Here is a 72,089-nt window from a genome sequence, read left to right on the forward strand (position 1 = left end):
AAGACAAGAAATCCTAAAAGGCAAATCGCTCTTAATAAAATGGTATTTTCACAGAACTTTAGTTGACATGTTGGAATGGAAATATTATGCCTGGGAAAGTATCTTGCAGAGAAGAGACGCTAAGTTACTTGGCTGGGACATGTGCTGTAGGGAAACAAGAGGGCCTTTCCAGAGGAGGGGCGCGTTTTCATGGAGGCTAGGCGGACTGCTGGGGAGGCAAATTAAGAGATATTTGACATCAGACATGAGGGAAACCCTGGCGGATTCCGGGGCCCCTCGGGTCAGTACCTCGACCCTCTCAGAGGCACTTGGAGCCCTAGGAACAAACAGGAGGACCTTTAGGAAATGCTGAATTCTAAAGAGAATGGGCTATAGGTTTTCTCTAAGTGGAAGAATAAAGGTGGAGAAAAGGAGATGAAAAAGAGCTTTTTTTTTTTTTTTTCTTTTTTTCAACGTTTTACTTTATTTTTTGGGACAGAGAGAGACAGAGCATGAACGGGGGAGGGGCAGAGAGAGAGGGAGACACAGAATCGGAAACAGGCTCCAGGCTCTGAGCCATCAGCCCAGAGCCTGATGCGGGGCTCGAACTCACGGACCGTGAGATCGTGACCTGGCTGAAGTCGGACGCTTAACCGACTGCACCACCCAGGCACCCCGAAAAAGAGCTTTTTATTATTTTGTGGTTATGACTATTTTTCCCCTGGAGACTTGGGGAAGAGCACAAGACCAGTACTTGTCTCAACAATATAGGAAGCACCAGGGGGGAAAGAAACGTTCCGGACCGATGAGGTCGTCCTTCCTGCTTCTCCCCCTTGCTGGCTATGATGGCTAATTTTATGTGCCAGCCCGACTGGAACATGGGGTGCCCAGTTTAAACATCACTTCTGGGCGTGCCTGTGATTGTGTTTCCAGAAGAGATTAGCATTTGAATCGGCGGGCTGAGTAAAGCAGATTATTCTCCCCAAGGAGGGTGGGCACCATCCAATACACTGAGGGCCTAGGAGAACAAAAGGCAGAGGAATGGGCATTTGCTCTCAGCCTGACAGCTTGAGCTGGGACATCAGTCTCCTGTCCTCAACTGGGACTTACGTCACTGGCCTGCTGGCTCTCAGCACAAAACCTTTGGCTTCCATCATCACATGTTAGCCAATTCATATCATATATATCATATGATATATATCATATATATATATGATACAATACCATATATATATGATACAATAAATCATATATATTATATTTTATATAATATATGTATTATATATGTGACATATATTCACATATATATAATATATATGTCACGTATATAATATATATTATATATATGATTTATTATATATATCATATATGTCACATATATAATATATGATTTATTATATGGAATTATTTATTTTTAAATAATATTTATTATTTATTTATTATAATTTATTATTTAAATAAATAATATGTATTATTATTATATGGATTTGTTATATGGAATTATATATTATTATATGAAATTATATATGTTATGTATAATATATATACATTATATAATATATATTATATACACACACATATATACATTATATATAATATATATAAGATATACATAATATATATATACACACACACATATATACATTATATATAATATATATAAGATATACATAATATATACACACACACACATATATATAATGTATATATATGTCATATTGGTTCTGTTTCTCTGGAGAACCCTCACTATGACAGGTCCCATGCCATTGACAAGCCACAGAGCCTCAGGACTTCTGTTTTCTCAACTCTAAGTGTATAGAACCAAGGAGACCCAGAAATGATTGTTTTAAGGAAAGGACAAATGGAAGGAAATCCTTTCGCAAGGTCTCTGATGTGCATCAGATGGCATTTGCTGCCCTTACTTTTTTGTTGCCACCTGGTATACCAGAAGAGGATCCAGCCTCTGTAAGTAAGGCTAACATAGTACATGACGTGGACATTTGAGCTGCTAGAACCTTTTATGTGCTCTGAAAACAAAAACTGAGCAAGTTAAGCTTTTTGCATAAAGCAGTCACGAATCTGCCCTAGTCAGCTTTCTTTAGTTATCTATTCACTTTTGAAATGGTTGCAATAAGACGTCATATGGCAAATACATATAAAATACACATACAACTAGAATGTAATGATTAGAGAGGAGAATGCAAAAAAGGATGTCTACCTAAATGGACGAGGTTGAATTTCCAGCTTGTTCCAGAGCCCTCCAGGGTCCCAGGTAAAGTGGAAGCCTGACCATTCATGCAGGGTTCACTGCTGGAAAGAGGGGCCACGCCTGTGTCTTGAGGCAAATTAATATACTTTGTAGCTGTGAATTCTAAAAGCAGTTTTCCGTGAAAATTATACAATTGTATATTTTTCAAACTGATACATACCATGGTGTAGTGTTAAGTGTGCAGAATAGTATACCAATTCCTTTCAACCCCAGGTCCACTACCTACTAGGGTTTTAATAAGTAAACACCATTCACATTTACTCTCCGGAACACGGGTTTTTTACCATGTTGAGAAGACGTTATTTATAAATGGTTAGCATGGTCTCTGGTGCCATGAAAATTTCCTAGTATACAGTTCTTGTTATTATAGCTATTTTTTTATTATCACTATTTGGAAGTCCAAAGATACCGAATGATCAATTAGACAATATCCCCCAAACATAATTCCAGAAATGAGTTTCTGGTTGTATGGCAGGCAAAGTCTTCAGAACAAAATCTTGGCTGAAATATGACCAGATCTTGGGTTGATCAGAAATTCACAACACAAATATAAATGAAAATAGTTTTAATTTTTTTATGGTTTGATAGAATATAAAGGAAATCTCTAAGAACTAAAAATAAGCAGACAAAAAAATGACCAAGCTGAAACCAGAACAGAAGGCATGAGCAATCAGCAGGTGTATGTTAAAGAGGTTGAGTTTAGGGGAGCCCAGGTGGCTCTGTTGGTTACGTGTCAGACTTGATTTGGGCTCTGGTCATTATCTGATGGTTTGTAAGATCGAGACCTGCATCAGGCTCATGTTGGCACTGCAGAGCTTGCTTGAGGTTTTCTCTCTCTCTCCCCCACCCACCCTGTCTCTCAAAATAATTATAAACAAACTTAAAAAAAAAAAAAGAAGCTAAGTTTAGACCCTGGAACAATAGAGGTCTTCACCCTGAGACCTGGACTTTAGACTCTGAAACGGGGATCCAAAAATAATGCCATATGTGTGGGTCATTTGGCCCTCAAAAAAAGGAAAAGAAAATCCTCCCAAAGATCATATGCAAAATGTAGGTCCTACACACACACACACACACACACACACACACACACACACAGTTATACATACAATGCAGAATACAAAATAAGTGTATTTGAAATATTTCAAGAAATAAAACAAAATTAGAAGAGAACAAAAATCAATCGTGTTCATGCAGATTTGAAATAAAAGAACTAGATAGTCCTTTTAGAAATAAAACTATTAAATTTCAAAATGCAATGAATGGGTTAAGTGTTAATTAAGATTAAAATGAACTAAAAATTGGGGATCATGAAGAAATACCTAATCAGAAGAAATACTCAGAGGGGCGCCTGGGTGGCTCAACCGGTGAAGCATCTGACTCTTGGTTTCAGCTCAGGTCATGATTGCACAGCTTTGTGGGTTCGAGCCCCATATCGGGCTCAGCGCTGGCAGCACAGAGCCTGCTTGGGATTCTCTCTCTCCCTCTCTAGCTGCCTTTCCCCCACTTGTGCTGTCTTTGTCTCTCTCAAAATAAGTAAATAAACTTAAAAGAAATTAGAAGAAATACTCAGAATGTTTGAAAGAGAAATAAGGAAGTAGAAAATCGTTACAGAACACTAAAATATAGAACATAGAAAATAGAGTACAGTGTATATGAAGCCAAATTAAACCAAACAAAACAAGGAATTTCACACTTAGACACATTGTTGTAAAACTGCAGAACTTCGAAGAAGATTCCAAAAGTAGCCAGAGAGAAAAAGATCAACAAGCTAACAGATTTTCAGCTGAAATAGCAGAACAAGAAGACAGAGTAACATCTTCCACATTTTGAGAGGCTGTAACTTTCAAGGAAGAAATATATAACCTGTAAAACTATCATTAAAAGTAAAAATAACTAAAGATCTTTTCTGATAGCTCAAAACTGAGAAAACTGTAATCAATAGACAACGCTAAAGGAAGTTTTGAAAAGGTATTCTTCAGATAGATACAAATTATTTTAGAAGGAGGAAAAATTCCAGGGCACCTGGCTGGTTCAGTTATAAGAGCACGGCATAGGGAGCCTGGGTGGCTCAGTCGGCTGAGCGTCCGACTTCGGCTCAGGTCATGATCTCGCGGTCTGTGAGTTCGAGCCCCGCGTCGGGCTCTGTGCTGACAGCTCGGAGCCTGGAGCCTGCTTCCGATTCTGTATCTCCCTCTCTCTCTGCCCCTCCCCTGCTCTCACTCTGTTCTTCTGTCTGTCTCTCAAAAGTGAATAAACTTAAAACAATTTTTTTTAAAAAGAGGAGCATGTGACTATTAATCTCAGGGCTGTGAGTTCGAGCCCCACATTGAGTGTAGAGATTACTTAAATAAATAAAAATTTTAGAAGGAAAAACATATCTGAGATTCTCCTATTTCTTTTATGGGGAGAAGTTTTAAAAAATTATTAGCCTTAAACTCTATTAAATATACAAGACAAAAATTTCAAGTGTGACCATTGAAAATAAAGAAGTGATATGTATACATATGAAAACAATAGAGAAGAAAAACCCATGGCATTAACACCAAAATTCCACAATCAACTCCCCTCCATGCTCCATTTCCCTCCAAAATTAAAATTCCAGACAAGTGAATAGTCATAGAAATAACATTGTTATTAAAGGCGTTAAGTAAGAGACACAGAGTAACGTGCTAGGAGGAAACTCAATGGTATGAATAGTAAATCATAATCACAATAAATATAAACGGACTAAGTATAGTTGTTAGTCAGAAGTCATTAAATGTAAGACTGAGTTCAAAAATGTCAGGTATATGGTGTTTACAAGGTTGTATTTAGCACATGACAAAATGCAAAGGTGGAAACAAGGGGTAGACAAAGATACAGCAAATTCTAACCATACTGAAATTAGACAAGTAGAATTTAAGACAAAAAAATATTATGTATAGAGACTGCCCATATAATGACGATAATTGCCAATTCATCTAGAAGATACATCTATTCTCAATGTGGTGTCAACATGGAGCATATTTTCAAAATACTACAGCAAAAATGGTAGAAATACAAGGAAGAACTGATAAGTTCATCTTTGCGGTGAGATATTTCAAAATTATTTTGGCAAAGTAAGAGACACACACAATGATTTGGCAAATATTTCTCAAACGCCCACGTCCTAAATGTGTATGATCATTTTTGTTAGCACTAAGACTAACGCCGATGGGTGGCGCCCGGGTGGCTTAGTTGGTTGAGAGTCTGACTCTTGATTTCAGCTCAGGTCGTGATCTCAGGGTTTGGGTTTGTGAGTTCGAGCTCTGCTCTGACAGAGTGCAGCCTGCTTGGGATTTTCTCTTTTCTTCTGTCTCTCTGCCCCTCCCCTGCGCTCTCACTCTCTCTCTCTCTGTCTCAAAATAAAATACACATTAAAAAAAAAGACTAAAGCTGATGACATGAAATTAAAACCATGTCAAATGTAGGCAGCACTGGGACATGTGGGTCACCTTGCAGGCTTTCAAGGCTACCTGGGCTTTAAGGAGTGTGTCAGAGATAGCAGAGTTAGGGACACAGTACACGTTCCTTCAAAGAGTTTTCATAAATCTTGGACAGGCTTTTGATGGGAACGGAGACGCAAGACAGTCTGATGGTGCTTTCACTGAATTCCCAGAGAGGGTCCTAGATTCTGAATTAGAGAAAAAACATTCAGGTTTGAAAATCCACTGAGCAGCGAGATGTGGCCTTTCGTTGAGGAGCTCGAGGGTCCGGAGTGGAGCTCTGCTGTGGACAGAAGGTCCTTACACCCTTCAGAGAGCAGGTGTGGTCCCAGCATTCCCAAGCCATCTTTAAAGGTACAGACCATGGCTGGTCAGCGATCAAGCCATGCTTTTCAGACGAGGAATAAAGTGTCCGTGCATGGCATGGCTTCTAAAAGAGAATTTGATTTTGAGACTGATGGCCTGAGTTCTAGTTCTGACTCCACGCTTCAGAAACTTTTGAGCGTGTCTTGCCTTAAACAAGGAGATACGTCATAAGTTATGATCCTTACCTATGTCCCCAGCTTGCTTACCTATGTCCCAAACATCAAATGGGATAATGAATGCACGATCACATGGTAAATTCCAAAAGCCGGATACACATGGAAAGAGTCGTCATCCTCCTAAGTAAGGAAGATATGCACTCAGATGATCCTGACTCATCTGTGAAATAAATCCTAAGGAAACAGTGAAAAGTAAGGTTGATAGATACAACTCTCAGCGGAGGAAGGACTTCTCTGAATGGCAACGGCATAGTTTAGTTTTGATTTGCAAGGAAGAAGGAAGCCTTTTGCTGGAGGGATTCGCCAACGAGCAGGATGCCAGAATCTCCTTGGCATCAGGAATGCACGGAACTGGGTTTTCAATAATTTGTCAACTCAGAATAGACTATCCTTCTGAGATAGGCTCTTTCAAACTGCGGTGTCCTGTTGAAGTTCCCCAAAGAGTGTATTGTAATGCCAAGTGTTCAGGTGATAGAAGCCAAGCCAGTCAGAATTCTTCCCTGGAATTTTATTCTAATCTGAAAGAACAACAAAATGGCAACGTGAGTCCCAAGGGCTCAAGGACCAGGACACCTGCTCTCTCTGGTCCCCTCATCGCCTTGCTGTGGTTTCTGTTATGCAAGCATGGGATTGACAGGACCTCTCCTCAGCGCTGTGTCTTTTATGAGACTCTGACCCCAAGTCCTGAACAGGAACCCTCTGCCCTGCATTGTGCCAGCTGTTTCTCGCACATCATCTGGTTCATTCTTCACAACAGACGTGTGAGGCAGAAACCATTGTTGAACTTAAAGGTGAGAGTTGACGAATAGACCAAGGCAATCCAGCTATGTCACAGCACCTTAAACACCATGAATGGGGGGAACACACACGCACACACACACACACACACACACACACACACACAGTTTGGGGGTCCTGAAGCCATTCTCTCATTCTTACAATTACAGGTGCTTTGCAATCCTCGGTTTTTCTTTGGCACTTAGGTATTGAGGGAAAAGGCTTTCCAGATTCCATGGAATGTGTGCTGACCAAGAAACGGACTTCATCTGCAAGGCAAGGCACTGGACAGCAGACAGACAGAAAACAAAGGACTAAATAATGAACCAGAATACAGGAAGTGCCTTTTAAAGCCTGTTTCTCAATGCGGCTTTCGGGCCAACCTTGTTCCTCCAGCCGCTGCTATAAAATACACTTCTGCCCCTGATCTGTCACTCTCGCAGTTGAAGATCCAAATGTGATCGGATGCGGACATTTCTCTATAGCAGCCTTTTTAAGGCCCTCAGAATTTTCAGTTTGATTAACACATTGATAAGACATACGTTTTACTTAAAACGAGGATGCCTGTGGGATTTGGGGGGAAAAATTCCAAAAATGAGGCCACACTGGAAATATTAAATACAGATACAGTAGTAAAACATTCAGCTAAAATAGCAATAAAATGGACCTTCGATGGGCCTCTTGAGGAATTAAAACAGCAGCTTCATTCCGTGGGTGTGTTCAGACAGAAATAAATCAACGCCTCACCGCCAGGAAGAAATAGGACCCCGGCATATCTTTATTTAAGATATGTAGGATGCCAAGTCAGAGAGTGTGGAGGAGAAATACATATTGTTTTTGAAACTGAAACATGAATATGGTTGTAATTTTAACGCCTCTTGCTGGAAAAAGGTCATCTTCGGCGAGGTCGGGGTTTTCTTAAGGTCATTTCACATAGAGATATCTGCCTTCCTCTGACATTTCATCTGGCGGAGACCCAGCTCCTTTGACACACGAAATGGGTTCTTAGCACACCCCATGGCTATTTCTATCAACATCGGTGATTCTTACACGGAGTGGAATGTGTATAGATTGGAGACCAAGATCCACGGTGTCTCTGAGGCTGGAGGTTGAGTTGTGAGGACGGAGTGAAAGTTTTTATTATTATTTAAAGGGATCGTAATCTATTTCTAAAATAAAAGTACAGCTCCAAATACCTGTGCGGGGGGAACAGAATCAGATATGCCGGGGGGCGGGGGGAGTATTGTTTGCTGCTGTCCTTCTCCAAAGCAGCTCTCCTGGGAGAGAAGATACATTTAATTCATTTCAGAATACTCTCATGCCACCCTTTCTTTCAAGGCAGCCCAAGTTTGGAAGTACATAAAAATGTTTTTTTTTTTTTATTGTTTATTTATTGTGAGAGAGAAAGAGAGAGAGAGCATGAGCCAGGGAGAGACAGAGAGAAGGAGACAGAGGATCCGAAGCAGGGTCCACACTGTCAGCGAGGAGAGCCCAATGTGGGGCTCGAACTCACGAACCGTGAGATCATGACCACAGCTGAAGTCAGACGCCTAACCGACTGAGCCACCCAGGTGTCCCCAAATGTTAATTTTGGTTAAATCTACTGGGGTCATTTTCCAGTAAAATAGATGATGAGCATAGGACCACGGTGGCTTTTCTTCCCACGTTGGAGCTGGGATGGTCCCCTGCGGACACACAGCGGTGACATCTCATCCTGTACCGAGCCTGTGAAGGGTCAGTAAGATGGCCTGAAGCAGAAGGAATCATCGTTACCATTACCTTTCATAAAGACGATTATGATGTTGATTTTTAATAGCTGCGTATGACGATCTAGCTTTCCTGAATCAGTTGGCCCACGTGGAACTTCATCTAAAGAAAAAAAAGGCAAGGAAAGAAAGTTACCTTAAGAGGTGAATACAATCATCAGTTGATGGACATTTAGGCTCTTTCCATAATTTGGCTATTGTCGAAAGTGCTGCTGTAAACATTGGGGTCCAAGTGCCCCTCTGCATCAGCACTCCTGCCTGTATCCCTTGGGTAAATTCCTAGCAGTGCTATTGCTGGGTCATGAGGTAGATCTATTTTTAATTTTTTGAGGAACCTCCACACTGTTTTCCAGAGCAGCTGCCCCAGTTTGCATTCCCACCCAACAGTGGAAGAGGGTTCCCGTTTCTCCACATTCTCTCCACCATCTATCGTCTCCTGATTTGTTCATTTTAGGCACTCTGGCTGGCGTGAGGTGATATCTGTGTGGTTTTGATTTGTATTTCCCTGATGAGGAGCGACGTTGAGCATTTTTTCATGTGCCTGTTGGCCATCTGGATGTCTTCTTTGGAAAAGTGTCTATTCATGTCTTCTGCCCATTTCTTCACTGGATTATTTGTTTTTCCGGTGTGGGGTCTGGTGAGTTCTTTATAGATTTTAGATACTAGCCCTTTGTCCGATATGTCATTTGCAAATATCTTTTGCCATTCCATTGGATAAAGAAATTGTGGTTTGTATACACAATGGAATACTACGTAGCAATGAGAAAGAATGAAATCTGGCCTTTTGTAGCAACTGGAGAGTGTTATGCTAAGTGAATTAAGTCACACAGAGAAAGACAGATACCATACGTTTTCACTCTTATGTGGATCCTGAGAAACTAAACAGAAGACTATGGGGGAGGGGAAGGAAAAAAAAAGTTAGAGAGGGAGGGAGCCAAAACATAAGAGACTCTTAAAAACTGAGAACAAACTGAGGGTTGATGGGGGGTGGGAGGGAGGGGAGGGTGGGTGATGGGCATTGAGGGCGACACCTGTTGGGATGAGCACTGGGTGTTGTATGGAAACCAATTTGACAATAAATTTCATATTAAAAAAAAGGGGAATGCAAATCATGACTGGGTTGGTAGGGAGTCGGTTCACATATACACGCATTCGTATGTGGGAGCACACACACCATACTCACATGTATCTGTATGCCCGGGTGGACATGTAAATAAGTACCCAAAGTAAAGCCGAGTCCTTTTCCTACTATCTTTCAATGTGATGCTTTTGGACTTGGTAAGTGATCAACTCAAAGTAGAAAAAGGTCGCTGTTATTTTTTCGGTATTTGTTGTGTGAACATTTCACGACACAGACCATCCAGCCCCCTCCTGCTGGAACTTGGAAGCCTGGGTCACTCCCGTGTGATGAACAGCAGCCTCAGGAAGGAAAATCGTCTTCGCAAGCAGCAGGGGAGATTGTGATGCACGGGGTGGGGACGGTGGCCCACCTCACCGGAAGCCCACCCCCAACCGCCCTCACTGGCCCCCACCTCGGACGTGGGCTTCGTGTGCTCGCGGTGCTGGCCGCTCTGCCCAGGATTTCAGCAGGCAGCCAAGGTCCGTGGCAGCCATCCAGGCCGTGGGGCACCCAGGTGTCCCCCTTCTGGAAAGCATCCAGGTGCCCCCGGGGCTCAAAGGAGGTGAATAGCCAGGTGTAGCTGCAAGCTTCTGTTCCTTGTTGCTCCCGGCCTGTGCCCTCCTGCCTACACCCGAAAGGTCCCCAGCAAGCACTAAAAACATACATTCTTGTGCCGCCGTGTGCGGGGGCCAGAGGCTGCCAGCGGAGGCTGTAAAGTGTTTTGTTCCTTCATTTAGGACGATTAAGGAAACAGGGCAAGAGAGTTCTTCTCACACATCTCTCCTGGAGGACCTCCAGCACAGCTCTCCGAAGACAGGCCTTGCCTTATCTGCCAGAACGTTCTTCCTTTCACAGAGAGGGAGCAAACTGTGGTCAGAGAGCCCTGTGCATCTAGTGGGAGAGGCCATGCACCAGTTCTCTCTCCTTCCCGTGTCATTTCCTCACTCAGTCTAGGGTCTTTGTCTTTGGGGAGTTCATGATGTCATAGCAGGGAGCCAGTCATCAATCAGCAACCTGAGGGTAAAATGGCATCGGCATTGAGTGACACAAAGAAACAGATGAGGGAAGCAGGGATGGAGAGGGAGTGGGGTCAAGCTTGTAGTCTTAGGGAGAGCTCCCTGGGGAATCCCAGAAGGATCTGGCATCTGCAGGATAGGTGGGACTAACCAGGGGAAGTAAAGGGTGGAGGGTGGTCCAGGCCCAGGCTGGGGGGTCAGGGGCACTCTCAAGGGATGGCAGAAAAAGAGGACAGCACTTTTCAAACATGGTCCCCAAATTATTTGTCACTCCCTTCATCAAAGGGCCGGGTCTATGTCCTGTGGAATGGGGAGAAATTTGTGAGTGCCTGGGTGAACAGAGTGTGACAGAAAGGATGCTCTGTGACTTCAGAGGCTAGTGGGTGCAAGGCCATGGCTTCTGGCTGGTCGTCTGGGAATGCTAGCTCTGGAGGACTGTGCGTGCTCTCTTTCAGATACCAGCCACGGATCCCCAGCAGATGCCATGGGCTGGTGTTGGGGTAGACAATGCCAGCTGAGGCTGTACTCAACCATCCTGGCTCACCCCGAGACTGGGGAGGAAGGTGCCATCTTGGAATTGGAGCCTGCAGTCCCAGCTTATCTTGGCCCCAGTCCCTGGTCTCAGCATCTCTCACTGGACTCTTCCTGCTTTCCCCACCCTTAGGACTCCTTCTCCATAAAAATGGTGGCTCTTAGCTCTTCTAGCTGTGGAGTCATTTCTTTCACAGCAAAAGACAACAGGGACAGGTAGTGTGGGCAGAGGACAGTCGATGGGGCCAGGCATGCCATGAAAGGAGGTGTCTAGACCGTGTCTGGTCCTGGAAGCATATTAAAGACTATGATCACTATCCCTAGAGCAATGAGGACATACTGGGAAGTTTAATCTGGGAGAAACACAACCAGCTTTGTGCATTGAAAGAGCACCAGATCTTCAGGGCTGGTTTGAAAGGAGCCTGGCCTGGGTTTGGAATCAGAGGTCACTGCCATGTCCGGGTGAGAGATGATGGCCTCCTGGGCTAACACATTGGTGACAGGCATTGCTAGAAGCGAACAGAGCAGACAGATCTTGAGAGGGTAAACTTACCTTATGTTGGCCATGGCTTTGTTATGAGGATGAAACTATGATAGAACTCCCATTGGCCCCAAAGGGACCAGGTTGTACTAATAACATTAATGCTATCTATTAAGACAGGGGAGGGGTGAAGATCCAGAATCTGGTCCTGGACATTTTGCGTTCAATGCAATTTTCAGCATTCAAAGTAGACGTGATGAGGACATACGACTCAGAGCCGGAAGCTTTGTTCTATCCATCAGTTTGGGAGTCTTTAGCCTGCAAATGACTAGTGAAGCCACAAATTTTGTTGATCTGGTCTTGGGAAGAAGCTTGGAAGAAGAGTAAGGCATTGAGGATGAGTGACCTCCAATAATTAAAGGTAGTAGTGGTTAAGAAGAAGGAACCCAGAGATGGAGGAAGAAAACCCTGGAAATCCTTTACCCTGGGAGTGTAGGAACGACCATGTATAGCACTGAGTACCCCATGATCTAAGCAAGGAAGAACTCATCTAGAGATTATCAGAGGACAGAGAGAGGTAAGGGAAGAAGTGAGTGTCTGGCATCGTAGGAGGAAAGAGGCTCTTTTTATAAGGTGTCTGCAAAAAGGAGAAGTAAGATAAGGTGTTAATCAGAGGAACACTGAGAGCAACAAAGTGGTTTTTTTTTTTTTTCTCTAAAAATGGGAAGATCATGATTAAGCGAACAAGTATCGATGTGAAGGATCTAGAGAAATGTACTGGAGACAGACAAGGGATGATGAGATTTTAAGATTCTCAAGAACAGGGAAGGCTGTCTCAGAACAAAGGATGGAAAGGAGCTCAAATGGAAGGGGGTGTCTCCTCAAAGTTACCAGAATAGAAGGATAGGACACAGTAAGCGGAAGGTTCAGCATTCAGAGAAAGTTGAGGGAGTTCTTATCCCACTACTTCCATTGTATCTGAGAACTTGGAGGTTTTGTTCTCTTCTGTGGGTTGTGAGGGTAGTTACAACAGAGATTTGAGAGAGGTAGTAAGGGTTTGAAATACTTGCTGTGACAACAGGATCTTAATGGGCCAAGGAAATACAAAAGGACTTCCTGGTGGGGGTGATCCCACTTTTGAAGACGAACATCTATGCATTCTGCCTTCCTGGGCGATCTCCAGCAGCACATGCTTCTTGAGTGAAGACAAGTGAACCACTGAGTTCAGCTGGGGCTTGGGTTTTACTCAGATGGATGTGAAAAGCAGAGAGTAAGGGATTTGGGGGTGTTGACAAAAGTATTCCTAAAATAATTTAGGCGGAGCAAGGAGGAAGGTGAAGACATGAGAAGGTTGATGCATTGGGAGGAATCCTAGGTGATTATTTCACCAGAGATTTCCAACACTTACTTCCATGGAATCCTGGGAATGTTGCTCAAAGATACCAGCATTCACCAAGAATCTAGAATCTAGAACCTATGCAGCCTTGTATATGTTTCCAAAGAGTGAGGCAGTGCTGTGTAGGGACTATGGCTTCAAGCTCACGCATTGAGCTGCCTACCTGCCAGATGGAGCATATGGTCATCATTGAACCTTGGTGTATAAGCTTGGTATGTCACAAGCTTGCTGTATGTCAGTCAATATGCACAAAACCCTTTGGTAATTCAGGCGCAGGTGAACACTACGTATTAGATAGCATCGCCCCAGATGTTCAACAAATAGCTTGAAGCAACTATTGTCACCTCCAATTCGTATTTGAGGAAATGGATGCTCTGACAAGCTAAGTAGTTTGCCTAAGATATCAGATAATTAGGGGTAAGACCAGCGTAACCATAATAATTCTTAAGGCTTACATATCGTTAAGGCTGTTTAACATTCATTGCCTTAACTTGTGACTGAAACATTTGAAATATAAACAAAGACCTGGTTTGACTCCCAAGTCAGGGCACCTGTCGTTATTCCAAGAAGTCTTCTGGAAAGTTCCTCAGACTGTTTCTTCACCTGGACTAAGTTACTATACTTGCTATATCTACCTCATAGATGGATTATAAATATGAAATGGGATGTGAGAAAGGATGTCTCAACTGTTGAGCAGTTTCTCTTCTCTGACTTTCTCCTCACCCTGCTTTTTGACTCTCATCTCTCCCCATCTCCAAGGGTACACTTGACCGGAGAGTGTTTCATTAGCCCATGAGTTCATCTGTGAGATTCCAGCAAAAAGGATTCCATCTGTTGACAATATCCTGGGCCCCTTAAAACAAGTCCTCAAACACAGATAGTGGATCATCTACCTCACTGTCATCAAGCTAAAGCCAACTAAGGATACGGAAGCACAAAATAATAGGTGAATGTCTTCATCATGACCATCTGGATTGAATCCGGTCTTTGCCGCACAGCCATAGCAGCATCCTTTCTCTTATGGATTTAGAAGCCAGTGTCAATTGCTTTACAAAGAAGGTAGAGAAAAGAACAAATCAGGGTGGGCACAGAAAAGCTTAAGCTTCCTTCAAAGATGGATTTCCCATTTCTTCCTTCCTCAGGTCAGTGCCATACTTGCTGTCACATGGCAGAATTACTTATCCATCATGTCACATCTCCTCTCCATGGTGCCTTCCCTCCATCCATCAGCAGTTTTGAGGCCTCACCAGTTGGCGGGGGGGGGGGGTGCTTGCCCAGTGTCTTCTCATTCCTTGTGACCCCATGCCTGGCCCAGAGCTGACTTGTCTGGGGAATGCATCTTTCCCCAGGTTCGTGATTCAACCTGTTTCCAGAGATTCCCAGTTGCTTGCAGAAAGGTGTCCAACCCTTTAGCGTGACATTTTCCATGGAATTAAGGCAATAAATAACACCTGAAAAGAGAAAACAAGAAAGCACAGCAAGGAGGTATCTTTTAAAAATATAATAAAGAACTAAATATGTATATGAGATGTAAGTTGTGGGTCTGAAGAGGGCGATTTGGAGATGGATGTGACTGGGACCAGGGACTCTACACTATTCGATTCATTAAACTGTAGCCATAGATTGCTTCGATCAACATTAAAAATTTAAAAAAAAAAGTCACATTTATGACTCTTTCACTCTGTCTGTGGGGGTAGGAGGGAAGATAGCCATGACTTTTGATACTTATTATTCTTCAAGAAAAGCTGAAATGCAGTTTTTCATCAATGCTTCAGTGTAGTCTGTGTGAATCGGTTATTACTTATCTTTTTTTAAATTTCACCAGAAATATAATTGAAAAGATAATAAGTGGGAGAGAGATGACAATCTAACATATAGAGGAAAAAGTGATTTATAAAACCATTAGAGAGCTATGGTCCCAGATCAGCCTAACTATAACGGCCACTTAAAGTTTGCATGTTACTCAAAGTTGTCTAACATTTATTATTTTCAGTTTGCAGGGGATCGGAAGTGACTCCTCTTCATTTGAGCTATAAGGATGGTGAGGCTGCAGAAGCCGGCTTATCTCTATGAATCCGTAGTCACAAAGAGGTGGAGTCCGATTCAGAAAACGGTTCTTTCTCTTTTCTTCGCTCCTTTGGAGGTGCTCTGTCCAGGTACTAAAGCCAAGTTATGCTGCAATAACAAATAGCCCTTGCCACTCATTGAACTGAGGAGCAAAGAAGCCAGCCACCCTGTGTGCCTGGGACTCCTCCATGTTGGAATGGTTCTCCCTACCAGTCTAGAGGGACTCAGTGGCCACCATGGGGAGTGCTGCCAGGCCCCATCACAGAGAGAAAGGAGCACTTGGAAGACATCTCTCTGGATGATCACACCCACCCACCTGGAAATAGTGCCTGAAACCTCTGCCCAAACTCACTGGTGGAGAGAAATTATGGGACTGCGATTTATATTGTCTCTCCATCAGCGTATTTTTAGATTACAGTTATTTTTAGTGCCAAACAGGGAAGGAATGGAATATTTGGAGAAAAGTTCTGGTATCTATCTTGCTTCCATGCTCATGGGCGACCCAAAAGACTCCCCCTTAATAGCGAGGCTATTTTCATCACAGTTAGCTGTGACAAAGTTTATTTTAATGCTCTTCTCACAGCGTGTGCTTCCTCTATCTCCAGTCGCAACAAACACTGGGGCAGCAGTGGGACAGGGGCTGGGAAGGGTGAGGAGAAATAATTCAGGTACAGGGCGTCCAAGGACACCATCGGCCCAGGGGTCTTCTAATCACTTGGTGCTTGCTGCACCAAGGTGTGAAAAAGAGTTTTCTTCCAGCGATCTGAGACCCAACTCCATACTCTCAAGAACACAGATCATCACGGTAAATAATGACCATAATGATGATAAACTTGACGGGAGGCTTTATCTGCTTTCCTTCAAAGAGAATAGCTGGGGAGATGGAGAAACTTCTTTCATGTAAACAAAAATGAGGGAAGATGAGATGAGGATGGTTAGGGCAGGAAAGCAGGAGAGCGAAGAAAGACACTCAAGCCGTAGTCATCTCTCCTTTGATGGAAGACGAGTCTCCTGGGGGAAGAGGGAGGGTTATCCTGCTTCCTCGTGGCAGGGATGAAAGAGGGATAAAAATATATATCCATTACTAGGAGCGGCAACTAGAATGCTGTAATGAAGAAAAGGTGATTGCCTGAGAAGAAGAATGCTTTCCTTATGCATTTATTTATTTTCTACTAAAATAGTGTGGGTTTTGATCATCTCGGAAGGCACAGAGTAGGCAGAACCATATGTAAAATCAGTGTGTTCTTGGGAACTTGATGAATGGATCCATAAGTCTTGGGAAACGAAACCACAAAATCTTGAGGTGTTGAGAAGAGACGTTCCAAGTCAGGGCACATAGTGGTGTCTCTCTCTCCCCTTCCTTTGCATCTCTGATTAGTGGATGCTTTTGAAGCACAAAGAAGGCAGTGCATGAGAGATACTTCACACATTTTCTGGCCACCCAAAGTCAAAACACATCACTGAAGACTCCTTCTTTGGTCTCCTAAAGGAACGAGGTATGAATCCCACATTTAAGGAAAAATCCTACCCCATGCTGACTTTGTTCAAGACAAGCCCTTATCAGCAAATTGAAACTCCGGTAAGATGGAGAATATATGTCCTGAGTTCCTAGGGGAATAGGTTATTTCTCCTGCATACATGTTTTAGTTTCCCAGGTCTGCCCTCACAAATGACCACAAACTGGACGGTTTAAAGCAACAGAAATTCATTTTCTGAAGGTTCTGGAGACCGTATGTCCAAAATTGAGGTCAGCGGTGACACACTCACTCTGAGGGCTCTAGGGCAGAATGCTTCCTTGTCTCTTCCACATTCTGATGTCTTACGCAGTCCTTGGCTTGGGGCAACATCACTCCAATCTATGGTTTCTCTCTGTGTGTCTGTCTCAAATGCCCCCCTCTGTCTTTCTCTTATAAAGGACACCCCCTGTTTGATTTAGGACCCACCCTAAGTCCAGGATGACCACCTATGTGGAACTGAAGAAAGAAAACAAACAAGGAAAAAGAAAGAGACAGACAAAAAACCAGACGCAACTTTAGGGAACAAACTGATGCTTGTCAGAGGTGAGATGGGCAGGGGAATGGGTGAAATAGGTAAAGGTGATTAATGAATGCACTTGTGATGAGGACTGAGCAAGGCATAGAATTGTTGAACACTTATATTGCACATGTGAGTCTTAAAAAAATTCTTGGGGCTCCTGAGAGGCTCAGTCGGTTAGGTGTCTGACTCTTGATTTTGGCTCAGGTCATGATCTCACTATTTGTGACATCCAGCCCTGCTTCATTCTCTGCAATGACAACACAGAACCTACTTGGGATTCTCTGTCCCTCCCTCTCTGTCTCCGCCCCTCCCGTACGCATTCTCCCTCTCTGTCTCTCAAAATAAATAAACATTAAAAAATTTAAAAAAAGCTTAATCACAATTCCAGAGAACCTGTTTTCAAATAAGGTCACATTCCAGGTGGATATATCTTTGGGGGGGTGGGGGTACTATTCAAGCCACTAGGTAGTCCCCACCACAGTACCCAATTAGGAATTGTCAGACTGCGTAAATGACTCATCCAGGAGGCATATAAGACATTTGGCAAAGGGAGACTCCCGTGAGGTCTTCCCCTGGTACCCAATTAAGGTGGCTCATATCTGTGAGACCTTCTCAATCCATTTCTAAGAGAGAACTCTGTGGCCTGTGGACCCTGACAGGAAATCACTCTTCCTCATCAGTCAGATCCTCAACTCCCATTTGTTCTATTTATTCACTAAAAAAGTCTTTCCTGATCACCTACAATGTTCCAGGCCCTGGGCTGGGCACTGGGTTGCTTAGGGTTGCTTAGGATGGTTCCCCTAGAGTGATGTGTGGGATCAGGTGTGGGTCACCTTCTCCCTTACTATAAGACCTCTTTGGAGACAGGCCTTTGGCAGCTCTCTAGGCAAGAGTGAGTCTAAGCAGCACATGATTTTATCTACCTGATCTCAGCTGCTTGGGTCAGGGATGGACACCTGGCCCAAGAAGTGCCAAACAGATGCTGTCTTCTGGAGACACTGAGGCCGAGCCACAATGACTTGGGACACGACGCCACTGTTTGCGTATTGAGCAGTCTTTTTCATCGTGTGCCTGGAGAAAAGTTGCAGAGAGAACAAGGTAGCTGCACAAAGGGATGAGACGTTGTGTATCTCCAAGGACAGACGAGTCTTTCACTTCCTGGGACACTACATGGTATTTCTGGGAACAGAATTCCCCGAGACTGCTCATATTTTTGCCCTCTGCCGTCAGCTGATTTCTGGGTATCGTGTCAGTGAGGGGAGGAGGACAGATGCCAACACAGCCTCATTATGTTGCACACGGCTCAATGAACGGATGAACGGGAGGGAGTAGGGTGGTTAGCTGGCTCTGTAAGCAAAGAAAGTGTCACCAAATGGGTGCAATCCATTTGGAAGGATAAGTAAGAGTTTTTCTGGCTGAATTTTATTAATTAACATGTGAATGGAGTAGTTGCTCAGCCCTAGATGCACATTAGAATCAGTTGGGCAATGCCCGGGCCCACTTCAGACCGTCCATTTGGAAGTTCTGTGTGTGTATATTTTAAACAATTCCCAAAGACGATCCCGATGCACCAAGAAGGCCAGATTCACTGACTTCATGAGTTACATGATAAAACAGCATCTTTCCAGAATAGCACATCCTCAATTTTCTTTGGTCTAATAGCCACAGAGTTTTTACCTTGAAGCTGGCCCTTGTGCTACTCAATGCATTCATAGGCCCTGTGCAGCAGGTGCTAAGGAAATATGTTTAGCTTCTACAAATCACACAGTGGCATAGGCTCCTGATATCCATTGGACCACAGCATTTCTTTTTGGCAACATCTTCACTGATGACATCACAGACTTCTAAAAAATTTTGTCCTCTAATTTATGTTTGCATCCTCATTTCTTCTGCCTCCACCCTGGTGTGGGCCTGCTGTATGAAATTTTTCTTATAGGTCTCTTCACATCCAGTAAATCACTTTATAATCCTCATGACTCTTCATGTACCCACACCCCACATGCATACCCACAGACATGCATACAGTCCACTTTCTTACCCCCCATCTACCCATCCACTCATCTATCAGTCTATCCACCCATCCATATATCCAACCATATACCCATCTATGTAAGTATCCATCTTTCCATCTATCCATCCATATATATATACGTATATATATATATATATTCATGTTAGTCCAACCATCCATCCAACCATATATACATACATACATACATTCATCCATCTATCATTCTATCCATCCATCCATCCATGTAAGTATCCAATCATCCATCCTTCCATCCATCCTTCCATTCATCCATCCATCCATCGGTCCATCCACCTACCCATCTATCAATCCATACAACCATCCACCTCCCCATCCATCCATCCATCCATACATGCATACATTACTCTATTAGTTCATCCATCCATCCATCCATCATCCATCCACATATACATACATACATATGTACATACATTCATCCATCAGTCTATCTATCCATCCACCCATCCACGTAAATATCCAATCATCCATCCATTCATCCATCCATCCACCCATCCATGTGAGTATCCATCCATCCATACATATATGTTCACTCATCTGTCACTCACCTTTCACTTGTTAAGGTGATGGTTAGATTTAGGGTTAGGGATGAGTAAGGTAAGGTAAGATTTATGGTTAGAGTTTGGAAAGGTGAGGCCTAAGGGTGGGGAGGCTGAGACCAGGTTTAGTTTTATGGGTAGCTTGGATAAAGTTGAGTGTAGGGTTAAAGAAGAAGTAAGGTTAGGTTGAGGATTGGGGACGAGTAGATGGATGGTTCAGGTCATGGTTTGGATGGGGATGGCTAGGCATAAGGGTGCCTCAGGAGTCCTCTGTGAGAGCTGATATGTGAGCTGACTCAGAAATGGTCAGCACAGATGTGTCCACCTACAGAAGGATTCAGAACAACTCCAGGCATTGGAAATATACTGGAGGAGGTGTAGCAGAGTGATACACACAAGGAACTTGCCAGAGGAGCCCTGCAGGCCAAGGGTGTTAGGAAGCGAGGAGAGACATGGTGCTGAGGGTCAGGAAGGAAGTCCTGGAAACCTTCAGAAAGTGTCCAATTCATCCTGGAGATTATGGAGAAAGCAGGTGGATTTTAAGCAGGGGTACCGTCAAATACATACTTCCAACCATTAAAAATTCATGTTCTTTCTTTTCATTTTCTGTGGGTTGTTCTTCAGCTGCCTCTGAATAGACCTGCAAAGCACCAAATTAGGAAATATTAGAAAATGCCCTCCCAGTAAATAAAAGACTCTGAAGGCATGATTGTAGTCATTGCAGAAAGACTCCGTCCACGATCATGCCTCCTGCCAAACAACTGGCTTCTGGTGTTTCCTGCTAAATTCAGAAGGACTTTAGCAAGACTTCCCGATACACAGTAAACTCTTGGGCATTCTGCCTTCACTCCTTTCTCCTCCCCTTTCTCTCATCTTTCAAGGAAGGACCTAATATTCTTCCTGGTTGCTAATTAGACAGGGACACTGATGAAACTAGAAGCTTATCTATCATCTTTCACTAGGAGCAGGCAGCATGCGCAAAGGCCCAGAGGCATGAGGGAGTCTGGCTCTTTGAGATTTCAATGTAGCTTCTAGATAGCTGGTGGCAGACTAGGCAGGAGAAAATGAGGTAGGAGAGGCCATGAGAGGCCCAAGTGCACACTAAAGTTTCATGTTTATTCTGAAGAGGAAGAAGACAGAAGGCAAGGACAATCAATTACTTTAAACTTAGAAGGAAGATCGTTAATGTCCGTGTTTAAGTCTGTGGTCATAACTATAAAAAATTACTAGCGATAGGAAAGGTGTGTGGCTATAGGTGCATATATGTGTGTATAAAAGATAGATAGATGATAGATTGATAAAATCTTGGATTGGATCAAGTCTTCCAAAGAAGATAGGAGAAGTAGAAGCCAGAAAAAAAAAAGATTGGCATATTTGAATATATAAAATTATGAACCTTTCATTTGTCAGAAGATGCTATATGAAAAGTTAAGAGGCAACAGATTGAAAGAATGTATTTGTCTTACACACACTAAGTATTAATTGCCTAGCAATTCAATAGGAAAATTAGCAAATTAACAGAAAGATGAAGTATCGGGTCACAAAAGGAGAAATCTCAATGGCCACCAGTGCTCCGGAAAATGCAAATCAGAGCGGTAAGACAGCATTGTTCAACCATCATGTTTTCCTTTTAAAAAAAATGACAATAATCCCAACCTGAGGAGACCCTGTAGCTACTGAGACTGTTTAAAAAATTGTTTCCACTTTTTGGGGGTACAGTTTGGCAGTTACCTTTCAAAACATGTAAAGTGGTCCAATGATATGTATGTTGCGGGATGTGTTTTTTGCATCGTTACATGGAAGAGCAACAAATAGCAAAATTAATCCTGAAGTCCATCCACACACGAGCAAAAGGATTCTAAATTCCCAAACTCTGGAATACCGCAGAGCCATTGAGGGTAAGTTAGGGCAGCTACATGAATTGACCCGGAATTCTCTCACTGCCGGGGGGAAAAACATAAGCCAGGGAAATCGAGGGGAAAATAATAAGCCAGGGAAATCGATGAATCCTCATATTCGTGAAAACACACAAGCAAAAAATGATGGGCATATAAGTATCTCTCCGTGCCTAGAAGTTGGTGCAGGACATTGGCAAGAGCAGAGCCATTTAAGGGTGTTCTATTTGTTTGGGGGTGAAGGGGAACTCATAAAATCTGCTCTGTATTATTTATTTTAGACATTTTACAACAAGCCAACAAGCATTGACCTATGATTTGTGTGTGTTTAAAGAAAAACAAATGTAGCTTCAAGAAAAAAAAATTCTGGCAGCAATGGCCAAGATGGACACAAGAGACACAGGAGAGAAGGCAGGAGGGACACTGCAGGGACACGGGAAGAAGGCAGGCAGCCTGGTGAGAAGTCAGCAGAAGCCCACCAGGAGGACAGGTGTGCAGGGAACCGCACACGCAGGTGGCTGAGTTGGGAAAACAGGAGCTAATGCCAGGAGACACTGTCAAGACAGAATCCGGATGACTGGGTCATCGCACAGGGCGGGGGCTTGTCCACAAAGACGCTCAGAGCTTCTCTTGTAAGTGGCAGAGTGGTGGTGATGCCGTTCATGACGGTCATAGAGGAGGTGGGAAAGCGATTGAATTCTGAGCCAATGTGTTCGGCGTTATTTTAGACAGGCGTGGGCCACCGAGGTCAAGGCGGTAGGAGATGTGTGAACAAGGAGACTCGTGTCCTCTGGATCCTAACTCGGGTGCCAAGCCGCCGCCGCCAACGGCCACGCGTCAGAGCTGAAAGAGAACAAAATTTGGTTCGGCCTCTGACCTGCGGACCTCGAACTTCTTTCTACAGCTGCCCAAAGATGCAGTTCTTGACAGATTCCCGGTGCTCCCCAAAGCCAAAAAGAACCCTCATATTTACCTCGGATGAAGCTGCGCTCCTCACCTACAGATTCCTTCGCTTTGCTTTTGCCTAGAATTATTCCCTTGTTACTGCTTACCTTATCTTCTTAGTTAGTAAGATGGGATGACCAAGAAACAGACAAGCATTCGTGGAAAACAACGGTCTACAAAGAACGTGCTTCCTCCTGGACCCCTGCAGGGTTGGGTAACAGCCGACACCTCAGCACTAGACTTCAGCTTTGCTCTGACCCGGGCTGGCCGGGCAACCTTTTGGGGGGCCTTGGTTTCCTCCTTTGTAAAATGGGTTCTTTTAAGTTCATTTCTGCTTCCACATTATAATGTATGATCAGCTTCCATCTTGCCCTGACCCCACGCCCTGACCCCGCCTTTCAGCAGATAATCCACCCCCCCCCCCACGCCGGAAGGCTTATTCACTGATGGTGGAAAGAAGGATATTGGAAAAAAATAATAAATTGAGTTTATGCAAGTCGGGGGGCGGGGAATCACCTCATTAACAGAATAATTGAGCTGTTGGTTAATTTTACTTGTTATCCACAGAAAAGGGCAAAAAACTTCTAAGCGATGATTCCTCTCCTTCCAAATGATTAAAAGAACAACAAAAAGGTTTGTATCTTGGATGTATCTAGCAATTACGTGCCTGACACTTTTTTTTTTCTTTTTAAATATCATACGAGGCAGATGTATTTTTAAAATCCTGGCAATTTACACAACACTATGAAAGTGTCAGTTCTTCCTAATCAGAAATTTTCTGCACTCCCCCCCCAACCTTATTAGCAGTAATTCCTGCTAATTGATAATTATTACCTCTTTCTTAGTCAAATCTAGTTGTTGGTGTCACAACACTTCCTGCTTTGCTAAGATCAATATATTTAACTATCACTGTAAATAATGCATAAAATTAATAATAATACCAGGCTTGCTCAACAGAATGCAAACTTCCTCTATTTTCATATCAGCTCCTTAATTCACAATCGTTTTATTTGTTTGTTTGTTTGTTTATTTATTTATTTATTTATTTATTTTTGGCCAGAGACTGGAAGTAACAAGCAGTTGTGGAACCCAAATCGTGAAATCCTTAACACGTAAATGCCGTCAGGACGGGCGAAAGCCCCTTCACACAACTGGGCCAGCCCTGCTCCCAGAGAGCCCCCGGGGGAGAATACATCTCACCCCTTGTTCAAATCAACGGCAATAAATCTTAATTGATTTGTTTGAGAGAATTGTTCTTCACCTACATGAACTGGACTGGACTCCTCAGCCCTGGATAATCACTTGTGGGCTTGTGCAGACTCATTTCCTGGAAATGGATGATGCCTTTACGGCAGCAAAGGGCACGGCCAGCAGGCATCTGGGTCTGAGCCCGAAATGACTCCTAATAAAGGAGCCCTGGCAAATGGCCTTGGAAAAGCTTCAGAGAAGGTAACGTAACCATCACATTATTCTGGTGTCTGTCCCCCACCCCTAACCTACCTCCTCCTCCACATTCTTAATTAAATCAGAAACACTTGGCTATCCGAAAGACAAAGACGGTGACTTTTACAAAATATGATCCAGGAATCTAAAAATACGGAGGGAGCGGGTCGACGGAAAAGATGCTCTGACAGGGCCAGGACTTTTCTCCCGATCTCGAAGCTGGGATATTCCCCGAGAAACACTTCCCATGGAGAGGAAAGGGAACTCTAGCTTTGTGTCCCCTCCCCGCGAGCGATGACACTCGCTGGGGCCGTCCTGGACTGAGCAGGGGGAAGAACCTTTGTGCATTAGCCTTTTGACTAAGCGAGACCTGCTCTGGCGGGCCTCGGTTTCCTCAACCGTAAAATGGAGAAATTCACAGCGTAACAGTTCTCTAAGTCTCTTTCTACTCTTGTATGCCACGTGAAGTCAGTGCCCTTTGAGCCCAGTCGTGTTTTTAATGGTGAAGACAAGTACAGCCAAGAGACTGTGCACAATTCAAGAGGGAAATGAAGTCACGAAAGAAAGTGCGTGGAGCATGACGGCAAACCCACATGTGACGTCTGTCCACCAACGTCGGTTCTCTCGCTTATTAAGCGGGAGTAAAACATCAAGGCAAAGAAAAGGCCATCCTCTGAAAGGGAAGGAACACCCATATCAGAGGATCCTGAAGAGTGACAGGTTCCCCTCACAGGAATGGAAGGAAGAAGATATAAAACCAAATAAAAGGAGGGGCATCTAGGTGACTCAGTCCGATAAGTATCTGCCTCTAGATTTCGGCTCAGGTCATGACCTCAGGGTTGTGAGTTCGAGCCCCATGTTGGGCTCTGCGCTGACAGTGTGGAACCTGCTTGGGATTCTCTCTCTCTTTCTCGCTGTCTGCCCCTCCTCCACTAGGTCTTGCCCTCTAAATTAATTAATTAATGCTTTTTATAAAAAAGTAAATAAAAGGAAAGCCACACCTAAGAGGAGTACCGAGGTGAGGTGGACAGGGGGAGGGGAGAGGGCCCCCAGGAAGTGACTCGAAGCGTGAGGACAGAGACCAGGCTTACAGTAAAGCCACAAAAGTGCTGTGGAAATGGAAAGGCAGGTTTGATAGTATGGAAAAGTGAGCTGGTGCTGAGGAACAGAAACTCTAGGTGGCATGTCAGAATGAGAGTGAAGGAAATGGCATGAGAGGCCATAGTCACAAGGTAAAGATATGCTATAATCTATCATCCATTCAGTGATTATTAACTATTTAATTACTATATCCCAAGGATTCTTCTGGTGCCAAATGGACAATATGGGTGAAAATCTGTGAATTCTTAGACCTTATAGTCTGAGCGACATGGGCAAACTTTACCAGGGAGAAGTAATCAAGAAGACCAATATTTTTATCTACCAAGCTTCTATTCTTTATATGGAAGCATCAGCCTCCATGTTGTGAAGTCATGTTTACGTACACACGCTACAGGGAGCCTCATGCCCGATAGAGCACACTAAGTCTCCATAAGTGACCCACAGCGAAAAGAGAAGAGGTCAACCCTGACTCGTCACCCTTCAGCCCATCCACTGTTTATGAGTTCACTGTCTCGTCTTCGACTGGACTTTAAGCTCCGCGGGGACCAGAATCTTGTGTCAGCCATCACTATGCAGGAAATTTCCCTGAACAACGTGGGGGGGGGGGGCCAATAATTACTTGTGGTTGTCAGTGAATGAAATCGGAGGTTATCCCACCACACAGTTCACAGTTGAAGAAGAAGTCCTCAAGTTTATAGAAGACCAGAACATAGAGATGAAAGGTCAGTCCAGGATCAGGGAAACCCGCTGAGGATAAACTCATTCAAACCTGCCGATGTCCTGGCAACACCATGAAAAGGACGCGAATAAAGGCGGTATATATCTGGCTAATTCTCTCTCTCTTTCTATCCAAACACCAAGTTAGACTCAGCAAAATAATCGTCTCATTTTATTGCCAGAGAATTTGCAGAATAACTTTCTGCTTCTCTACATTTTACACTGAATCACTGAACGACTTGAGTTAGTTTGAATGACTCATCAACTATCTCGTGACAGATATTACTGCTTTAATAAAATCTAATTCATTATCGATCATAAGAAGTATCATTGTGTTATATACCACTAAGAAAAAAAGGATGCCAATTAAACTATGATCTGCCATTAATTATAAGATGCATCCCATTCAGAGATGTTACAGTGTGAAAAATATGTCTTCGAATCAATGAAATATGGCATCTGTTATTATATTCCTTTATATCCAATCATGTTTCAGATAAGCCTTATGAATCTTCTCGTACTAATCATAGCTTAAAATCAGCTTATATACAGTATGATATCAACAATGTAAAAATCGAAAGGTAATTCAGCATTAAAACACTCTAGAATATTCACAGTGATTTGCCTCTGGAAATTAACTACCTGAATTTCAGTTTCTTTGTTATACTTTTCTATACTTGTCTATTTTTACAAAACTAGTGTTAATTGCACAATCATAAATATCGTTTGTATTTTATTTTTTAAAATTTTTTTTAACGTTTATTTATTTTTGAGACAGAGAGAGACACAGCATGAACGGGGGAGGGGCAGAGAGAGAGGGAGACACAGAATCGGAAGCAGGCTCCAGGCTCTGAGCCGTCAGCCCAGAGCCCGACGCGGGGCTCGAACTCATGGACTGAGAGATCGTGACCTGAGCCGAAGTCGGACGCTTAACCGACTGAGCCACCCAGGCGCCCCAATATCGTTTGTATTTTAAAATAGTTACACATGAGGGGCGCCTGGGTGGCGCAGTCGGTTAAGCGTCCGACTTCAGCCAGGTCACGATCTCGCGGTCCATGAGTTCGAGCCCCGCGTCAGGCTCTGGGCTGATGGCTCAGAGCCTGGAGCCTGTTTCTGATTCTGTGTCTCCCTCTCTCTGACCCTCCCCCGTTCATGCTTTGTCTCTCTCTGTCTCAAAAATAAATAAACGCTAAAAAAAATTAAAAAAATAAATAAAATAGTTACACATGATGTTGTATATGTCATATGATCTTTAAAAAACCAAAAAAACGTAATAGCAAAGACATCAAACATTAATGGTGTTTACATTAGGTCATGGATTATGGCTGCTATTTTATTTTCTTCTCTCTACTTGTTTTCCCTTTTCTGAAAGTTTTAGAAATAAGAAACTTTTTTTTTTTCTTAGAAAAGCAGGTTACATCCTTCAAAAAGGATTTGCATGCACTATTGTAAGTAAAAAGTCAATGAATATTTGCCTATCAGAGACCCATTCTCTCCTTGTTTCTCAAAATAATCCCATATTCATTTAAGGGGTAAAGGGTTGAGCTGAAGATGAGTTTCCTGTCGATCTCAATCTCCCTCTCCCAAGTGTCACCATGTGAATAAGTTCCCACAAATGAGATGTAAGTGAAAGTGTTCACTGGGACATCCATTAAAGCTTCTAAAAGTATTACACAGTCACACACACACACACACACACACACACACACAGAGATATCTATCTATCTATCTATCTATCTATCTATCTATAATTTTCTGCCTTACTTTTCTCCATGGAATACTGTCATAATGGCTAGAACTTCAACAGCCATTTTGGGCCTTGGGATGGCTTGATGATGGGAGCCATTGCAAGGGATACTGGAACAGAATGACAGTAGAGCAAGGGTATTTGGTGATATTGAAACTACCAGACCATTCCCAGACTGTTTACCTTTAGACCTCTTATACACAGAAGAGAAATAAACATCTAGCCAGCTTATTTAAGTCTATGTTATTCACAGCTGGTGGAAATCCCTTATTCATGCAGCTAATGTAAATGCAGGCATAATTCAGAAGCCCTCTTGTGCCTTTGAATTCTGTATGTGATCATGAACGTGGACAAAAAAGAAAGTGCAATGTATTCCCCGATGATCTGAAATAAACAGTTCTGAGTTGTCAGAGGTTAGCTTTAACTCAGCCATGTTCCACATCAGTGTCGAGGACAGGAGGAAATTCTGAGATCTCCTTGCCATCAAAGGGACTTAGCTACATGGATGGCATAGTTTCCATTACAAATAAGCCTCATTTTTTTCTTTTATCCATTTCTTCTATTCCCCACATGAGTCAGGGTCTCTGACCTCTTGTTTATTTCTTCCCAAGTTGCCCTTTCCCTGGGGCACTTGGCTAATTTTGTGCTCCAGTGCCCAAGATGGGCATTTGCCACTTTCTTCAGAAAGGAATGAAAGCAGGTGAACTTGACATTTCTAGCCACATTTAACTGGATTTTGGCTGAGCAACAGCCCACCGAGAGCACTTTGCTTGGGTATGTATGCGTCTAGAACTTGGAGATTTTCCACAAAATGCATGTGTCTGCTTCCTGCCATACTTTAATGGCAATAATCTAAGAGTCCAGTGAATCTGGCCAAAAGAAAAGAAAAAGAAAGATGGTCTTAAAGCACTTTAAGAATGCTTCCAAGAAAGAATCCCTATCTGAGAGATTTGTCTTATTTAGAAATTCTATAGACAAATTTTTGTAAGATCAGATAAATAGTTCCTTTAATCAGTATGCCCACATAATGAATTTGCACGAGCAGATTTCTAATACAAACAGATCAACCTAAAATTTCCTTGTTGAATTGTGTAAAAAGAATCCTGTAATCTCTCATTCACCTTGAAAATCACGTGGGTTTCATGAATAATTGAAGCATGTGACTTAGTCATCCAAAGACCACAGCTATGGTCTTTGGAAACCATGGGCCTCTATTGATGTCACTAGCTGAAATTCATGCCCAAGGGCAGCTCTCTGTTGTCTTCCGGATGCTAGGTGAGGCCATCCATGGTCAGGGCTGAGATCATCCCCACCCGCCCCCACTCTCTGCCTCATACAATTCATACTTATTAAGCTGGTATTAAACTAAATGGGTGCCCCCTGCCTTAGATATCACATTCCTAGTAGTCCTGATATCTTGGTATATATTCCTCTTTGTCTGGAATGTTATCTGTCTCTACCTGTTCTGTTCTCTTAGGAAGCTCTGATCCAGTCTTCAAGATCCAGCCTCTTTATCCCAATTTATGAGGAAGAAAATGGAGGGCCAGAGAAACAGAATTATTTGCCTAAGACCATGTAAGTTCTGCCAGGGCCAGGATTTGAAGGTATGGGTCCACATTGTGTGTTGGTATCTGTAAGGATGGAAAAAAGTATACTGTATACCTAATTCAGATTGAGATATTATTCGTATATGATGTATGCTTATTTTAAATTGGGTTTAATTTTGTTTTTCCCACTTTTAAGGTGGAAGCTGCATTCACTGATTTGAGACATTTCTCTTTTTTTCTTAATATAGACATCTTAGTACCATAAATTTTCCTCTAAGTACTGCTTTAGCTGCAAACTACAAGTTTTGATACATTGTATTCTAATTTCCATTCAGTTCTAATACCTTCTAATTTCTAATTCTGTTTCTGATTCCTTCTAATTTATCTTTTTGATTCCTTTTTCTTGGAATTCATTGAGATTCTTGGATCTGTAGAATTTTTAAAGATTTACTTGTTATTTTTCCAACTATTTTTCTGTTCTCTTCTTCCAGGACCCCAATTGTATGTATTTTAGGCAATTTATTGTTCCATGGGTCACTGATACTCTAATTACTTTTTTTGCAGTCTGTTTTCTTTCTGTGTTTGATTTTAGAAAGTTCCTATTATTATATCTTCACGTTCACCAGTCTTTTCTTCTGAAGTGTCTAATCTGCTGTTAATCTCATGCAACATAGTTTTCATCCCAGGCATTATAGTTTTCATCTCCAGAAGTTTTATTTTGCTCCTTTTCTTTTTCATAAAAGAAAATATAATATCTCAACATGCTCCTCCATTGCTCTAGACCACTAAATATATGGAGTCAGTGAAAAAGAGTTATAATAACCGTTTTAATGTCCTGTCTACTAATTCTATCAGCTATGTCATTTCTAAGTCTGTTTCAATCAATTGATTTTTCTCCTCATTAAGACTCACATTTTCCTTCTCCTTTGAATGCTAGTAATTTTTATTAGATGCCAGAGACTATGAATTGTACCTTGTTGAGTGATGGATATTTTATATTCCCATAAATATTAAGCATTATTGGGAGATGTAGCTAAGTTACATCTTGGAAACAAGTCTGATTCTTTTGGATCTTGCTTTTAAGCCTTATTGAGGCAAGACCAGAGCAACATTTAGCCTACGTCTGATTTTTGTCCTATTGCTAAGGGAAAACTTCTGATGACTCTACCTGATGTCCTATGAGTTATGAGGCTCTCCAGCCAATGGAAACAGACCTTCTTCTTAGCCCTGTGAGTTCTAGGGATTATTTCCTCTGATCCTTTCTGGTGGTTCTCTCCCTCTGTTGTGTAGATTCTTCACAGGAATGTGCTCAACAGTCCTCATTTGAAGATGTGAGGGGACCCCGTATGGGTTTCTGAAATCTTTCTCTGTACAGCTCTCTGCTCTGTTACGCTGCCCTGTGAAGTCTCTGCACCTTGGCCTCCCACCAATATTTCTTCAAGTCAGGGAGACTGCCAAGATCTGGCATGTTCCTTCTCCCTCTGCAGTGGCCTGGAAACACTCAGCAATAAACTGGGATAAATTTGGGCTACATCTCACTTACTCTGCATATCTCAGTGTTCCCTGTCAGTCATGATCTCACATCCAGTGCTTGAACACTGTTGCTGTTATATATTTTATTTTACTTTTTTTCATTTTATTTGTGATGTTACATCTGGTATCTGTTACTTCCACTTGTCAGGAATCAAAGTTGGGTTTCATTTTCTATTGTAAAAATGACTCACGGTTAGGATCTTTGAGGAGAGCCTGGAAAGATGCTTTGTGCTTATAAATAACCTTGATATTCTTCTAAAACTGTGGTCAATTATTTTCTTAGCTTAGGAGGCATGTCTTCTCCCCTTCCTCAGTCCAATAGAGTAGTTTCACACCTCAGATTGCTTCTTGTAAGCTACCTGATCTCAGACTAATTACCTGAACTTCTTTACTGAAATAGTTTTAATTATTTAAAGTTTGTTTATTTATTTATTTTGAGAGAGAGAAAGAGAGAGCATGTGCATAAGCGGGGGACAAATAGAGAGAAAGGGAGAGAGAGAGAATCCCAAGCAGGCCACACTGTCAGTGCAGAGCCTGATGTGGGTCTCAAACTCACAAACTGTGAGATCATGACCTGAGCCAAAATCAAGAGCCAGATGCTTAATTGACTAAGCCACCCAAGCGCCCCCTTCAATATTTTTTAAATACATAAAATGAGAATATTATTCTCCACCTAATGGAATTATAATTGTTAAATACCATACAAAAATGTATTTCCAATAGGAAATGTCTGGAAAACAGTTGTCAGATTAAAGGCAAATAAAAGTCGTATACTCTAAAACGTTAGAGTCCAACCGTTGTCTCAAAGTTAATTTATCAGTATATATATTCATCTATTTTAATTTACATCAAGAAGTATCTGTGAAATGTCCTCCTTTGCCAAGGGAACTCAAACTTAAACTTTTTCATTTTATTTCTCTAATAAAAACGATGCCTTAAAATATGCAGAAAGGAAATATTTATTTGAAATTTGTTATTTGTAACATTATGTTTCACACATAAATGGGATTGAAGTTCCTTTTATAGGAAAGAGAAAATTTCTCAATTAATTCAGCCAAGTATGAGGACATTTTCATATTGGAACCTGTTGAAAATGGGCAGAAGGCTCATCATTGGCAACGCCGGCAATCCCCATACCTTTGCCAGCATTCCACTGGGCTGTGGGTACAGACCTACCCAAGCACCACAGTCAGAAGACCCTTGTCATCTATTTTGCCAGAGAGAAAGCATTAGAGATGCATCCAGGTGCAATATTCTCAGATTCTGTCACAGCAGACTTTGTGTGAAGGACACTTTCCCTGTGGTGACATTGGTGTTTAAGCTTCTAGAAGTTTCCAGTAGCTTCCAGATGATGTTTTTAGTATGCTCACCCAGACAGTCCATTTCCTTCCACAGTCCTACGTGTCCATTCTGTAATGACTTGCAACAGAAACCAGGATTGTTTCTTCATGTATCTGGAATTCTGAACAAAAGGGCAGGGAGAGAAAATTCCATTTTTTTTTCCCATCTGTTTTGTTTAGAATAAAAATAAACTCCTTCTGAAACTCCCACTGTAGTAGGCATACTTTGTGGTGTCTGTTCAATTCACAGTGTCCCCTTAACAGCCTTCTTCATGAACAGAGCGTGCACCTCAGCATCCATATTTATAAATGGCCCCAGTGGATTGGGCCAGGTGTAGACAGCTGATGCAAGCTGGGCCAATCCAATTTCGAACTGATATTCATTGGTATGTCTCACACAAGACGAATCCCCAACAACAAAAAAGATAGCTTTAAGTATCCAGAGCTGTGACTTGGATATCTTCCACCAGGTGGAAGTAGGAAAGTATATCTGCAGATATATAAAAGAAGAAGCTGGATTTCATAAAGAGAAGAGTAGATACGACACAAAAGGACCATTTGCTAGGCTTTGCAGATGCTGTTCTGTGCCTTATTCCAGGACTGGATCTCCAAGGCTATATTCCTACCGTGAGGTTCAGGGAGACATGACTCTACCCTTACACTAAATACCCCAATCTCATTTCAGCATGTGTTGGTCTCTCCTGCTTGCAGACCAAATGTCCCAACTAATAGAGCATGATGGAGTGATACTGAGCAAAGAACAGTTGATCTACACTTAAGGAGAGAGGAAGGACACCTAGAGATCACGTAGGACTCAATATGGGCCAACAACTTTGCTGTAGACACCTTCATCAAGTCCTAAAAGCAACCTGTATGAGGTACATTTTGTGGGTCCATTTTACAGAAGAATAAATGGAGGCTCATTAAATTCGACCGGCTTGTCCAAGAGTGTAAAGTTAGTAGTCAAAGTCAGAACTAAAGTCTGAAAGCAAGTAAGCTGATTAGGAAAGTTCTGGCTGGGGCGCCTGGGTGGCTCAATGGGTTAAGTGTCTGACTTCAGCTCAGGTCATGATCTTGCAGTTCATGAGTTCAAGCCCTGCATCAGGCTCTGTGTTGACAGCTCGGACCCTGGAGCCTGCTTCATATTCCAGATCTCCATCACTCTCTCTGCCCCTCCCCACTTGTTCTCTCTCTCTCTCTCTCTCTCTCTCTCTCTCTCCCTCCCTCAAAAATAAAACAAGTAAACTTTAAAAAAATGAAAAAGTAAAGTTCTGGCTGGCCCGTGAGGATGTTACACCATGCCTTCAAGAATGACAATGGTGATAAGTGACAGATGCTTTTTGGAGTCCTTGACCACACGTTGGGTTTGGCCTATAGACAGATCATGGTTGCTTCCTTACAAATTAACTTAAACTGGGCTTCAAGTGTCACTCAAAAGGAGTCAGATAGGGATAGGGACCAGCAGAGAAAGCCTGTTTCCTCCATGTATAATAAGCAATTAGGTTAATTTCTTGTGAATTCAATCAGAGAAGCAGAGATAATATTGCAACTCTTTGGATTAAGGTCTGAAATCAAATTTTTTTTTTTTACAAGGTTGACCTTTGTCAGTTTCATGTAAGAGGAACTGATGATGAGCCACTGAACTAGCAAATTAGCTTTGCAGAGCTGTTGACAAGGTCAGTAAGAAATGAAACCCATTTTAACAAAGATGAGCTGGTTTCTAAGGTGTATGACTCAGTTTTGGAGGCTTCCACCATAAAGGTGTTCGGAGGCACTTTGAAAGCAGACTCTAAAAAAGTGCAATTTTTTTTTTTACCTGGAGACATTTAACTCTTTCTTTATCCTTCTAGAACCAGTGGAAACGACTATGACGTTTGTTTGCCAAACCTTCAGGAACTCAGAGCTCATTTTCAATTTCTTAAAACCAGAAGGACACGTTGGGCACCTAGTGTGCAACAGGGAGTTGTGCCATCTTGTATTAGCTCTTTTTATCAGAGTTAGGAGACTTGTTTCCAGCTGATAAGACAAGAACCTAAGATACAGAAAGACCGTGTACCTTGCTGTAGTCTCTTCCTCCCTTAGCTACGTTAAAATTCAATCTGTGGAGGATGCGGGAATAAGGCAAAGACTAGTTCAACAGATCAACGATCCCGTTCTTTGCACCTTCTGGGCACAAAGTTAGTTATATCTCCCAGACTTGCCTGAGGTAGGTATTCTCATGTGACTGCATGCTAGCCAATGGGTTGTAAGCACAAGGGACACGGAGGGGTTCCTTCCCGGTGCATAAAATAACCCCACAACGATTTGCCTTGCTCTTCCTGCTTCCGATAGCTTGATGCAGACAACCACAGCAGTTTTGGAAGCTGTATGTTAAAGGTGGGAAGGCCACAAGATGGGAGGTGTCTGGCCCTGAGTCACCACTTGGAAGAGAGCCATGAACCAACGGGGAACATTTATTTTGGACTTCACCCGGCTAAAAATAAGTTGTAGCATGCTCAAATCATCAAGACATGTGGGAATTTGTCATCACAACTAGTGGCAGCTAATATGAGACGCGAAGGACACTGAGGGTGATGTGAGCTTTAGTGGAAGGACTTTTACACTGCGACGTAGTCCTTAAACGCTATGGTGAATTTCGCGTGTCAGCTCGGCTAGACTGTGGTGCCCAGTGGTTTGATCAAATGCTAGGTAATCTGGATGTTGGTATAAAGACTGTTTTTAGATATGATGAACATTTACAATCGGTTGGTTTTAAGTAAAGCAGATTACTCTCCAAAATATGGGTGGGCCTCATCCAATCAGTTGAAAACCTTAACAGCAAAGACCAAGGTTTCCCCAAGAAGGAGGAATTCTGCCTCCAGGCTGCAACAAAGAAACTCTGCCTGATTTTCCAGCCCTTGGACTGAAGACTGGAACGTCAATTTACTCGATCTCCAGCTTGCTGGCTTGCCCTGGTTATTTCAGATTTGTCATCCACCATAATCACATGAGCTAACTTCCCAGAATAAATTCCTCTCTGTCTCTCTGTATATTCATCCATCTATAGATATAGATATTACCTATTATTGTATTTATTACACACACACAGACACACACACACACACACACACACACACACGTATATATAATATGCTACATATTACATTTATATATTTAAAACCTATTGGTTCCGGGGCGCCTGGGCGACTCACTTGGTTGAGCATCCAACTTCAGCTCAGGTCATGATCTCACGGTTCACAAGTTTGAGCCCTGCATTGGGCTCTGTGCTGACAGTTCGAAGCCTGAAACCTGCTTCAGATTCTGAGTCTCCCTCTCTCTCTTCCCCTACCCCGTTCACACTCTGTCTCTATCTCCCAAATATAAGTAAACATTTACAAAAAGGGGTCAACATGGGATTTTCTCTCTGCTGCCCGGCTGGCATACATAGAACTACATCGTTGTCCTGGGTCCCAGAAACAAAGTTCCTGCAGTAGTCACGGCCCACCCTCTCTGGGCATATAACAGCACAAGCATACATTCTTATCTATTAAATAACTGCTCTGTATTATAGTCACTCAAAACCATGAGTGATTTATTACTGCAGGATATGCTTATCTCTCTTGACATCTTTATCTATAAATACAGACAGCTTCAACCAGTTCAGATTTGAACCACTTTGAATCCTGGTTCCCACCATGTCCTAGTTACATGTTTTAGGAAAACCTCTCTGTTGCTCAATTGTCTCCACGTAACATGTGGGGGGGGGGGACACTTTATCGAGAAGAGCTGCAAGAATTTAGTTGGTTAACACACGCAAACCTCATTTCTCATAGGTACGCATAAGGCAATTAAGGAATGTTACTTATGACTATATCACGTTTTGAAACCCTTCTCACAGTGACCAGGAAGCCTTACCATTAGGAAGGGCAATGCCAGACTCGTAAGTGGTTCATAAACATTACTCTAGAAAGCATCATCCAATCCAAGGGGGATGTGGGAAACTTGCATGAGGTCCAGATAATACATGGCATAGGTTTTAGAGTATTCAGTTGGTCTCTGTTCCATAGTCTTCTGTCTCCCTCCATCTCTGTCTCTACCTCTTTATCTTTATAGACCTTTAAAGACATGAAAACAATTCTTAACTGGAGGGACACTCAAAGACAGGATGGGCCAGATTTGACTGTTGGGCATATTTAGTCAACTGCTGGCCTAGTCAGCCATATGGCGTCTCTTTCTTTTGATTTTTCTTGCATGAGAATTTGATTTAGTCTCTATTTTGGAAAGAGCTTGAGGTCACCCTTTACACGGGTAAGCATTCACTCCCGTGAGCACTTTATGAATGCATTCATATATTCAGGACAGTTTCCTGACTGCTGACCGTGAGTCATTGACTCCGCCCGTCGCTGGTTTCATTTTAATAACACGGAAAATGATATAACTACTCCACTCACTCCTCAGCCTTGTTCGTTACCAGACACTTTAAGTCCAGCTGATGGAACTGGTTCTTGAAGGGAGAACAAAATTCTTTGCTTATATGAACAAATATTGATGAGCCACATTGCGAAATAACAGAGGACTTCTGGCGTGGGTGTTTGCCTTGGCCTGTTTGATAGGAATATCTCATTGTTGGCATGGGCTCTGATCTGTCCCTGTGATGGTCATCAGTGGTGCACAGAGGTCATGAACGCCCCCGATAAGGGCTGGCCTGAGCATTTGGATGAAACAGAGATTTAAGATCCCTTGTGGAAAATCCCCCTGCAGGTTAATCTTCGAGGCTGGTCCCTCTTTCCAATACTTACAGCAGGAATCCTTCTGAGTTCTGTTACAAGACAATAAATATAATAAGCGGGCACATACATTTTTATAAGAGACTTCGCATGACTCCCGAGTCACTTCTCTGTAGGTATGGTCCTACGCTGGTGCACACTGGCTGAATCTGACTATTTTCTAATAATGTTGTCCAACTCAGCCACCACCACTTCTAGTCCTTGGCTTTTGTTTTGTAATCCTGTTTGTCCATCTGTTCTCTGTCCTTCTGGCATTGTTGCCTGCCTATTTTTATATTTGTCTGGCTTTTTGTTTTTCATTTTTCTTCTGGTAATTTTGCAACACCAGTCTCCTGCTTGATTTTCTATCTTGCTCCCCATCTGAAGCATGCTGTGAGGAATTCTAGAAGCAGAGGGAAACGCTGGGTCTTACCTCTCCCAGAGCTTGTGTCTCAGACTGAAAACACCCAACCAGGCTTATGAAGGCACAACGTCAATCTTGTGTGTTTTCCCAGATCAAGTTTACGTGACAAGGAGGTGAAACTCTTCTACTTTAATATATATGGATCTATTGGAGAAAAGTTTAACATTTTTGTGATTTTTTTAAGTAAAAATAAGAAAGAATTGCTGAATACCTCTTCGGGTTCTGTCTCAAATTCTGTCTTCCCTGATGCTAGAGGACATTGGTGGAAAAGATCTGAGAAACACGGAATCAACAATAGAGTGTTGGGGGAGGGAAGAGGGGCACTCCCTTCCTGGTCTCTTGTACCAGATGCTTCACTGGATCCTTCTGGTTCATCATCTCACCCAATCCTCTTAATACATGAGGCCACAGGGATATTTAGTCCTTTAACCAAATCAAGGTTGAAAGAGCCCAACTCAGGTTAAGAGTGACAATTTTATTACCATTATATTAAGGAATTTTGTTAAAGCCACACTTTAGAAAAGGACAAAACGTTGAGTGCTCTTGCCTCCCTTGGAAGGTGACATTTTTGCATAATGTTAGGGCTGAATTGTGTCTTCCCCAGAATTCATAGCTGGGCGGGATGACTCCAAGTCCCTCAGAATGTGCCTGTATTCAAAGACAGGTCTTAAAAGAGGTGATTAAGTTAAAATGAAGTCATGAGGGGGATCCAATATGACCGGTGTCCTTATAAGAAGAAAAAACACACAGAAGAAGACTGCTAAAGAAAGAGGGGGAGGATCTGCACACCAAGGGGAGACGCCTACACAGAACCAAACTTGCTGATGCCCTAATCTGAGGCTTTCAGCTCCAGAACTGTGAGAAAATAAATTTCTGTTCTTTAAGCCACCAAGGCTGTAGAAATCTGTTACAGAAACCCTAGAAATACAAATCTTTCTATGTAAGTATGTGTTTATCTATCATCTATCTATCTATCTATCTGTCTGTCTATCCATCATCTGCCTATCTACCCATCATCTATCATCTATCTATTAATCTATCTATCTATCCACCCATCATCTATCTATCTATCCACCCAACATCCATCATCTATCTATCCATCCATCCATCCACCTATCTATATATCTATCCATCCATCTATCACCCATCTATCAATTATCTATCATCTATCTATCTATCTATCTACCCATCATCCATCATCTATCTATCTATACACCCAACATCCATCTATCATCTATCTATCCATCCATCCATCCACCTGTCTATATATCTATCCATCCATCCATCACCCATCTATCAATTATCTATTTATCTATCTATCATCCATTTACTTACTTACCTATCTATATAGTCAATATAGATGAACATCTAATCCAAATAGAAAAGTCTGAAGAAGATATTTTTATTCATCCCTATTTCCACTATCCTCACACAGCATCTATGTTAATGACAACACAGTTTCTCAACTTCATCCATCTATGTTTGTAATGTTTCTATATGGTTGTAACAATAGCATACATACACAAGAATGTTCTAAGATTTCCCCTGATCTTTAGCTCTTAAATATTTATAAAAACATTACAAAATGTAATTAATCCTGCTAAATTACGTTATATGTCATTGGAGCTGTGTATTGAGATGTTATACATTTAATTATTATTTTTATATATTCATGGCATAAATACAGAATTCTTTTAGAAAATGTACACAGATTAGGAATGTAATCTACAAGAAGAATTTGAAAGACACTCATAATTTCATCATCCAGAGATATCTGATGAGGATATTTTGCTCTTTGTGTTTTTCTTCTACATTTGCATGAATGTGCAGACACTTACAAATATTGAATAGACTTTTCTGTGCTCTTTACATAGGAAAGATACCAAATCTTTAGCTCTGAGGCAAATATTTTCAGAGATTTGGGTTGCTGTTTTCGCCTAAAGAAGTTTTACTTTTGCACATTCCAATCTATTGCATTAGAATTTTTCTCCATCATTTTGGTGCTCCAAAACTACATTTCTGTCCTAAAATTGTGGAAGTGCTTACTTAAATGATACATGGCTTCGCTTTTTCCCATCCAAGTATTTAGTCTATCTGGAATTTCTTTCGCTACTGAGTATGTTACGGAAATCCACACTTGGATTTCCCAAGACACTGATAAACTCTCCTGATAATATTTGCTGAATTGCCTGCCCTTCTCCACTGCAGTAGCTCCTGATTTTTGGGTTATAAGTTTCCCAAATGCAGCGACTTCAGACAGCACCCGGTCATTAGCTCGAAGTTCTGTAGGTCAGAAGTCCAGGCACAGTGCGTCTTTGTGCCCTGCTGAGAGGACACGGCTGCAATCAAGGCAGCAACGGCTGAGTTCTCATCCCCAGGCTTTCAGGGGAACTCGTGATTCCAGCTCCTTCAGACTGTTGGCAAAACCCATTTCCCTAACGTAAGACTGAGATCGCTCTTTCCTTGCTCACTGTTGGCTGGCTGGGGACTGTCAGCTACTACAGACTGTCCTCACATCCTTGGCACATGATCCCCTCTATAAACCCTTTCACACTTTGACCCTTCAGGTAAGACTTAGTCACTTCGAACGTCACCTCTGATTAGGTCAGGCCCACCTAGAAAAATCCCCCTCCTTATTAACTCAGTCAAATGATTAGGGATTTTTTTTTTGTAAATAGTTATTCTTAAATTTTAGGGATGTTATCTGAATGTGTCATCATTCACTGTACAGAAAGCACAATTATTTCCCTTGTGGGAACATTTTTCCAAATACTTAGAGCAAATACAAAGAGCAGACTTTTTTTTTAAAGTTAAATATCTACAAGGAAACTAACCTTGTAATATACTCTTATGCCACTCCATCAATGCCCAACCAATACAAATATACCACTCTGTTTTTTAATGTGAAATTTATTGTCAAATTGGTTTCCTTTTTTTTTTTTTTTGATTTCCAATACTTTTTTCTAATTTTTAAAAAAATTTTTTTGATTAGGGATTTCAACTGTATTTGTAAAATTCCTTCATGTTTGTCCTATAAGGGAACCTAACCAGGGGGGTGAAATTCATCATATTCACCAATCTGGCCCGCTCTCAAGGGGAGGAAAACATGGAAGGCATGTATATCAGGGTTATGAGTCCGCAGAGCCATTCGAGAATTCTGCCTACCACACCAAGTTGTGACACCATCTTTACGATATGTTACTCTTCACGGTTGTTCTCCAGTTCATGACCTGCTAATGAGCTCCGCTGGTTCCGTGCTTACCTGTCCTCGAGCCCGTGTTGTATTTCCCTCACTAATACAGCATGACGTAGTTTCGTAATAGAGCCAGCCTACATACCTGTCCCCAACTCATATTTTTTTCCCTTTATTTTAGTGATTCATCTCTTACATATAACACCCAGCGCGCATCCCAACACGCATCGTCCTTAATGGCCATCACCCATTTAGCCCATCCCCACCCAACACCCCACCGGCAACCCTCAGTTTGTTCTCTATAAGAGTCTTTTACGGTTTGCCTCCCTCTCTCTTTTTTATCTTATTTGTCCTTCTATTCCCCTATATTCATCTCTTTTGTTTCTTAAGTTCCATTCACTGACTTATTTCACTTAGCACAATATACTCTCGTTCCATCCATGCCATTGTAAATGGCAGGATTTCATTCTTCTTGATCACTGAGTAATATTCCACTGTATATGTGTGTGTGTTTACATATACACATATGTGTGTGTGTATATATATGTATATATATATACATATGTGTGTGTATATATATATACATATGTGTGTATATATATGTGTGTGTATATATGTGTGTGTGTGTATATATATATATATATATATACACACACACACCCTACATCTTCTTTATCCATTTATCAGTCGATGGAAATTTGTGCTCTTTCCATAATTTGGCCATTGTTGATAGTGCTGCTGTAAACATTGGGGTGCATGTGCTCCTTTGAGTCAGCACTTTTGTATCCTTTGGATAAATACCTAGTAATGCGTTGCTGGGTCATAGGGTAATCTGCTGAAAATAGTTGTTTGCATTCCCTTATATCGTTTGTTTATTCTTTCAACTGACCTCTAGCATCATTGACTGTGTCTCCAGCCCCCCATCTAGAGACTGACCTATTCAAAATTTCATTTTGATCAATGAAAAATACTCACTGATTGGGAGAGAATTTACCCCCTTTCCAAAATTTATTCTTTCTAAATAATCCACAGTATGTATTTCAAATATAACTAAACACATATATGTTGGGTGTCTACCCTGCGTCAGACAGAGATGAACAGAAAGAATCACGTTCCACGGAGCTGGCATTGAGGTGTGGGAGGCAGACGATAACTCAAGTGGGTGTGACGACATGAGGTGATGCTAAGGGCCGTGAAGAACAGGGCAAAGTCACAGCAAATGACTGGCAGTGAGAACAGACAGCTTTGGATGAGGAAGAGAAATCTCTTTGAGATTATAGGCAATCTGAGATACGAAGAAACTGTCAGTCATGAAAAAGCTTCAGAGGGAAAAGCATTTTTGGCAAAGAAACAGTATGTGCAAATTCCCCTAGAATGGGACGGGATGTAATCCAACAGGTGGGTGGGAACCAGATATCTCAATCAAGGTTTTTTAATGTATATATATATATACATATATATATGTATGTATATATATATTAGCATTTATTCATTGTTTAGAGTGACAGAGACAGAGCATGAGTGGGAGGGGCAGAAAGAGAGGGAGACACAGAATCCGAGGCAGGCTCCAGGCTCCGAGCTGTCAGTACAGAGCCCGACGCGGGGCTTGAACTCACACGTTGTGAGATCATGACCTGAGCTGAAGTCATACACTTAACTGACTGAGCCACCCAGGTGCCCCTTTAATATATATTTTTGATGAATAAATTTGTACACTGTTCTCCATCTAGGCACTGTATACATTAAGGACGGATTACATATACTTTTTGGCTGTGAGTTCATTCTTCAAGTTCATACATAGGAAATCTATTGATTTTGAGTGTATTTCTTTTGAAATGGTCATATTACTTAATTGTTATTAATTCTGCAAGTTCTTCAGTTCGTGTAAAAGTGGATTTTCTCTTCTCTTGCGTTTCTGAGGTAGGCACTCGTAACAAATCTAGTAATAATCATTTTGCAATAATGGGAATGTTGCATCTTGGTTGTAAAAGGTCATCGCACCTTTGATTTCTCTTTCATGTTTTAACACTTGTTTTATTTTTGCAAATCTCCGTGAGAAATATTCTCTTTTTTTGAAGTTTATTTACTGATTTTGAGAGAAAGGGAGAGCACAAGCAGGGGAGGGGCCGAGAGAGAGGGAGAGAGAGAATCCCAAGCAGGTTCCGCACCTTCAGCACACAGCCCGATGCGGGGCTTGAACTCATGAACCATGAGATCACGACCTGAGCCAAAACCCAGAGTCAGAAGCTCAACTGTTTGAGCCACCCAGGTGCCCCTCTTTTGCCTTGTAATAAGTTGCGTTTTGTTTTAAAATGGACGGCACAATTCTTTTTTGATGTTCTTGTGTTGGATATAGGAGCCCTTCCCAATTTGGATCTGTTCTAAATAAAGCCACTCTAGAGTGTTTCTTTCTTTCAGAGTTTTTGTTTTGTTTTGTTTTTCCTCTACATCATTTTCTTTAAATGTATGAAGGAACATAAGATTCATCATGAGTTAAAAGGAATCGTTGGGGCCTCTGGGCTGTGGGTGAGGTACTCCAGCTGTTGACTTGCAATGACCTGTCTGAGGGTTTGCTTTATAAATAAAGAATATGAGTATCTTGGAGGAAAGGTGACACTCTGTGGCAAAGGTGGGAAAGAGGGAAGGAAGGGAGAGGCTGACTGACCGACCCAGGCAGCATCCTGAGAACACGACTAGGAGTCTGATAGGTGGCTTTTTTGTTAGGTGGCTCCTGACCATGGGGAAATGGCTCTCCCTGTGCAGGCAGAAGCTGGCATTCATAGTGACCTGAATCTGGATTCTGCGGTTGATTGGCTGAGCAACTCTAGTCCAGGAAGTTAACTCCTCTGAGCCTCGTTTTCTTCATGGAGGCTCTACCTTGTAGCTTGCAGAGGCTGCTATGAAGATTAAGTATGATCCCACAAAGTGCCAGGCATTGGGGCACCTGGCTGGCTCAGTTGGTTAAGTGTCTGACCCTTGATTTCGGCTCAGGTCATGACCTCGCACTTCATGAGTTCGAGCCCCGCCTCAGCACCGTCAGCCTGGAGCCTGCTTGGGATTCTCTCTCTTCCTCTCTCCCTGCCCTCCACCCTCAAAATAAATACGCTTTACAAAATAATAAAAGTGCTAAGCATCTAACCACGCACGGAACAAGTCCTCAGAAAAGCGATTTCCTTTCCGTCGCTTCCAAGCCCAAAGGAAACTTCTAGTTGCGATATGGTCTGCAGACGTTTCTGTTTCGTGTCCCACGCAGGAAACCAGCTCCGGGAAACTGGGAAGCGTCATAACTGTGGGGTTTTGGGTTCTCGCTGTTTCTGTCGTCATAAAATCCCCCTCATCATCCTGTCCGTGGCGTGGGTCACCTGGAGAACAGGACCTTTCCGTCTTCGGTCCAATTACATGTCCTGACATAGTAAAGCATGTAGGCAGTTACGTGCAGAAGAGACACGAAGTCCCTTGCACGCTAGGAGTGAGTGTACTCCTGAGTGAAAAACCACCCTGCCTGTGCCTTCTCCCTGTGCGGACGCTTCCCTGCCCGCTGCTTGCACCCCCCTCTGCCCACCAGCCTGTTCCCACTGACCCGACGCTTGTCACGATAAGCCTGCCTTACCCCTCCTGAGACCAGACTGCTGGCCTCTGCTCCTTTGCACAGACAAAACACCAAATTTCTCACATCAGTTGTGTGGATTGGGGTCCAAATTCTGCCACAGTTTTTAACCACCTGTTTGGAGACTGTTTCTCTAGAATTTATTCTCTCTTCTTCCACGCCGTTTCGCAAAGAAGGGGCTATTTAGGAAGCGACACGTAAAATCTAAGGAATTATCAGGGAAGTGTAAAGCACAAATGCTATTAAAATTCATGTTCCTGCCCCTGGATCGTTTTGTTGAAGTGACGCGGGCAGGTCAAGCCTTCCCGAGGTACAGTCACTGAGCTGTCTTTTAGGACTTCGTTAATGCCGGCCTGGACACGATCCAGCTGTCACAGGGCACCATTCGTGGGGGGCTAATTCTTGCCCACATACATATTAAGTGTCTGCGGTGCAAAGACAAAACAAAACGAAACAAAACAAACAAAAAACCGCTGCGGCTCTTTGACATGGAGTCAAATAATCACACCGTATTTAGGATCTGACAGACCCCACTGTAAAGCTCATCCCTTATACATAAATAACTCTCCCTGAACTCAATTTTGCATCTGGGAAAATGGAATGGGAACCTTTGTCAAATGCATATTTTTTTTAGGGTGTCAGTGGAATAATGCGTATTTTAGGCAGATTGGAATTTTGTAAGTTTAGGAAATCGGTTTAACTGCTATTTCTTGGGTCTCTGAAACAGCATCATTGCCATCAGTTGAACGTTTATGGCTTCTGCTTTGAGCTGCGGCTTCAGGGACAAAGCCCTCATCACCGCGTGCAAAGCTCACTTCCTTCTTTAAGACTTAAAAACAATGATCCTTCCAGTGAGGTTTTCTAGGTGAACCAAAATTGACTTCCTTTTGTTAAACCTCTGCTTGGCCCATCCCATCCACACAGCCCTGCCGCTGAGGGCCACCTGGTTTTGTTCTGAGCCCCAAACAACACAGCTTTCTGAAGCAAGCCCAGGACAGACTAGAAGCTTCCTCCGGAGTGTTTAGTAGGGCCTGGAGATTATTCATTTGTCCCTGACTATTGTCTGGGGGTGCATTAGAGCTAGGTTTATGTCCCCACAACCGAGTAAGCACTGGACAGAAGCCTCCAGCCCCAACCCTCTGTGTGGTCACTCTGCTTCACCGTACATCTTAAGGGTGGAGTTCTCAAGGGACAGAGCCTGAGATAGACATTCATACGCAAGTGACGTATTGAGACAGAAGCATGGAAAAGAAGGTAGAAAACAGGGGGAGGCTATCCGAAGGAGCTGGGCAAGCCTGTAACTGCAGGGGAGTCTAGCTTATACTAGATCCCATGGGGAGCTCTGGAACATAAATGGTACCACAAGGTCGGTCCCCTCGTGACATGGACACCAGCCTCGTGACATGGACACCTCTCGGTCGCCTATTAGCTGAAGGTACCCGTGCTGTGTGTGGGTGGAGAACGTGATTTGTACTCTAGGGGCAGGCGTTGTGTGGGAGAAAGCATGGGATACTGACCAGAAGCCCGTTAATTCAAGAACGGGACAAGTGTTGTGGTGGAGGGCGGTCCACGTGTGTATGGAGCCCCAGCCCAAGGAGCGCAGAGACAAGCATCCCGTTACAAGGCGTGGAACACACATGGAACGTGTCACCCACATGGAACCCTGGGCTGGGCTGCCGAATGCCCTGCCTCTGGCTCCCGCCTTCCTTCCTCTTACATCTTAAGCAATATCTCCCTCAGCCAAGGAGTCGGGCTTTGGAGCGAGACCAGATGGTTTGAGGCCCTCTTCTTCCATTTATTAAGAGTAGGACTTTGGGCAAATATCTGTCTCACGGGATTTGGCGAAGATCAAGCAGCCAGTAATTTTAAGGCACTGAGTACGATGCGTGATATGTTAGAGACAGGACGTGGTAGCCATGTTCGTCAGCTTCATCCATTGTCACCATCAACTCCATCGTCACCTTCGTCATCGTCATCCCCATATCCCCTCCTTCTTCTCCTCCTGCTCCTCCTCCCCCCTCCTCCTTCCCCTTCCCTTTCATCACAAGATGCCCCAGATTTCTTCATCCCAGATACCTTATGCCTCAAATAAAAGAAATCCCTCACTGGAGTGGTTTAAACAATAATAGGAATTTATTGGCTCGTAAAATTGTAAAATTGACAGCCATCTAGCTTGAGGTGAGGATTGATCCAACAACTCAGACAATATCAGCTCGATCCGTTTCCTCTCTGCCTCTCTGCACTGCCTTTCACAATGTGAGTGTTACCCTCTGACGCGGTGCAATAGTCCTGGCAGTTCTGGTCCCTTCCAGCTGTCGCAGACCTCAAAACTTCACACCGCACCGTCCAGAAAGGGAGAGAAAGTTCCGAGGGATCCTATGGAAGTGAGAGGAGGCATCTCTTACCCAGAATCCCCAGCAAGCATCTCACATTTCATTGGCTTTGAGGAGATTGTGTACTCACTTCTGGACCAGTCAGAGTGACAAGAGGAGTCGGCACAATCATGGGTGAAACTAGAGAGAGCCTGTTCTTGAGAGGGGAGGGGATCTACCACACTGAAGTCATATGACTGAGAATGGGGGTGCCCCCCAAACATGCCAAGTGCTATTTCCAGGTGGTGGTCGGCTGGAGGGAAGAGAACAAATACCCAAATGTCCCTTGCACTAACCTGTCACGTGCCGTTCCCTGTGCCTCAGGCAATTCTCCTACCTTCATTTTCCCATCTCATTCTGGCCCTTCTGTGCCCAGTTTCGTGCCTCTCCCGACCTCTCCTTTCTGGACTACCTTGGGTGCTCCTGCTGTGGGTGCCCCTAACACCCCCCGCTCTAAAAACACCCGTCTCCCCCGGGACTTATATCATTACATCTGGGTCACCTGTTTACATGTCACCAACCCATTGGATATATGTTTTGGGGAGCAGGAAACTGAGTCAGGCTGTGGTAATTATGCTAAAAATTATTTGAAAAGGGAAGGCAGGAATGGGTGAATGAGTGGCAGAATGAGTGAGTGGGTGGTACGATGAGTGAGTGAAATGACCTGGGCTTTGATCTCAACCCATTAAGGAAATAACTGTCTCACTTCCTACAGTCCAGGCAAACCAGGGGAGATCATGTTTTCCTAGCTACCAGTCAGAATTGATAGAGGCTCCTGAGTTGAGAGAACAAACAAACAAACAAACAACAACACTGAGGCTGGGGAAGAAACCAGTTTAACACTGTGAGAAAGAATCAGGAGTACAAAAATAGCAAATGGGTGCAGTTAACTGTGATTTAAATATCGGTCATTAAAGGACTGTCTCAGCCTGAATTACTAGAGTGAGTCCCAAGGCAAAGACCCTGTATCATCAGATAAAGATTGACCATTGGCCACGGTGCTGTGCCAGATGACTAAATCGGGTCTCCTCCACCTTCTCCGGACCGTCCCTCCCTTCGAGTTGACGTTCCAGAGACAGTCACGAATCTGGAGGTACGCTCAAAGGTAAGTCAGCATAGACTTAACCGGAAACGGAGCCCAGGACTGTCTTTGGCAGGCATCTCCCCCTAACCAGGAAACTGACCATTAATATCTACTGTGGGGCTTACATCAATGCAATCATCCAGGGGTTTGGGTAAAGATAAAACTTCATCTGATATTTAAAAAAAAAAGTCTGCATCAACATCACGATATACACAAGGAGGAACATCGCTGGCCATCAGGCAGTGGAACGTAATCAGGACGTGTCGCCTTTATACGGCTCTTGGCATCTCACAGACGACTTGGCATTTGTGATCCCATACCCTGCTCGACCAAATGGGAGGACGACACTGCTTCTCCCATCTTACAGAAGGCAAAACCGAGCCTCAGAATACCAACAGGACTGGTGCAAAGCTGCTAATAATTGCCCATCTAATGATTTGAATTCAGATCCTCAGATAGTTTCTTTTTTTTTAATTTTCTTTTTAAAATTTTTAAAAATTTTTATGTATTTATTTATTTAGAGAGAGCACAAGTAGGGGAGGGGCAGAGAGAGAGAATCCCAAGCAGGCTCCGCCCCGACAGTGCGGAGCCTGATGCGGGGCTCGAACTCACGAGCTGTGAGATCATGACCTGAGCCGAAGTCAGACGTTTAATGACTGAGCCAGCCAGGCGCCCCTGAACTCACATCTTCTCTTATACACTCAATACAATTACTCACTCTCCTCCTATGTCAAATGTGAGCAGGATTAAAAGAATCATAACTTTTGATAAAGAGTGGTTTGGTACAGAACGTCGAGCATGTCAGTCAGAGTATCGCTGGTGTGTGTACGTGTGTGTGCGTGCATGCGTGCATATATGGTATGCGTGTGCACACGAGTGTGCATGTGTGTTTAAATATGCACATGTGTGCATTGTCTGTGTGTGATTATGTCACATGAGCGTGTGTGTGTGCAGATACATCTATGTATGCGCATGCATGCTAAACAAATCAAAATAACAAACAAAATAACACAAAAAAAACGCCCCCTGGAAGTCAAAAAAGAGAATGATTTTCCAGCAGGTTCCTGCAGAGCCCTTCTCTTTATTCCTGAGAGGTTCAATTAACGGATGCAAGTCATAAAACAGTGCATTTTCTCCCTGCTATGATGCATTGTTTTTAATCTCACTGCCTTGTATTATATCACATTCCTATAATTCTTCCAACAGGAAAAGGCTTGTTTCATGAAAATATAGTCCCCAGCATTTGAAATATAAGTTCACATGCAGGCAACATATATATCACCGAGCCGGCAAACTAACTCACTTACTTAATCCACTAAACTTCAGGTGCTTCCTATATTATGTGAAATGGCTTGAAACAGGCAGAAGCTGCCAGGACCCATCACCGCTTCTTTGCTCAAGAGAGACAGGGAGCAGGGAGGAGGCGGGAGTGGAAGTTCCCTCTGTGGACGCCACAATAACATGTCTTTCATTATTACCCAGTGTCAGAACACTGGGTAATGTTCATTGTGCATGCACAATAAATTACTATTTACCTGGCAGTGCCTTTGATAAGCCCGTCTCCTCTCCCTCTTTCTGTCCACGCAGCACGGAGCAGCGAAACCCCTTTGCCTATAATTCTTATTAAGGTGATACCTTTTCTGAATAAGAAAGTACACACTTCCAAAGCCCACAGTCTCTGGGGTTTTTGAGGGACATTGTTTTTATTGGTTCCCTTTTATTCCTCCCACCCCGCTGTGTTTTAATGCTATAGTGACTTCTGTGTATACACCTCTCATATTGAAATGTCGGCGGCTGCAGATATATGCAATATTAAAGAGCGCTTATGAATTTTTGACATCTAATTAGTCGCTACCCAGTTAACATGTCAGGACTCAGAGGGATTAGGGAGGCAGCCCTTTCTGAATAAGTTACAGCGAGGCCCCTGTCCTTTTCATGTATTATTCTTTAATGTAGGTGGTGATTATTTGGCTGTGATTAATTGATGAAGCTCATTGGTCTGGCAAGTGGTACCGAATTCACCATCCCTCACTTTTATTTCTCTCCGTGGGGCTCCCCCCGCTTCTGCGGAAGGACTAGCTTCCTTCCAGGCAGTCAGGCCTCTCCCTGTGCAGCCGTCAGGGTGGTGGGGCCGTTTGGGGGCCTGGCCTTGACCTCTTGCGGCTCCTTCGCCCCCCCAGGTCAGCCGTGGCCTTTGCGTCCCGCCCGCCCCCCTCGCCTGCCCCCCCCCCCCGTGGAAGCCCCACGCCCTGCAGCCCCAGCCAAGGCTCCTCCGACCTGGCGCAGCTCCCCTCAGCTTCAGTTCCGGGTGCCCCCCCCTTCTCCCATCCGAGTTTTCAAGCCGCGCTCAGGGCGCCTTGAACACCTGTAGCACCCCGAGGCCTCGCTTGGCTCCCGGGTTCTGCTGCCTGCCCAGACGCCAGGTGACACTCGGGGCTCTCCAAGGCCGCTCCTGCCATTGTCTCCAGCTGTGGGGCCCCCAAGAAACCACAAGGGTGAAGAGGCACACAGCCTCCTGGTACCACCCGGTCTGCCCCTGGGGCTGAGGGACGCCAGGCCCTAGAAGAGGCAGCCACACGAGCGGAGGTGGAAGAGAGGATGTGCCGGCTGCCTCCGAGGGCCCTGTCCCCCCATGCCCAGCACTCCCGCTCCAGAGGGCACGGCCCCCCACATGCCCAGCGCCCCCCCCTCTGCTCCGAGGGCACCGGTCCCCTGTGCCCAGCGCCCCCCGCAGCCCCGCGCCTCCACCCCAGGGCGACTGGACAGCCTTCCCTCATTCTGCAGGTCACCCTTCTCAGGCTCCGTGCTCCCTGAGGCCGCAGTCCGGGCTCCCCGGGCTCCCCCAGCCGGGGACTGGTGCTCTCTGGGGTTGGCGGATCTCACTGTCTTGGGTTTGAAGATGGTCAGGGATTTGTAATTTTCGAGATAAAGCAAGCAGGGAAGGGGTGTGTGCTCTACAGCCCTGTGTTTAGACAGGGGGTTGCGGAGAAGGTTGGTTTTTCTGCAACTTATGACTCCCTTCAACACACCTGTGCACACGCACGGGCACACATAATGGGCACACAGGAGCACACGCATGTAGACACGCACAGGGACACACACACACAGACACAAACGCTTGCACACACACACACACACGCACAGACACCCACCCTCTCCCCGCTGGCTTTCCAAACAAAGCTTCTGCCCGCAGACTTTTCTACCCTGGCCTCCTGGTTTTACGGGCAAATAATTACTTTTTGCAAAGCAGATTCACCCCCGTGACAAACCCCCCGCGTCCAAATCTATAATTGGGGCGGTTAGAGCTGCGGCCCATTTGTCTGTTTAAACGCGCCAACTCTGGACAAACCATCCTAAAAATGTGTAATTATAAATAAACCTTCACCTACCTCAGCTGGCGGGGTTTTTAATGACGGCACTTGATGTCAATCAAGGCCAGGGCTGGGCGTGCGTGTGAGGGGCCATTCCAGAAATTTCGTGGACATAAGCCGTTCCCCTTATTCTGTTATCTGTATTTAAAAGGGGGAGAGGGGAGAGGAAGCCGGGAGGGGAGAAGGGGAGAGGGGCTGGGGATAGAAGGTGGCGGGGAAGGCATTTTAGCCAAAGGGCAGTGTCCCACCAGGGGGAGAGCCGGGCCCCCACGCCCTGCCCCTCTCCCCTCTTTGTCTCCCAGGCCCTTCCCCGCGTGGGGGTGAGCAGCGAGCCAGGAGTGGGTGTCTATTCGCGGCTGGAAGGGGTGGGGGTCGCTGGCACTCCTGTGGGGGCGAGGCAGGGGGGCAGCAGGGAGAGCAAGGCTTGGGGGGGGGGGTCTTAAGAGGGAAAGTAATCAATGGATGCGTATTCACTTTGTCCTCCGAGGCGGATTCTACCCGAAGGAAACACTGAACTTTGTAGTGTGAGCAGCAGCTGAAATTTAGAATTATTGTTTCCTTCTAACAGAAGACTCATTTTCCACGGCCACATTTGCAGCATAATAAGCTTTTTGTTATTTTTTCAATTAGAGTCAATTGACCTAACAAAATGCTTGGCAATTAAGTGATTTTTGTAATGGTCCGGGGGTAATTTAGCCGAGCTTGTCAGCTGTGTTTCATGAAGCCGAGATGTCTTTTTTTTTTTTTTTTTCCGCGGCTTCTCTCTCTCTCCCTCTCTCTCCTCTCTCTCTCTCTCTCTTGAGCATAATGGCTCATAATTTCGAAATCTTTTCCTTCTGTTTCCCTCACAATAATTCGCAATTACAGGAAGTTGTTGGAGGTGATTTTTTTTTCTACCTTGCCTTTTGAGTCAGTAATTTTAAATAAAATGTACATACTTATAAAAAGGCAGCTATTACTGAAATCACTTTTTGTGTAAACTCAATTATTTTATGAATAGTGACACCAGCTTATATGGGTCCCGCTCCCGAAGGCTGAGGCATTATTATCTTCGGGGTAAAAGGTTTGGAACATTCAGAGCACTCTTTCCAAATCGCACCAGCTTTCAAGAAGGTAAACACAACTCGGGGCGAGCGGGAGGCGGCCGGGTTACCTGGGCCTGAAAAAAAGACAGAGGGAGGCATCATCTGCAGCCTCCCGGCCGCCCCCGCCCCTCGGCAAGTCCTGGACTTGAGCTTCTCATTCTCTGATTTATGAGGGGATTTCTCATTTGCCTAATTGATGCATTTTCTTAAGACGACATCTGGAGTTACATTTCCCTTTTAAAAGGCTGCCGTTAGATCTGATGACTGGATCAGATGTTCCTTCATTGGATTACTATCTGTTTATACCTTTATGAAAAAAAAAAAAAACACCAACAACAAACAAACATATTCCGTTTGAATCTGCGTGGTGCACACTTCTAGAAACAGCCAGGAAACTGTGTGCCCTTGTTCTTTCGAACAGTTTTGGCAAAAGGAGGTAATGCGAGTCCTCGTGGGGCTGCGTGTTATCGAGCTTCATCTGTAACCTTTAGAAGGCGCACGCATGCTTCTGGGTTACTAGACGTGGTTCACGCCAGTCTCTGGTCTCACACCTGAGTTAGAATCCCCTGTTGACTTCTGTTGGTCCCCATCGTGAAAAACAACTTAAAGGCGACTCACTTGACTCCTTGGCAGGAAACCTTCCAGTAGGGGGCAGTAGGAGAGCAAGCCAGCCAAACTCCATGTTGGCTAGTTAGCCCTTCACCGGGGCAAGACCACCAGCCCTGAGAAACCCATCGCTTCCTGGCGAGACCCAGAGCTAGAGAGTTCCATCTGGGCTTACCACGGGTTTTGAGCTGGCTTCCCAATTCGTCCTGGACAATGTCTACTCAAATGCTCCTCCCTCTCCACTGAGGGTCTCTGTCTTTCCAAAGGGGCTCATCAGGCTGTGGTTTTTGCCGTGTGGGTGCTAGGAGCTCCGGGCAAATCCCCTCCCAAGGCTGCTGAGGCAGCACTGGGAATGGGGACTTCTCGGCTGCTGAGGCTCTCGCGAGGCCTAAGGAGACAGATGTCCAATGCCATTTGACTCATGCTGACTTACTTGACACCCAAATTGAGCCCTTATTTCCTTTTCCTGCGTCTCAATTTCCCCAACTCTAAATTGGGGAGGTCGGGCTAGATACCATCTGCAAAACAATGGCACATTCATTCATTCTTTCCTGCCTGCACTCTGTCGTTCATTACTACACGCATGCATTCATTCATGCTTTACTAAATGCATGTTTATAGGGGAAGACACATTTGGTGTGTTAACAGGGTCATAGTATTCTTGGATTCGAAGTGATCGCCTCTTAAAATACGGGATCTTAGTTCAACTCCAAGCGGTTTCTTTATGTTACTATTTTATTATTATTATTATTATCATCATCATCAGTTGTAAAAGTTGTCCTCATCAAAGACATAAAGAGATGTTGGAGACGTAGACTTATTTCTCGGCTTTTAATGAGGTGTGTCCTTTCCACGGTGACATTCTACTGGTATTTTGAGATATTGGGACGTCTCGCCCTATTTCTCTGGTGGTCAGGGACAGCGCTCGGTGTGGTTTAGTTTAGATTCTAAGTCACAATGGTTTGGCCCGGGCTGGGGCTGGGCCAGGCCCCGCAAGGCTTTGATTAATCCACTGCACCTCTCATTTTCCTGACTATAAAAGGAGAAGCTTCAGTTCTGAATAAGCGTCTTGCAGAAGAAAGAAGCCAAAGCAGAAAGTATTAAACTTTCATCCAACACCATAGGAGAGATGTAGTTATTAAATTTCAGCTGCTTATCAAACTGATGTAAAAGTCATTTTGCATGATTGCTTTGCATCCTCAAATCTTCTGCTTTTATTTGCAATGCATCTCTGTGCTTTCTTATTAGAAAAATACTCAAAGGATGAAAAAGCTGATAATATTATTCAGTTTTGACAATTAGGTAGAAAAAACCATTCAAAGAAGTGCTTTTTTATTGCAGCTGGTAATAATATCGGGGGTCCTCTTGATAGCAGTCTATACTGATGCTACCCAAGGTGACACTGGTTTTATCTTCTAATTGTCACGTACCAGTTGTACTGGATCCGAGCAAGGGAGGCCATTGCCAGTCTTTTCATTGGTACACATAACTCCAGTTTATGTGACACGTAGAAATACACTGAGCCCCTTGCATTTGCTTATTCTTGTCTTTATGGCTGGTCCACTATGCTTATAGGACCCCGGAAAGGGACATTGGCCATTCATTCAGTGTGCCCTTGTTGAACAATTACTGTGCGCTGGGAAATGCGTTAGGGCCCACGGAAAGAAGTCCAGGCAGGAGTCCGCCTACAACTGAATTACATTTCTTCTTCTTCGATGAACTGGCCTTAGTTTACTTTTAAATTATGTACACATGCAGCTTTATAAGTGACGCAGACATCCACACATGGGTAGAGATGTGGTATTTTACCATCGCTTTGCTAACTTCGCATGGTCCGTAGAAATCAAAATGGTTTCTTTTTATCTGTTAGCCAGTTTTAGAGACCCGATTGGTAAGGTAAGCCCTCTCTAATAGCTTTCTGAGCTAGAGACTCACTTTCTCATTGGACAGCAACGGGAACTGAAAGTGACTTGCCCAGGGTCACAGAGCTGGTGCGGGAGTCCAGCCTGGTCTGTGCCCCCGTAAAGAGAGTGCCATTTTGGACCCAGCCTATTGGCAGGAGCTCCTCCCAGATTCTTCTTCCCAGAGTCTCCACTACCTTTTGGTTGCGGTTTTTTGGAGACGTCAGCACAACTAATCATGGCCCACTAATGAAGGCAAGTGTCAGGCCTTCCAGAGCAAAGATGGGGCAATGGGAGGCCCGCCCTCCTCACCTTCCTTCACACCCTCCCATCTATCTACCCTGCTCTGAGGTAGGGAAAGAAGCCTTGTTACCCCATCCATGGGACTCATACTGATACGGGAAGGGGAAGCTCCTGAAATCCAGTCCTGGGGAGGTCAAGAGCCCTCGGTGGAAGAGGGGAGTAGCGGCCCCACCCAGGGGAAATAGTTCTCATTGAAACTCAGGAGCGATCAGAATTAACTCAAGATTTACTGAGCACCTGCTATGAGCCAGACAATGTTCTTGGTGCTCAGAACGGTGAAAGGAACGAACAGGGGCAAAGCTCTCGCCTCCAGCTGGCAGTCAGGCTTACGGCACCAGGCACAGTAGCATCTAAGAAGGCTGTGAGCGCTACAGACCAAGTATCAGTGAGCAAGGTAAAGGAGAAGAGGGAAACATTTCCATATTGGGTGGCCTGGTCAGACACGCGGGAACCAGCCCCAGATCCGTCTTGAGAAGGTCTTCTCCTCCCTCTCCTCCCTCGGTCTCACGTGTCATGATTCTGAAAGAGGAAGCGGAACTCAATCAAAGGTTTCCAAACTTGGGTGATCTTCGGAATCACTAAGAAGAGGTGGGTTTTTTTTCTTCCTTTGTTTTTTGTGTTTGCAGGTTTTTGTATGCCATCCCAACTCACCTATAGTTTCAGGCTATGAGGTTATTATGATCCAGGGCCTAGGAATCTGCATTTTTGTTTTTTACAAAAGGAGCCCAGGGAATTTCAGGCGTGCGACCAAATTTGAAACCCTGGACTGAGTGGCTGGGTGCACCATAAGGGCGCCATAGCCCTTATAATCCCTGTGACCTTGAAATTATTCCTGAACACAGGAGTATTCTTTATTCCCAGGGTTGTTAATGGGGGTTAACTGATCCAAGGTTTGTTTAGTCTAGCACCTGGACCAGGTCTCGGCATATCTCTGGAGCCCACTGTTCCCTTTCTATGCCACCTTTCCGTTCTAACATCAAATCCTATTTCTCTGGAATGATGAGCACAAGACAAAGACATCTGAAGAAGCAGCAAACTCTACAAGGACTGAGAAAAGACGAGAATACGGAATTGGATGAGCCGTTACCCTGCCGAGAAAGAAAACGGACTCTAAGCCATAATTCAGGCGAGCCAATGTTATCAACGTGGTTCACAAAATACGCCTGCAGTTAGCGGAGATGCTGAAGAAAGGCTGGACTTCAGTGTTTCCATAATGAGTGCATCTTATACTGGATGAGGTTTGATTTCCTCCAGGTCGGGGGTGAGGGAAGGTGGCGATCCTTGCGTCTAGTGGGCTCCCGGCAGACAAGCACCGGCATGGCTCCTGCCCCTTCGCGCAAAGCTCTGACACGCCACCCCTGCCCTCAGTGGCCTGGGTGCTAGGCAGAAACCTTTGTCTCGTTCATCACCTCAGCTCTGACCAAACTGAAATTGCATTTGAGGAGACGAAAACGAAGCAGAAACAGAGATGCCAGAGATCCCCCGCCACGTAAATATTCATGGATGGAGGCGTAGAATGGTCCCTTCCACTTTGGTCTCCCAGGAGGGCTCCTTCTCATTCCCCCCACCACCGTCTCACCTTCTCTTCTCTAGTATATATTTTCATAGGACTTATTCCCACCTGATAGATCATCTCTTTCACTGTTGGTTGTTTTCTGTGGGCCGTCTCTTCCCCTGACGGGAATGAAAATTCATGGGAGTCAGGGCTTTAGGCTGACTCCCATTGCATCATAATAGGTGCTCAATAAATATTTTTGGAATGAATTAATTTCAACTTACTCCTGGGTTCTTACTTACGGATGTCACATTCTTGCCTTGTTACTCTTTTCCTTGCGGTTCCCTCGCCCACTAAGCTGTCATCATCATGCTATACCTAGCTGATAGAAAAAGGCAATTCAATTTCTTTAATCTTTATTTTTGAGAGAGAGAGAGAGAGACAGAGAGAGAGAGAGAGCATGAGCAGGGGAGGGACAGAGAGAGAGAGACGGAGACAAAGAATCGGAAGCAGGCTCCAGGCTCTGAGCTGTCAGCACTGAACCCAATGCGGGACTTGAACCCACGAACCGTGAGATCATGACCTGAGCCGAAGTCGGACGCTTAACCGACTGAGCCACCCAGGCGCCCCTAGAAAAGAGCAATTCAGAAAGAAAAGAAAAACAAAGGAGAAAGAATAGACTAGTAGAAAATTGAACATAAAGGTATTCAATTTAGCATTATCGTCTTTATACATTACAGTGGATGCCCGGACACTGTATAGATCTTCTAGCTTGCATTTTCATTTGGGGCACACTTTTATAGAATCCACCATGGTAAGGGCAGAACAGGATTTTAACGGCCAAGGGCAATTGGCAGATTGGTTTGTAAAATTGCCAATTTCTAATATATTACAGGGACGCAGAAAAGAATGAGACATATTTGCAATGAGTCAAATATAGATTTTATTTTTGAAAACATACTTTGATTAATTTCAGGTACCTAATTATCTCCTCAATTTAACAACTATGTCTGTTTCAATGACAGCTTTTAAAAATATTTGACTCTAATAAACCTCCCCTAAAAACTTGTTATGCTATTAATTTGATAATATTTTTTAATGGGACTGTTCATTTGGTAACGAAAACCTAGTGCGTGCCTTAAGAAGTCAGTCCCTTCAAAAATGGGATCCAAAATAGTATTTTACTATCTTCTTGCCAAAATGGCTGTGTTGGGTGTCCACACCACCATCTAGTCTGATGGCCTTGGCTGATGTCTCTCGGAGACCCTACAAAGCCCTCAGGTCCACATGGACTCCAGCTGTGCAACTGATCCACAGTGCGGTTCAGTCTCCTACACAAACACAACTTGAGAAACTCAGGATCCTGCCATTGCCCACATGTTCTCGATAATGATGATGAAGATGTCTCTAGTGGATAGATATAGATATTCCTTCCCTTCCTTGAGGGATTGTTTTTCATCAGCAACAGCAGATTAAAGAGGAGCAGTGACTAAGAACAAATGGGTTTCTCCATTCCTAAGGTGTAGCGTGTCGAGTGTTGGCCCGAGAGCCAGAAGAAGGTCTAGATTCTAAGCCTAATCTGCCAGTGACTTCAAGCCCCCATCTCTATAGTTATTTACTGAGAATCTGGGTCCAGTATTGATATTCAATCAACTTACAAGGGTAAAACAGCATGACTGTGGACCAAATTTTGGACTTTCTGGAAATTCAAGCCAGCGAGCACGTTTCTATCGAATGTTCTGAAACAGGCCGGAGTACTGTATTTCCTCTGGGGAATGGAATTAAAACATATGCTTGCATGTATGCGTACACACGGACATACTCTAGCGACTGCCCACAGGAGGATTACAATTGGAGACACAATATCATAGAAGAAGAAAAATGTAGAAGTTCGGGACTCCGATCTCAACACCACCCTTCGGGGTCTCTGTGACGGGGGACAAGTTGCTCAGTCTCCTTGACCGACAATCTCTGCATCTGAAGACGGGCCGTTCAGACATAGGCACCGTGGGGTAGTTACAGAGCCGAAAGGGGTCCATTTTGATAGACCGCCCAACAGGCCCAGGCACACAGTAGGTGCTCGGTGAAGGGCGGCTGTGATGGTGACGACGACATTGATGACGACGGGGACAGAAGGGTCCAGTTGTAGCATTCCGTAAATAGGTTTTGCAGGACAATAGGAAATCTCAGCTCAGAAGCTGTAAGTCAGGGGCCTGAAGGCTATGAGTCACCACTTTGGTTCGTGCCTGTCAGTTCATTTTTGAGAATCCACAGAAATAGAAATGTTCTATCAGACCAACTTGGATTGCCATCTGGCCCACACATTTTCCTGGCACGGCCCGAAGGCCAGCACTGCTATTCTCCCCTCCAAGCAAAACCCCAAGTTTAGCAGAGCAAAATCTGGTGCTGAAATGCATCAAGCATAGCATTGGTTAATTATCACGATTAGCATATTAGTAGTAGCTAAGGGGCAATGAATAAGAATAATAATTGAATCTGGGCTTATAGTAGTTAATGTAACTACTAGTTATATTAATACGAACTGCTAGTAAACTGTTTAACAGCAGCACCAATAGGGAACACTTTATACATTTTAAATGGCTTTCACCTTCATTAGCTTGTTGAGCCTTCCTTTGGTTATATTATCACCCTCAGTTTTTCTTTAGGGAAACTGAGGTTTCCAGCAGTTGAGACTTATCCCAGGTGATGAGCTGATACGCAGAAAATCTGGAATGGGAAAGTCTGGCTTCCGGTTTCGTGTACAGCAAGCCCTGGAGATGGCGACAGGAAAGACAAATTCACAAAATAAAGAAAGCACTTCTTGGCTCAATCTCTGAGTGCCCCAGGATGCCAGCCAGGGCAGGAAGGAGCTCAGCCCTCATCAAATTTGACTCTCTCACACAAATGAGGAAACTGAGGCCCAGAGAGGCAAGTGACTTACTTTCAACGAATAACCTATGACACAGATTCCAAATTGATTTTTTTTTTTTTTTTAATTTCTGAGTTCCCCGGTCTTGAGCCCTGAAAGTGATCTTTTAAAAAAATTTCTGTGAGCTGAACATCAAATGATCAGGTTTCTTAAAGGTACATATTAGCTCATCATTTAGCTCGAAACCACGGTCTAGTGCTGTATTTCCAAAAATGTGTCCCATTCAACTCGAATTCGGTATCCTAGTACTAGCGATGATGGAAAAATGGGATGTCTTGGTCAATTACTTTGAAATATTCTGAGTTAAACATAAATTAAACAGTTTTTTTTATTGCTGACCTTTTTGTTTTTATACCTTAAATATGCAAATAGTGGGCTATGTCCCCATCCATCTTTGACCATGAAGTCCTTTGCGTTCAGAAAATCCCTCGAGACTCATGTTCCAAAGATCAGCTTGGGACACTTGGGCTCAGTGACATTTTCTACAGGGTTTTGGTGCACGTGCTCCGTAGCAGATAATCCTGATACATGAAAGTCTGCTGGGTTTACTTCTCAATCTGTGGCCAACTTATAGAGGGTTGAAGTCCCTAAAAATATAAACTGCGGATATAAGGAAAGCCATACTGATCTTGTTTTATTTTAACTGCAATGACTTTCCAGGCAACTAAATCCACTCTGCGGGAGCAGATTCCAAACCTCCTTCTCGGCCCTAAAACTCCCCATAAGTGACACTCTTCTCCCGCCGCTGTTTACTAAGTGCCTACGATGTGCCAGTTTTCACACACGTTCTTGCTATTTTAGGCTCCCACTTCTGGATCTGGGCACCTGAGAAGAAAACATGCACAGAAGGGTGAATATTTATAGGTTTGAGGCTCCGCATCTAGATAGCTGTGCTTGAACAGATAATTGCTAACAATAGTCCTAATCCCTGAATGTGATCACATAAAGTGAGGGGTGACCTCAGCCATTCCTTCGAGGTGTCCTAGATAATGCAGCTGTGCAAAAGAGAAAAGAAAGGACCAACGATGAGGGCCTTTGACGTGAGGAGAACTTTTTATAGTAAAGAATATTAAGAATAACTGGAAAGAAACGAGAGAAGTCCAGGAGATTTGGCCAAAAGCTTGGTAACATTTGCCGTTCTCAGAGGCTTATTTGATTTACTATTAACCCTTCAAATTCATAGGCTTTGAAATGGAAGAGTTCTTAGCGGTTAAAAACTTGGCTTCAACTCTGTCCTGGAAATCTGATTGTTTGTCTGTTTGCTTTTTTACGATCTTTTTAGGGAGAAAAAAAAATGTTGACATTGAACATTGCGTGTAAATAAACAGTTACAGGATGGCTGAGGGTGTGGTCATTCTGACTTAAATTCTAAACATTTCAATTTGTTTTACATTTCCAATGCAGCATAGAAACTCATCCCTTGCTCCATTTTGAAAACAAAACAAAACAAAACAAAGCCAGAGACAAAAACGAACAAACAAACAAATATCAGCCAAAGTACTGAGTTTGAAAGCGTGTTCCAGGAAACTGTAACTTTCTTTCTCAAAGACCTGCATGTATTGATTTTTTACTTTGCACTTAAGACCACGTTTTAAAAGCCTGTCCCTCCTGTAGTCTCCCTCCTCTTTGAATATGTAAAACTCGGCCTGCATCTAATCTGTTCTTCAATTGTCCACTTGCACCTTCAAATTATGGGACAAGTGGCCAATTGGGCCTGCAATTGGCTAATTGCACTGACAATTAGCCAATTGTGGGTATAATTAGCTGCATGTAGAATTAATCATATGCACAGAGTGGGCGGCCACTCTTTGAAAACATAGAACTAAATGTGTTCTAGATGCACATCTGTACCCAGGCACAAAGGGGACACAGGCGAGGGTCCTTGATGAATCACTCTTAAGAGAATCACTAAAACAAATTTGGTGCTTGGTTTTAAAAAAAAAAACCCATGATGAAACCCTGAACATCAGTCTACTCACTTTCTCTACTAGGAGTTCAGCGTGGACAAGGTAAAAAAAAGGTCCCAGCACTGAAAATGCATTCTTCAAACGGAAGGCCTTTGCACAAGCTATGCTGTCTGCTGATACCCCCTCGCTCCCGTTTAAAATTTTAAGCAAAACCTTTGGATTTATGATATAGTTGGTGAGTCGTATCAGGCAGACTCTATAACTAGAGCCCTTAGTGAGGAACCTGACTCCTTTTGGTCCACAGTGTAAAATGTCAACTCATTCATTCCTAACCCCTAAGCTTCTCAAGCTGGTGCGTGCCTATTCCTGGGAACCAGGACATGACCTCAGGGGAAACACAGTGCTTGTCTCTGAAGCATCAATTTTATTTGATGGGAAGCAATACAAAATAATTTTAAAGTTTCAAATACACGACAGAAAATTTTGAAAGTAGTTACAGTTGTGGTGGTCAAACTCCTATGGGTTCATGTACTTACCTCCTACAACCTCATTTCCTGATCTATAAGGACAAACTAATATAGATTAATGATAACTACCTCATGGGTTTTCTTTTTTTAAAGAATTATGTAAGGTCATTGAGAATGATATAATGAAAGAGAGAGCATGAGAGAGAGACAGACAGAGAGAGAGAGAGAGAAGGGGGGAGTGAGAGAAAGAGGGGAAAGGAGAGAGAGAAGGAGAGAGAATGAGATCTTGGAAACCAAGACTCAATACAATCAAGACATTAACACATGCAAACCTCTGAGATTCCTGCCATGATGAATTTTGTCTTTATCTCAGCATTTTACTGAACAAAAGTGACCAGAGACCAGTCTTTTCAGGTAAGACCTATCACTTGGTGATGAGAAATGCCCCTCTGGATCGGTCGGTTGCCCACAGAACAGAATCCAGGGATCTTGGCTACTTCTATCCCTCATCATAAACCTCCAACTTGCCTTCAACTCTCGTCTTCCACTCAGAGCAGAACCTTTCAAAAATCTACGAAGACTGCAGGCAGGTGGGTCCACTGAACTTTCCCCCCACTGTTGCTCCTCCTATGTTTTAAATGACCATCACCAACTTGAAACAAAGGTCATGTGAAATGGATGCAGGTGTATCCCATGTTAGAGGTATTGAAGGAGAGAGAGCCATGAATGACAGACCACTTCCTGAACCTACAGACATATTTTTTAATGATGGGGGGACAGTTGTCTTTCTCCTAGGTTCTAAATGTTGATGGATTAAATATATATATAAGTATATACATATAATATATATAATAAGAGTATATATATAAATATATAAAATAAGAGTCTATATATAAATATATATAATAAAAAATATATATAATAAAAGTCTATACATAAATATATATATGAGTCTATATATAAATATATATATAATAAGAGTCTATATATAAATATATATATGAGTCTATATAAATATATATAATAAGAGTCTATATATAAATATATATAATAAAAGTATATATATAATAAAAGTCTATACATAAATATATATATAAGGGTCTATATATAAATATATATATGAGTCTATATAAATATATGTAAGAGTCTATATATAAATATATATAATAAAAGTATATAATAATAAAAGTCTATACATAAATATATATGTGAGTCTATATATAAATATATATAAGTCTATATAAATATATATAATAAGAGTATATATATAAATATATATGAGTATATATAAAAATATATATAATAAGAGTATATATATAAATATATATAATAAAAGTACATGTATATACTTTTATTTAATTATGTAAATTGCATACATACCATATCTATTTCTAGGAAGGAAGGAAAAAAAGTAGGGAGGATAGGAAGCATTTAAATTTACATCAGATACTTTGACAGGTATTACCTCATTTACTCCTCAAAATAATAACATCAAATATGACTAATAATGGCCCCATTTTTAGGGTGAGGTTACTGAGCTTTGGGGAAGCTTAAGTGATTTTCCTAAGGTTATGCAGTAGCAAGCCAAAGAGGTCCACAGTCCAAAACCGTATATACACATCAAAAACCTTCTTTAGAATAAATTCTTTAAACATAAACCATGTGGCCATAGACATATGAGAAAACATTACGATAATTATATTTCATGTTCAAATGCATATAAAAAACTCATCCAAGTGTATGTGTCTGAACACAAACATCTGTAGTTTTGATCTTCTATATAAATATTCATTTGTATGAAGAAATTCTACCAATGGTTGGGGCGCCTGGGTGGCTCAGTAGGTTAAGCGTCCGACTTCAGCCCAGGTCATGGTCTCACAGCTCGTGGGTTGGAGCCCCGTGTTGAGCTCTGTGCCGACAGCTTGGAGCCTGGAGCCTACGTTGGATTTCATGTCTCCCTCTCTCTGCCTCTCCCCCACTCGCTCTCTCTCTCTCTCTCAAAAATAAATAAACATTAAAAAATTAAAAAAAAAATTCTACCAATGGTAATGTTGTAAGCTTTTGTCTTTTCTTCTAATTGAATTGGCCTAAATTCTGGATTTACAGATCAATGTTTTCATTACTAAAAGACCTCCTCAATGCAAGTCAAAGCCAGAATCCCTATGCCGTTGCAGAGCCCCGATGACAGTGCACAAGAAGGGACTCATCTATTGAACATGCTCTTCTAGTTAGCCCTTTGCCCACGCTGACTTCTCTACTGTTTATCGGTAATGTACCTGACATTTCGCCAAGTATGTTGTCAGCATGTAAACAAACTTAGCCTTCATAACATCAGCCTTGACTCCCACTTCAAATGCTACCTCTCTGTGACATCTCCCTTGGGATAGATCTAAATATGTTTCAATACCCTCACAGTGCCTGTCCTGTAAAATGTATCTGTTGTGTTCTTATCTGTATCTATCAGCTATTGCGGTAACAATGCTGCTTAACAAATAACTCCTAGTTACTTGTCATCCTGTGTTATGCATAAGCTGGAGTAGGCTGAAGCTTTGTCGTCCTGTTCCAAGCTGCTGATGGACTGTGGATCCGCTCCCTGTGTCTTCTCGTTCTGGGACTGTTAATGAAGCAGCCTCTGCTTACTGCTGGTTGTTGACCATTGCAGAGGTCAGGAAATGAGAGAGCTGTGGACACACGGCTCCAAAACCCGTTGCTTAAATGTGGTAAACGTGACACGCTTTTACCTTCCATCGGCCAAAGCGAGTAGTACAGTCAACCTCTATGTCAAATTGCTGGGGAAATAAACTCTGTTTTCAGGGAGGCAAAAATGGTGGAAAAATGAATACTTATGAACAAATAACCAAATCTACGGAGTTATCTTTCTACATATTATTTTCCTCCCACTGATCAGTAAGGTAAAAGAACATCAAATACGTGTGTGTCTTCTTATCACTTATTACCAGCAGAGAGTGGGTATCCAGAGAAGGCTCATTGAATATTTGAATACGTCATTAGCTTCATTCAGGAGCAAAGGCAGGAAAGCATCAGATGGTACTTTCTGAAAGAGCCAAATCGTATCAATATTTAACTTTTCTAATTTCTTTCTCTCTGACGCAGGTACACACATAGACAGCTTGCGCCTTTCCTTTAATTGTGTTATTTTGTAGATGAGGGAACCAAGACTTACAGCAGTTAAGAGATTTGTCCAAGGTGGCCCAGCTAAGAGGCAGCAAGGTTCCGAATCGTACACAGGGTGTCTTGAGGGAGTATCGTTTGATCTTAGCCCGCCATTGATGATGTACTTCATCCTCCTGTCGTTGGGCGTCCCTGGTGAAGGAGAGGAACAGTGTGTTAAGTGGAAAAGCCTTCTTAAATGACGTGCTGAGATGTTAGAATCAAGAGTAGCATGGGGTGCCTGGGTGGCTCAGTCGGTTAAACATCTGATTGATTTCATCTCTTGATTTCAGCTCAGGTCATGATCCCAGGGTTTAAGATCAAGGCCCACGTTGGGCTCTATGCTGGGCATGGAACCTGCTTGGGATTCTCGGTCCCTCTCTCTCTGCCCCTCCCTCACTCATTTCCTCTCTCTCTCTCTCAATAAATTAAATCTAAAAAAGAAAAAAGAAAAAAGAGTAGTCATGTTGGGGTATTTTTCTCCTGCCAGAAAACACAAGTGCAATGACACAGCATAGGGCAGTGTCCTGATTGAAATTAGCAGCCGGCATGTTGGATGCCGTGGATGTTGGCTTGGATGAAGGCAGTGCTGTCTAGCAGGGCTTGCCTAACTTTTTGACCTTGTGGCACACACAGGAAATGATTTTACGTTTGTGACATGGTGTGAAAAAGACAAGAAAACATCACAGTGATCTGGAAAGGAGTGACTAGCCCAAGGTCTCCAGCTGCCACAGAACCCATTGGGTACCCACAGGTACTGGGGTGCTCTGCCAAGGACAAGCCTCTTGGAGATGGCCCCTATACTCCAGAAGCACACGTGTCCACCCTAGTCAGAACCAGGGGTGATCAAGGCTGAATAAGCAGACTGCTTTCAACCACAGGTGATGTGATCTAATGCTTCCCATGATATAGTTCTTAGTGGTTTACAGAGCACTCTTACAGATATTGATAAATCCATTATGCAAAATCCAACTATCAGTGTCGGTATAAATTATAATCCAGTCACCAGGTCCCATGAGTCATCCAATATTGGAATTCGAAGCACCTTAAATGTCAGTGTCCTGGTTTCCCATGGCAGGCAGGGCGTGACCTTCCTCATCTAGAGACCGCTCATCTGAGTCCGCAACTCACCACAGCACAGCCAGGAAACTGAAAGGGCTCCTCAGGACCTGAGATCTTGAATCATACGGGAGATCTTAGTCCCGCAATCTGGGCTCCATTCAGAACCAGAAACAAATCTGCCTTCGGAGGGAGAAAGAGAAGGACGGCACCCTTTTGGTGAAGGCTGAGCTGTTTCTCCTGCTGGTTCCTCCAATCACCATTAAAAACCTTTCAGGTCTGTTTTATCTCGGTCGGATCCATAGGGACATGAGGTTGAAGGACAACTCTTGTGCGGAAAGTCACATGGTGGGTCTCAGACTCAGGGAGGTTTTATCCCATAGCCCATGCTATGAGCTCATGGGACCATCTTTTGTATGGGACACTTCATTTCCCGCACAGCAAGGTAAGTTGAGGTCCTAGCATTAAAGACATTGGCTCTGAGGATAGGAAGTTGTTAATGCTGTGCAAAACCAAAGGCACACTCAGGGCCCTTTCTTCGCTGCTCAAGTGGCTGTAGGCCCCTTCCCCGAAGTGAATAAAGAGAAGGCATACACTGGAGTTGACATGCTGACCGCCTCTGTGAGTGTCTGTCACAGGCAGACCCAAAGCATTAACTAAACGTTGCTTTTTTTGTATTTATAAATAATAACGGCGACATGCCACTAATTCAGTGCCATTTCATTTAATGACATCCAGCACTGAGTGATTTAATTATTCTTTTAGTCGCTGAAACATTCATCATAGTTTTCCGGCGGCTCCAAGAGAGCCTGCTTGCCTCTTGAATCCATTAACATAGAGATGGCGAGTTGGGCTCCCCTTGGAAATCCGCTCAGCTGTGAATCTGGGGAAAGAGGGCTGGTATCTTCCAGAGTGTAATTTCTGTTTTTGTCATGGATGCTAAAAGCCTTATTGTGTTGCTACTATGTGTACTTACTATGTGCCAGGTTCTGCTTTGGGCTCTAATGTTATCAATAATTCCCCATGAAAACCCAGCAAGGCAGGTGTCTTTATTCCCATTTTATGGGTGAGAAAACCAATTTCCAGAGACCTAAAACGTGTAGATAATTGTAAAAATGCTGATAATAGTTACCAGTGAAACGATGGACACCAGGCATTTTCCATTCGTTAATGATAAGAATCCTCCAAATAACCTAGCAAGTTCCACTTCCCCATTATCGCATAAAGAAATAGACCCAGGGAAGTTCAACGATGCACTAAAGATCATGAAGAAAATGTATGGAACCAGGGCTCATCTGGGGGTCTAACTTTAAAGTAATTGCGAAGTCAGCGTACTGTGCATTAGCATGGTTAAAATCGTGATCAAATTCTTCTCCGATGATTGTGGCTATCAGCCAACGTGAAAAGATTTTACCCCATTTGGCAAAAGGGCTTGATCCCTAGTTTATTGGGGTTTTGTGATGTTTAAAACAAGATTGTTTATAACACGTGCGTACCATACAGGGCGATGAACACATACCTATATTTTTATAAGGATTTTTCCTATTTATTTATTTGTTTATTTATCTTTGAGAGAGAGAGAGAGAGAGAGCAAGTGAGCGAGGGGCAGAGAGAGAGGGAGAGAGAGAGAATCCCACCAGGGGCAGAGAGAAGGAGGGAGGGAGGAACGGGAGTGCAGAACCCAAAGTGGGGCTTGAGCTCACCTGGAGTGGGGCTCGAACTCACAAACCGTGAAATCATGACCTGAGCTGAAGTCGGATGCTTAACCTACTGCGCCACCCAGGCGCCCCCACATAACTATATCTTAATGGGTAAATGGTGGCATTTAGGCTTCAAGGAGTCAGCATGGCAAAGAATCAGATGCATTTTTCAGATGGAAGTAAGCCACTGTAGTGATTGTTTTCACCTGGATCCATTCCACTGCTGCTGGCTGCAATATTTCTCAAATTTTAAAATAATCACACTCTACAGCATTGAGATTGCATTTTAGCGATGTATTCTAAGCAAAGAATCAGAGATACGCCATACGTTAAGTAATGTTGGTCCTTGTTAGGAAGAAAGAAAAACAAAAACCTGAGAGCCTCCTCCAGATCTGGACTGGCTCTGAAAATTATAGTGTGTTTATTCAACTGCGTCCCCTAAGAATGATACATACATGTACAGACACATGCATACGTACAGGTGTGCACATAAAGACAAAGAACGGAAAAATACCCCAAAACAATTGAGCAGTGGCTTCAGGTTGGGTGAGGCGGGGGATTTTGGCTGTGTTTTGTCATTGAGTGTGTGTGTGTGTGTGTGTGTGTGTGTGTGTGTGTGTGCGTGTGATGTGTGCGTGCTTCTGAAGCTTCTTTCTGTTTGCCAAGCTTTCCTTGTTGAGTATGACTTCTTTAGTAACTAGCAAATAAAGTGTCATTCCTGAATACCCTGTGGCATCGTCCAGTCCTGCTCTTACCCATAAGCATTGTTATAATTCAAACAAACATCCTGGAACACCTGTTCCAGCTTCACAGTCCCGGAGACCTGCGCAGTCCCCCTGGTAGTGGTGGCTACCGGGTAAATGGTGCCAGCTCTAAATAAAACCATGATGGCAGTCGCCATGATGAAGCCCGGAGTGTGCCTGTCTTAAATATTTGTAAGATGCTGGAGGAAAATTCCTTACAGTTTCTACTGGAGCTGTTAAGATGGCACAGTGTTGGTTTTTGCAATAAAACAGGCTTTACCCAAGGACACTCAGTGTGGATAACATTCCTTTGCTTATTTATACCCTTGGTCTTTTGGTTTTCTGCCAGTTTTTTTGTTTTTTGTTTTTTTGTTTTTTTGGGTTTTTTTTGCTCCAGACCAGGGTTAATTTACGATGTCTAGGTATACAGTAGGCGCCTTCAACCATTTCAAGAGTTAGGGCTTCTTTATAACAGTAACAGCAAAAGGCTACAGTACCCGATTACGGTGTATCTTACATTAATTAAGACACGCTTCTGAATTTGAAAGACTTTGATATGTTAATTCAGTAACCTTTTAAAATGATGTATTATATTTTCATCCCTGTAGAGTCTAGGTGTTTGTGTGTGTGTGTGTGTATGTATACACACACGCACACACAAACATGTAACTTGCAGGCAAAATCTAACATTTACTCTGGTCACTGGAGAGAACCAATTATTGAGCACTTACTATATGCACCAGGCATTGTGGTCAGTGCTTTGTCAATATTCATAGAAAACTTGTGGGGTAAGTTCTGCAGCTACCCCTTCCACAGACAGGACACTGGTTGGGGTGGGGGGGAGGCGGTGATTACATTGGCAAGGCCATGCGATGAACTCAACCTTGACCCTTGAGCAGGTGGCCCACATGGTTGAGGATAAATGATTCTAGTTTCTCCCAGCCCGTTCAATGCTGCAGAGAACCAGGGACTTTGAACTCTTGTTGCGAATGCCTCTGAATGAGGTCGAATCCAAGCATCTCTAGGGGAAAACGCTTCCGCAGGGACCATCAGGGTGGCCACTTGCAGAAGACTCGGCTTGCCATCCACACCTCTCATGGCTCTACGATCTACGCAGGTAGTTGTATGATGCCAGAATGCTGAAAACATCCCTTCATTTTGCAACATCAGCTCCTACCGGTGAGACCCGATCCCCCTCGAGGAAGCACCGGGGTCCGCTGGATTTGCGCCGTCCGTGTGCGGACCCGCTTCCCCTCTTCCCTCACTGCGTCTGTGACTGCAGGCAAGGGTCTTTCCTTCTCTGGCTTCAGTTTCCTCAGCAGCAGAGGAGTCGAGCAAGAGGTCTGGACCGTGAGGGCCGAGCTCTTGTCCCCAAGGATCGCGAGACGTAAAAGCAGCGAGGTTTGATTCCCCCTGGCTCCACACACAGGCACAGGTTCTTACATGCCTCCATCTGAGATAAGACTATTTAGGAAAAGATTCAACAGCCTTTACCCTGTTATGGGCTAAGCTTTTTTATTTTTTTTAATTAGTTAATTATTATTGTTATTTTTTTTTTTTTTAAGTTTAGGTTTTTGTTGTTGTTTGTGTGTTTGTTTGAGATGGTGGGGGGGGGGGAGTTTGGGGCTTTGCTTTCGCCCAGATTCAACTAAGGCTGTAGCAATGAGAGCCCCATGCTTTCCACCCGCCTCAGTTGGCAGGAGGCATCCCTAGTTCCTCCACCCTGTCTCTCCCCAGACCCGCGGGTAGATTCTTTGCGACCAGGCATCCTGGGAGACCGCAGGGCAGAGGGGCCCCAGGTTTGGGTGGGCCAAGCTACAGAGGCCCAGCTGCCGGGTCCTGGGGGGGCCCATCCCGTGCGGCAGGTTCGGGGGGGGGGGGCGAATCTGTGCCGATCAGGGCCCTCATTCAGCCCTGTCCCCTCCTCCTCTTCAGTTAACACCCCAGCACACACAATACCAACGAAGGTGATTATCTCTGCTAGCATAATTCCTCTGTAACATCTGCTTTCGCCCATAACACTCCACTAATTTTTCCCTCATTTCATTACACATAATTTTCTTTCAACACAATCTACATGTATTAAGTGGTAATGACTTTCCAGTTAAGAGCAAATCGACACCAAGGGACCCCGGTCCCCCCCACGGTTGTCTGCAGAGCCTGACTCTGGCTATTAGAGATAAATTCGGTACCTCAGGAAGCTGCCGTGAGGTAATCAATCAATTAAGCGGTTAGGACATACATTATCAAACTTCCCCAGTGCGGGGGGCAGGGGGCCATGCTGATGTACTGCCGTGATTTTTTTAGGAATTCAAAAAAAAAAAAAAAAATAGTGAATACATGAGATCGAGAGCTGTTATACAGCCAGGCTATAATTTGCCACTCAAAGTCCGGGGCTGGTTTTGTCAGACGTAACACCGCGCAGTGAATGGGGAGAGCCTTAGGCCTTGGAGGTGCAGTCACCACGATGTTGCCTTCCCACCCCGAATACACAGACCCCTTCTCCTCTCCCCTCCATCATCACTGCGGGTTTTCTCGAGCTTCTTAAGAAAAAGACAGGGTAGCAGTGCCTGGGTGGCTCAGTCGGTTGAGCCTCCGACTCTTGTTTTCGGCTCAGGTCACGATCCCAGGGTCGTTGGGCTGCACTGGGCATGGGGCCGGCTTGAGATTCTCTCTCTTTCTCCCTTTGCCCCCTGTCCTTCTTGAGCTCTCTCTCTCTCTCTCCAAAATGAAAAATAAATAAAAAATAAATAAATAAAGAGAAAAAGTAAAAGCCAAAATGTATAGAAGCCTGAAGTTACAGCCAGAAGAAGGCAATCCCCTTTACCTGTTGTCCCCCCTGTGCTCAAGCCTCTAGTTACCTGGTCTGCAAAATGGGCGTATCAGGGTTTCACCTGCCACCATAAACACAAGACTCGGAAGAAACGTATATGAAACTGCTTTGAACACCGTAAATCACGAAGCAGGATCCTTAACAATAATACAATTTAGGCTACCGGTATTTTTTTTTAAGCTCAAGCCATCCTATAAATATCGCATGTGTCTGAAGAGTATATTAAACGTTGCCCACACAGTTCAAAAGACAAATTAGCTGCAAAAGCAGAGGGGGAAAAAAAAAGGAAAAGAAAACAGTAGGTAGATGTGGCAATATAAAAATAAAATATTTATGAAATGAGTAAAATAAATGGACAAAATATTTTATCGTATGCGTCGACCAATAATATGCAAATATGCTTTATATGACACATACTAGTAAATTCTCACAAATCAGTAAAAAGAAGGAAGTAAAACTAAAACAAAATAAGAGTCATAATAATAAGGGGAACGGTGCTTATGACTTGCCAAGTAGTCCTAAAAGCTGTATTTTAATTTAGTTACTGAGAAAAAAACCAGCCAAGTAAAAATAAACAAATGAAGGAACAAACACTAAAATAACATAGAAAATATTAAATCTTTTTATAGTCAAAGAAATGTAAGACGATATCAAGGAGATATGACTGTTCATCTATCAAATTAATAAGGTTTAAAAATTTGACCTCTCTGGCGCTGAGGCATCAGGAAAAGAGGTGCTCTCTATAGAATTGGTCAAATGTAGATTGGCACAAATAAACAAACAAACAAACAA

General features: G+C 43.4%; 1 long non-coding RNA gene across 1 annotated transcript; it reads right to left on the bottom strand.

The window, feature by feature from the left end:
* Positions 1–46,382: 46,382 nt before the first annotated feature.
* LOC123582345 lies at positions 46,383–47,093 on the bottom strand. The gene is made up of 2 exons (XR_006704336.1): positions 46,981–47,093; positions 46,383–46,647 (listed from the first exon to the last, which is right to left on the bottom strand). It is a non-coding gene; the product is annotated as an uncharacterized LOC123582345 (long non-coding RNA).
* Positions 47,094–72,089: the final 24,996 nt, after the last annotated feature.

This window comes from Leopardus geoffroyi, chromosome B3 (genome assembly GCF_018350155.1).
Source record: "Leopardus geoffroyi isolate Oge1 chromosome B3, O.geoffroyi_Oge1_pat1.0, whole genome shotgun sequence".
Classification (NCBI taxonomy): Eukaryota; Metazoa; Chordata; class Mammalia; order Carnivora; family Felidae; genus Leopardus; species Leopardus geoffroyi.